Raw genomic sequence first — 72,089 nt, 5'->3', positions numbered from 1 at the left:
ATATGGAAAACATTTCCTTTTGTCTATTTTACTGATTTCTTTACTCAATTGAAAGACAGACGTACGTGGAGGCAGAGGCAGAGAGAGAAAGTTCTTCCATCTGATGGTGCACTCCCCATATGGCTACAATGGCAGGAGCTGAGCCAATCTGAAGCCAGGAGCCAGGAGCCTCCTCCTGGTCTCACACTTGGGTGCAGGGGCCCAAGGACCTGGGCCATCCCCCACTTCTCTGCCAGACCACAGCGGAGAGCTGGATAGGAAGTGGAGTAGCTGGGACAGGAACCGGCATCCATGTGGCATGCCAGCACTTCAGGTGGCAGCTTTACTGGCTATGCCACAGCACCGGATCCAAGTGGGAAACTGTTCTAGAAATGTCAACATGCAGCTTGTTTGATTCTGCAGCTGGAAATCTAGGCAGGGTCTTATTGACACATTTGGGTGGTAATTGGGTCCAGTCCCCTGACTTTTGTCCCAGTGTCCTCTCACACTGTATTTCTGCATTGGACACTAAAACGGACCTTACATCCGTGTCACACCACCACCACCACCACAGGTGAAAACTGATGCTTGCACTGGTGATTGACAGGAGAAAGGAATTCCTCCCTCCAATAGGCATGAGCCCCGCCCTCCGGAGGGGCTTTAAAAGGCAGATGGAGCAGGGCTATCCTCCCTCTCTGCACACTTGAGCCTGGAACCTTGAACTTCAGGATGGCACAGGAAAGTGCAGACCAGGGAGCTCTTGGGCTCTCAGATGAGCTGCCCTCTTCCCCACAAAGGTCTTTTAAAGATGGGGGCACAGATGAAGAGGAGCAACCACCACAAGGACAAGGTGAGACACTGTTTTCTGATTTCCCTGAGAGCTGCCTGCAAAGGCAAGGTAGGTCCTTGGGATGTCAGGGGGAGTGCAGAAGGTGGTTTGGAACCTGGCAACTGGTCTGTGTGTGTGATGCAGGGTTTCATTTCGAAGTTGGAAATGGGAAATAGCTGGTAGCTCCAGGGGCCTATTGAGAAATGTGGCAGCAATGAACCTATGGAACTCTAATGTGCTCATTTTCCTTTGATCCTGGCTTAACTGGCTCAGCCAACAGGATGCCAGAAACATGAAATCTGAGACAAAATGGGGGCTGGGGTGATAAAATGCATACATGGTATTAGTTTTTCATCTCATTACCAATATCTGAGACATGTTACTAAAACAGGAACATTTCTTTTAAACCACATTTTGGAAATTCACAAGAAAAGTCTTCATGTCCCTAATAGTTCATGACCCAAATGCTCTGACATTTTATGAGGGTAGGGGAGGATTCAGAAGGAGTCTGGAGCAAAACTCACATGACAATCCAATCTGTCAGGGAGCTTGCTGTGCACGTGATCTCTCCTTATTCAGATACCAAGATTCCAACAGCCGGGCTCCTCCTTCCCAACATCACCCAGTCTAAACATTGTCCACGTCTCAGATTATTCCCCACTCTTGATCCATTTCTATTTTCATTAGTTTCCCCTTAATACTTTTTATTAAAGAGATTTATTCATTTATCTGAAAGAGGTACACAGAAAGAGAAGGAGAAGCAGAGTTTGAGAGATATCTTCCATCTTCTGGTTCACTCCCCAAATGGCAGCAACAGCCAGAGATGGACTGGCCTGTAATCAGGAGCCAGGAGCTTCTTCCACATCTCCTTCAAGGGTGCAGGGGCTCAAGAACTCAAGCTATATTCTACTGCTTTTGAACCATGGCAGAGAGCTGGATGGGACGTGGAGCAGCTGGGACTCGAACCAGTTCTGTAATGGGATGGCAGCACTGCAGACCATGGGTTTTCCTACTATGCCACAGAGCTGGCCCCTTCGCCTTAGTACTTGAAGCATTAAGTTACAATTTTGTAGACAAAGAGATTCACAAACAACCTTTGGAGGACACAAATTTTATACACGTGGGGAATTTTTATTTTATTTCGTGGGGAAACTCAGTCATACATACTCTCTTTTGATGTAGGATCCAAGCCCAGTCCACATGAGGAGAAGTCCCAGGAAAGGAAGCTCAGAGGCAGAAGCAGCATTGCCAGAGCAGGTAAGTTCAGACTCACCCGGAGCGAGAAGGTCATAGGGTGCTGTGGCACAGTCTTCTCTGGGAGACAGGGGCCCTGAGACCAGATGGGTCTCAGAGATGCTGGGGTACGGGGACCAGAGGGGAAGGGAGCACTGGTGGGAGGCGCTGCTCCCTGTGTCCTGGGTAGACCTGGGCTGTGGCTGTGCATTTGGAGGCAGGCACTCCAACTCCCTGTGTTTTGCAGAATCAGAGTCCAGCTGTGACAGGGTGAGCTCCAGGAAGAGGACAATCAGTTCCGAGGACAGCAGCCACACGGGGACAGGGAGCATCATTGCTTTCTCTACCTAGAGGGTCAGGACCAGGGAGCTTATCCAATGTTGGGAAGGGAGGGGTTGTCAGAGATTGAGAGCAGTTTAAAGATCCCGAGAGCATGTGAGGAGGAGGATGGGTGCTGCCTGGGTTCCTGCTGGAGTCCATTGTGGGGAAGGAAGTGCAGGATTCGGTGGGATTCACGTGAAGGGGGCAGGACTTAGGTTTTAGGGCCAAGGAGCTGTGCTGAGTGTCTCCCGTGTGTCTCTGCAGGCAGCTGTGTGCATGAGCTCAGCGTGACTTTGCAAAAGAAAGCAAAACCTTCGGACTATGGAAATGACAGAGGAATTCAGGAGGCGCATGCAGAACCTCGCAGGGGATCCTCCAGGGCCCGCTCTGGGCACAAGAGGAGGTGCAGGTCCAGGTCCCCTGCAGACCACCCACCGCCCCTTCGGAAGAGCCTGGTGACCTCCCTGCGCTCTCTGTCTGAGGCCATTTATGAAGATTTAGCCCGGGTGCAGGCGCAGCAGGCGCAGTTCCCGCTGACCCAGGAGCAGCTGTTTGCTCTGGCACAGCTCCACGGGCCTCTATGCAGCGCCATGCAGAGCTGCTATGCGCTGGCCTCGCAGGCAGCCTGGGCCTTCCCTGCCCAGGGCTGGCTCCTCCCTGCCCAGGCCCCTTCCTCCGTCCCGGCCCCGGCCCCGGCCCCGGCCCCGGCCCCGGAGCACATGCCTGCTGTCCAGTCGTGGGCACCTGCTCAGAGCTCCTCCCAGGAGAGGGAAGGCCAGCTCTCTGCTGAGCAGGAAGAACCTGAGGCACACAGGGCATCAGACTAATCTTGTGCTGGGGAGCCCGCATGGTGGACACTAGAGGGCGCATCTCTGACACGCAGAAAGCCTTGCAGCTGCTACTTCTCCGCAAGCCCAGCAGAGACCCTGTAGTGGGGATGAGCTGATGCCTGAGGGAATCTGGGTGGCCATAGGAAAGGAACTGGAGCGACTTCCTCGGAATCAGGAACCTGTTGTGTCCTTGAGGACGCCATGACAGAAGAATGTCGGTTTTCACATTACCAATCTGAATCCTTGTAACTGACTTGAATTTTTAAATGAAGCACATATATTAAGAGGTCATCATTGACACTTGTGCATTTTTGTCAATGTAAAGTTTTCTACCTGGAGAAGTTCTGGGGAGGTGGGAGGAACAGTGCTCAGGAGGACTCTGAGGGGAGATGACAGGGTGGGGCGGCTTTTCAAAGTGCATTAGAACGTATGTTCCTTTGTTTTATTTTTATGTTTTCTATTTTTGTACATATTGGTAAGGGTTAGCCAATTTTAATTCTCTTGGGATGACCAAACTAACCTTCAAATTTTTTTCTGTATGCTTTTTCTTTTCTTGTGATGTGAATTCTTCATTAACATATCAAAGGAGAAAAAAATCTTTGTAAAATATCTAAAGCAACAACAGAAAACCTTGTGTCAAGCATTCCTTTTTTTTTTTTGTATGTACTTAGCTGTACTGTAAGTAGTTGTTTAGTATGAGATAGTTAAAAAGGCCAAAGATAGGGGCCAGCAATGTGGTAGAGTGGGCTAAGTGTCTGCCTGTTGTGCCAGAATACCATATAGGTACTAGGTTGGTGTCCCAGATGCCCCTTTTCTAAACCAGCTCTCTGCTATGGCCTGGAAAAGCAGTAGAACACAGCCCAGATGCTTGGGCCTCTTCACCTGCATAGGAGACCTGCAAGAAACTTCTGGTTCTCAGCTACTGCCATTTAGACCATTTCCTGAGGGACCAGCAGGGGGAACCTTTCTGTTTCTCCCTCTGTCTGTCTATAATTCTATCATCAAATAAATAAATAAAATCCCCTCCACACAAAAGCCAAAGGTTTGCCTTGTTTTGTCTATGTAGTTGCCATTGTTTTTTATTTTTCAAATTCTTGACATATGTGTGAAACATTTTATCTTAAAATAACTGGAATTTTATTTTGCTGAGTTGTTCTAAAATAAAAGATCAGATGTGTAGATAAGGATGTGGGTAGAAGTGGACACTTATCCAGTGTTGCTGGAATATATGTTACTAGAGCCATTGCAGAAAGTGATGGAGAGGTTTTACCTAAAATAAAAATTGAGCTTTCCTCAGAATATTATACAAATAATTATCAAATAGATAAAACAATTTGAAATAACAACTATTATAAGTGTTACAATCCCTATTCTGGGTACAAATGCAAAGGAAATGAAATCCCTGTGTAGAGAGAGATGTCACCCCATGTTTAGTACAGCAATGCTCACTAGTAGTGCCAATGTATGGAAACAGTTTAAGTACCTATCGGCAGACAGATGAGTATGTGCTATCCATATAAACTATTATATTTCTATATTAAATGTGTGCATGAGGATACTTCATAAGCTTTATGGAAAAGTGAGATTCACACAAATGAATTTCATATATAGATTTTCATTTCTTTATTTAAATATATTTATTTATTGTCACATAGTGATGGAGAGAATGAAAGAAAAGAGAGAGAGAGAGAAAATTTCATCTGCTGCTTCCCTTCCAAAATGGTTGAATTGCTGGGGTCTGTCAAGGCAGAAATCAGGAGCCTGGAATTCCATCCAGAGGTGTTAGAGTCGACCGCCCGAAAAACGTCACCTATGGACACGTCTCTTATGCAACCAGCAAGGGGAAGCTTTATTCATTATCCAGCATGCTGGGGCTGTCTGATCATACAAGAGCAGAGCAGCCTCAAGGAACTAAAGTATAGGGTTTATAAAGACAAAAACCACAAAATCAGGAGGGGGGAGAGAATACACAGTTGCTAAGCGGTTGCTAATATCTTACAATCAGCAATTATGATCTTAAGACATAGACAGATCACATTTTTATTAGCTCAGATAACCCAGGTGTAACCTTTTTATTTTTAAAAATCAGCAATCATGCTAGGGGGTTTTTGTGCGTTGCCAAGGGTGATGTAGTGCACTGCCATTGTCCAACTATTTGAGATCATAGTTTCAGACCAGAGTCTCATGGTGTGGGGGTTGCTTTCCCAGAATGCAGTCTCAAGTGCTCCAAAATGGAGTCCCTACTGTCAAGGTAATACTTTATCTTATTTTCACAGCTGCACTAGGAAGGTTTAAACCTGTTAAGCTTAAGCTTAACTTTTTACACCCGCACATATACAATTTTAACTCTTCATTCCCCACTCCTTGTTGTGAGGATCTCTAATCTTAGAGATTATTCATTTTTGTCTCTGTTAATGTGACATATTTTTGTCTTATGACTATGAGTTTAACATTTTTAACTTGTTCCTGCACGAAGGTGATGAGTCTATTTAACACACAAGGTCCTATGGTTACAATTAGGAGTAGGATAATTAAGGGTCCTGCTAGGGCTGTCAGTAGGGTAGTAAGCCATGGGGACCAGCTGAACCATGACTCAAACCATCCCTGTTGAGTTTCCCTCTCCCGTTGCCATTTTTCCAGTGGTTTTTTGAGTTTGGCCATGGAGTTTCTAACCACACCAGTTTAGTTGGCATAAAAACAACAATTTTTTCTTTAGGGCCGCACATAACCCCCCCACCATGAAAATGAGATTCAACCCCTGCCTGTTCTGTAATACTGAAATGCCGATACTGGGCTGCATCTGGGAGATTGTGGAAGATTTGTTAGGCAGAAGGGGCAGGGATCTCCACCTGGCAGGTTATCAGGTAGAAGGGGGCAGGGCAGGATGCAAAGGCCAGGCTGCCCATGAAACATTGTCAGGATGACTGAGATGTAGATGCATATGCTGGACACATTGGGCATTTATGTCACACACACATAAGCTCATAAGTGACTTTCTGCCTAATATTTTCCCCTCAAGAGGTAATACCCAAAATTTTTCTTTGGGATTATGGATGGAGTTCCATTTTCTGTAACTTCTTCGAAGCTGGCATGTGGGCGTCGAGGGGGATTTGGGTGTTTCCTCTTGCTACCTGTCTTATGGTGTGCAACAGTGGCCTTGGAAAGACTGTGTTGCTCGGTCCAGAGGGCTGCTCAGGTCGTCCAGTGGAATGGGCTGGAAGTCTTGCCTGATGACCATTTGGAGTTCAACAGCTTTTAGTCTGTTAGAGACAAAATGAACAAGGGCATTAAAAACACACAGTGCAAAGAGAAGCATCAAGATTGCAGAAGTTAGTGGGCCAAGAAGAGGAGATAGCCAGGATTTTTATGATCAGATGTTAGGCCAGAAACCCCAGCCCTGCTTGGCCTGGTCCTGGAGCTGCTTGGCTTTTTCCAGGAAAAGTACAAATTTGGGTTTGTGCCTGTCCAGTCTGATTGACCCAGAGACAATTTTTTTCCAGATATTTAGTAGCCAGTTTTGCTAGGAAGTTAAGCCAATGTACAAGACTAGAGTCTCAAGCTGGGAAAGAAGACAGACTAATGAATTATTTACATTTAACTATTTATATTATGGATTATTGTGCACCCCCCTCAAGAGATAGGCCCTTTAAGTCCCCAGTGAGGACCTGTTCAAATAGGTGTAGGGCTATCTGAGTTAGCTGTTACTGAAAGCCCTGTTTTTAGGAACTGGCAGGGAGGGCTTTTTAAGCTTAATGTTATTGGATAGACTTTTAAGGCCTTGCTGGGTGTGTGAGGCCCAGACCTATCCATGGGGTGCTGGAAGAGAATTGAAAGAGATGCAAATCTCCTTTAAGGGAGGCACCCTGTTGACTTGCATTACATGGCTGGACTAGGAGGAGAGCTGAATAGGAGGCTCATAGAAATAGGCAACTTGCATTTTACTGACCCTAGGCCATCCCCTCAATAGTGGCAGCTGGAGCTGGAAGCTGGGCAGAGGCCGGGCAGAGCCAAAGACTTTTTAGCTCAGGGCCACAGGGTCTGCGGTTCTGAACCAGGAGTCCTTAAACACCCAGGGCAGTTCCGTGTCCAGTGGCTGTGCTCTTGGCAGAGCTGACAGAAGGCAGTTTCTGTCACAACAGCTGCTTGCCCAATGCCCTGGCTCCTCATATCAGCAAGTTTGGGGTGCACTGGCCTTGCTGGGTCTCCTTGATGGCAGATCACCATGTAAAGCAGCCATGGATTGGCCTGTTGCCCATCTTCTGCTTCTTGCTTGCTCCTTATTCTCCTGGTCTCTAATAAAGTAGACCAAATAGGCAGCCTCTTTGATGTCAGTCAAGGGGGTGCTCAACCCAACCCTGATTTTTGGAGATTTTTTTAATATCAGGGTGAGCTAGAAAAACTATGGTCATGGGCATTTTGACACTTAGTATTTTCCTGCAAGTTAAGACCATGTCCATGAGGAGAACTATAACCCTTTAGGTAAGATCAACTGTGGTGACCTGCTTGCATACTTTGAGGTCATTAGTGTAACTTTTTACACCAAAAAATTGATCTAGTTGTCACATTATTTTATAGTTTAACCTTTTTTTTGTTGTTATGTTGTTTGGGGCCCTATACTGTGGCCAGGCATTATTACAGAAAAGGTCAGTCATCCCTTACATAAGGTCTGGGGATCAAACCGTACATCACAGTGCAGAGTCCTGCAGAACAATAGTAACTTTCCTTCTGGAAGAGAAAACAGGAGAAGTGAGGCAGTGAGTTGGGTCTCTAGCCTGACTTTCTGGGCTTTTAGATTTAACTGGCAGTTTAACCAGTGTTTACTGTATAGCCTGACTTAGAGGAGAAATTGTGGCAGAGGTCTCTGCCATCATTTGGCTTCTGGGTATTTACCATGTAGCCTGTGGACACTAGAGCTTTTTTGGTTTTCTGGAACCCAGTTTTCTAGCATCTGCCGCATAACCATAACTTAACAGAGACAGTAGAGTACACAATGGATTAACATGAATTTTATCTCTCTTGTTGTCGAATAAACCAGAAATAAAAAAAAACCTTGTATATAAGAGTTTACATAATTTAGAATTATTTAACAGAGTCAAAAAGAGCTTACAGGACCTAACTCTAGAAATGGCAGAGTAATCGATTAAGCAGACACTGTTAAAATAGACGTTACAGTTTTTGCAAAAACAGATTTCAAGATTTATGATTTAGACCATTTTTAGATATTTACTAACATTACTATACATTTTTTTAAACCCATTGTTATAACAGAAGATCAGACTTCAACTTTTAGGTCAGTGTAGTTTTGGCATTAGCACTCAACTCTGTAAATAATATTTTAAAATCATAAACATTTTAAAACTTTTTATGACTTGTTTACACCTTTTGAAACTTTATACCCATAGTTACTTTTACATAGCCTTGAATTGTCATGTATGGACAACCTATGAGAATACATGTTAACAAACTCAAACAGTTTTTTTTTTAAATCAAATTTGAGATGTTAGAAGTATATATAATATATTTTCCCAAGTTTTACTTAGCACTGATGCCTAGATGACTTAAGACACTGAGTTATTAATGAATACCACACCATTATTTGAAATAAAAGTTAAAATTACATTTTTATGTTTTTAAGTAACATGAGGATAACACCTCCTGGACAGTAAACACTAGTGCATGTTTACAACTTTGAAAAGATCTTCCTCATTAAGAGAAACAAGTTTAAAGCATATCAAAGACATGTAAAACTGAGCAAGCAAGCCACTGAGAAAACTGAAGGGCATTTGCATTACCTCAATTTTCTGAACCAATCTGCATTGGCTTACTTTAGTTAACAACATAAAGGCTTGTATACACAGAATTTACTCTTATTTTTATAAGACCACTTTAGCTGGAAAGCAAAAACATAAATACAGCATAGGTCTGACACCGTTTATAACATTTTAATATATTTTATATAATCTGAATTGACCCAAACAGCTGTTACTTTAACAAATTTAGAGTCTCATCCTTTGAGAGTTCCAGGGATCCGACTGGAAGCCCAAAGTTGGAAGACTCGGTTTAGAATTTAAGCTGTCAGAGAGTCAAACCATTTAGCCAAAATTAGTACATTTCTGATCAGTTGGGTAATCACTCAGACATTAAAAACAGATAAACAATGTAAACAAACTTCACGCTGTAGTTTTTCCAATCAAGACTCATAATGGCAATAGAAAAACAGGAAACCTTCAAGACAGGTGAACACTCATCAGATAAGTCAGGGACAGCAGCACAGAAAAGAGCTGATTATCAGCATATGAACCCATTGTTTAGGTTTTCATTAGCTGAAAAGAGAAAAACCCATAAGGTTGGAAAGGATTAATGGCTTAAGGTTCTGGCTCCCTTAGGTAAGGGCAGCAGTAGTATTAAATTGGAAATTCCTCCAGGAGAAGAGAAAAAAAAGCAGCCCTGGGGTGGGGGCTCTGCCTAGAGATATTTGGCTATGCCTGCCTGGGTGCCGCAGACCACACGGACTAGAATAGAGTGTAGAGAAAGGCTGTGGTCCCCCATTTACAGGGAAGACTGCACACACCGGGGCCTGGCAGGACTAACCGTGGGGTTGGGTAGGTGTGCCATTTCACCAAGAGTGTTGGGAACCTCCTATAATTTAACCAAAGCCAGATCAATTAGGACTACTGCAGACACTCAGTCAATTACAACAGATAGTAAACTTTAGCTCTTTTCCAGATTTAGTCCTCAGGCAATCAAAGCTTAGCAACAGTAATAGTTCACAAAAAATGTTAAGATGCACCAGAGCTACCATAAGCTGCAAAGACAGAAAACTTTTACCAGGTTGGGAAGGGTTAACAGGTAACAGGTAACAGCTTTTTCCTAGGTGGAGAGACTTGTGGAATTTTCCTCTTTCTTTCTCCTGGCAAGTGGTATAGGAATGGAGATGAGGAGAGCAAAAGAGTGGGGTAGGGGGCCCCTGGGAGGAGGAGGAAGGCAGAAAGCAATGAAGCTCCTCATGTCTGGGGGCTGAGTGGGGTTTGAAATCTCCTATCACTCAAGATTACCCACTGCCTAGTTGTCTGAGTTTACCTGAAGGCCGAATATTAGCCTCGTCCAAAGCTAAGCCCTGCTCGCGTAGCAGTAGGCAGCGTGATCAGGTGTCCCTCCTGAAGGACCCCAAAAGCGGTGCCCTTTTGTGATGACCCCAGAAACACAGACTCCAGACCAGGCGATGCAAAAAGCAAGAGGCAGTTTTATTTCATTTGCGCAAATGGGCCCTCTGCTGGCTGCCGCAAGCCACGAGAAAGAGAGGAGCCCCAAGCAGTTATCTCACACAGCTTTTAAGGGGCAAAACCACAAAATTAACATACCATAGTGTGGCGTGAGTTCATTGGGCAACTACAAGGGGAGGGGGTCGTTGAGGAGGAGAAACGGGTGGCTACATGCCCTACGTGCCTTGCGGTTTCTTTGTTAAGCTTGGACAAGGGGAGGGGGTCGTTGAGTGGTGAGGAAGTATAGTTAGTGGAAAAGTACTGGGTCAAAGTTCCTGTTTTTCTATCTTATCAAGGCCACCTTTAGGGTGGCTCTCGGTGGCTCTCGGCTGCTCCCTTCACCTCCGAGAGAGAGACCTGGTCCTCGGGTCACAGTCCAGCCGCTGGGAAGCTGAAGCGAGCTCAGGGGGTCTCCAGGCTCTCAGCCAACTGCCCTTCCTAATTTTCCTCCCGTTCCTTACAATCCCTCTGGAGTTTCAGCCATAGCTAAGCTGTAGCCAGGGGGGACTCCGCGTTCTCGGAGAGCTGTGGGGTGCCAGATACTCAATGGTCACTTCCACAGATCTGTTCCTGCTTGAGGGAAGGAATACTGACCTCCGATGTCTTCTCAAAATCCCGGTCTGGGTGCCCATGACGGCCAGGCTGGAGAATGGCCTCTTTCACTGGGCAAATTAGTGGTAAAAGGAATGAGCCCTCTGGGGGCCAATCCACTCTGAAAGCTGGCCATTCAGAGGCACAGAAAGACTGCCACTTTACCTTCTCGATTGACAAAGAAAGGTTATGCACCCAGTCACTTAGCTCCTACCAATGATTCAAAGTTAGAGACGAAGGTGTAGACACAGTCTGGCCCATGTTAGCAGACAGAAAAGCAATTCCCCAAAAAACTGAAACCTAAAATGTAACCGCTGTTGGCACAAAACTCCCGCCTAGGGGAATTTCTGATGGGAGTTTCGCTGAGCATCCTCAGTCTCCCGGTCCTCTTGGGGCATCCCCCAAGGTGGTAGCCTGGGGCTTCCAGGCACGTGTGCCAGCCACAGTGCATACCATGCCAACCCAAAAATCGAAACCGAAACATGCCTGTAACCCAAAAAACTGAAACCTGAAATGCACATATACTGAGTCCCTACCTTAGGCGCCTTTCTACTTTCCCCAAAGAGACGTCCGTTGGAGGTGTCCACGGGCAGCCAAGATCTCACTAGGGGCTCCAAATGTTAGAGTCCACGCAAAAAAACGTCACCAAGGGACACGTCTATTATGCAACCAGCAAGGGGAAGCTTTATTCATTATCCAGCATGCTGGGGCTGTCTAATCATACAAGAGCAGAGCAGCCTCAAGGAACTAAAGTATAGGGTTTATAAAGACAAAAACCACAAAATTGGGGGGGGGGAGAGAATACACAGTTGCTAAGCGGTTGCTAATATCTTACAATCAGCAATTATGATCTTAAGACATAGACAGATCACATTTTTATTAGCTCAGATAACCCAGGTGTAACCTTTTTATTTTTAAAAATCAGCAATCATGCTAGGGGGTTTTTGTGCGTTGCCAAGGGTGATGTAGTGCACTGCCATTGTCCAACTATTTGAGATCATAGTTTCAGACCAGAGTCTCATGGTGTGGGGGTTGCTTTCCCAGAATGCAGTCTCAAGTGCTCCAAAATGGAGTCCCTACTGTCAAGGTAATACTTTACTCTATCTTATTTTCACAGCTGCACTAGGAAGGTTTAAACCTGTAAGCTTAAGCTTAACTTTTTACACCCGCACATATACAATTTTAACTCTTCAGAGGGACAGAGAGATCATATCTGCTGGTTCACGGTCAAAAGCCTTTAGAAAGAGATGAGACATATAGATTCCAGTAGTTGAAATATCAAACTAGATTGCTCGTGAGAGTGGCAGGGTTTCAACTACCTTATTTCAAGATCTATTGATTTTATTTGAAAGGCAGAGTTAGAGAGAGACAAAGGCAGAGGAGATGGAGAGAGAGAGAGAGAGAGAGAGAGAGAGAGAGAGAGAGAGAGAAATATCAGCCATCAGCTGGCTCACTCCCCAAATAGCTATAAAGGCTCAGAGGCCCAAGTACCTTGCTGGAATGTTTGTTACTACAGCCATTGCAGAAAACAATGGAGAGGTTTTACCCAAAATAAAAATTTAGCTTTCCTCAGAATATGATATCAAGCAATTATCAGAGTATAAAGCAATTTTAAATTAAAACTGGTACAGATCCTACAATCCCTCTCCTGGGTATAAATCCAAAGAAACCAAATCTCTTTGTAGAGAGAGGTGGAACCACATGTATAGTACAGCAATGCTCACTAGTAGTCCCAGTGTATGGAAAGAGTGTAAGTACCCATTGACAGATGGATGAGTCCGGATGTGTGATCCATTTGAAATAGTATATTTCTATATTACATTGTATGCATGAGGCTACTTCACAGGTTTATGGAAAAACAGATTCACACAAATTAATTTCATATGTAGAATTTCATTTATTTATTTAAATTATTTATTGACAATGTGATGGGGAGAAAGGGAGAACGAGAGTGAGAGAAAGGGAGAGAGAATGAAGGAGAGAAAGAGAAAATTTTTCATCTGCTGGTTCCCTTCCCAAATGGCTGAATGGATGGAGCTTGTCAAGGCAGAAATCAGGAGCTGGGAATTCCATTCAGAGCTCTTTCAAGATTAATACAAGCTCAAAATCTTCAATCCTCATCTGATGCTTTGGCGGGAACAGTAGAAGGGAGCTGAAACAGAAGCAGAGCAGTCAGAACTTGAATGTGAATCCCTTTATTCAATGATGCTGTTCCAAAATGGGGCTTAACTCACAGTGCTACCATGTGGCCTGCCCAGTTACAATTTTTGAATCAAAGCAGATATTTTAAATAATGCATGTGTTCCACAGACTCATTTTAACCCTCACTAATTAACTAACTTAGAGACCAGGGGAGAGAGAGAGAAGGAGAGGGAGATCAAAAGATGCACACAGAGGCAGAGGGATGGAGAGGTCATATCTGCTGGTTCATTGTCTTAAGCCTCTTCAGTTAGAGTTGGGACATTGACTCCAGGAGCTGAAATCTCAATCTAGTTTTCTCATGAGAGTGGCAGTGTTTCAACTACCTGAGTGTTCATTTCTTTGAAGAATTATTTATTTTATTTGAAAGGCAGAGTTGCAGAGAGACAAAGGCAGAAACAGAGAGAGAGAGAGAGAGAGAGAGAGAGAGAGAGAGAGGGAGAGGGAGAGAGATCCACCATCAGCTGGCTCACTCCCCAAATGGCCATAATGGCCACAGTTTGGCTGATCCAAAGCCGGGAGACAGGAGCTTCTTCTGGGTCTCCCATGAGGGTTCAGAGGCCCAAGTCCTTGGGCCATCCTCTGCTACTTTCCCAGGTGAACAAGCAGGGAGCTGGTTCAGAAGTGGAGCAGCTGGGACTCAGGCAGTGGCTATACCTGCTATGCCACAGCGCTGAAATGGAGTTGACACTTTTGTGGGTTTTTTAAATTTTTTTTTAAACTTTAATTTAATGAATATAAATTACCAAAGCATGGCTCATGGATTACAATGGCTTCCCCCCCATAACGTCCCTCCCACCCACAAACCTCCCCTTTCCCACTCCCTCTCCCCTTCCATTCACATCAAGATTCATTTTTGATTCTCTTTATATACAGAAGATAGCATACATTAAGTAAAGATTTCAACAGTTTGCTCCCACACAGAAGCATAAAGTGAAAAATAAAAGATGGTTTTTGAAATGATGATGAAATCAGGTCAGACCTATTGTCATGATTAATCCCAGTGAGAGTCAGTTGGGAATTGATAATTTCTTTTTTTTTTTTTTACAGAAGATCAGTTTAGTATACATTAAGTAAAGATTTCAACAGTTTGCACCCACATGGAAACACAAAGTGAAATATACTGTTTGAGTACTTGTTATAGCATTAAATCTCAATGTACAGCACATTAAGGACAGAGATCCTACATGAGGAGTAAGTTCACAGTGACTCCCGTTGTTGACTTTACAAACTGACACTCCTGTTTATGGCATCAGTAATCTCCCTATGCTCCAGTCATGAGTTTCCAAGGCTATGGGAGCCTTTTGAGTTCTCTGACTTTTATCTTGTTTAGACAATGTCATAGTGAAAGAGTCAAAGTGGAGGTTCTCTCCTCCCTTCAGAGAAAGATACCTCCTTCTTTGAAGACCTGTTCTTTCCACTGGGATCTCACTCACAGAGATCTTTCATTTAGGTCTGTTTTTTTTTTTTTTTTTTTGCCAGAGTGTCTTGGCTTTCCATGCTTGAAATACTCTCATGGGCTTTTCAGCCAGATCGGAATTCCTTTAGGGCTGATTCTGAGGCCAGAGTGCTGTTTACGACATCTGCCATTCTATGACTCTGCTGATATCTTGCTTCCCATGTTGGATCACTCTCCCCTTTATTTATTCTATCGGTTAGTATTAGCAGGTACTAGACTTGTGTATGTGCTCTCTTTGACTCTTAGTCCTTACATTACTATCAATTGTGAACTCAATTTGATCACTTGGACTAGTGAGATGGCATTGGTACATGCCACCTTGATGGGATTGAATTGGAATCCCCTGGTATGTTTCTAACTCTACCATTTGGGGCAAGTCAGCTTGAGCGTGTCCCAAATTGTACATCTCTTCCCTCTCTTATTCCCACTCTTATATTTAACAGGGATCACATTTGTATCCCAGGATGTTCACTAGCATAAAGTTGTAATCCGGGGTCAGGTGGGACTAGAAGCCAGGAACCTTGAAATGATCTGTAGGTGTCTAATCTCCTGGTTTAACTGCTAGGTGAGATTTGGGACACATAAAGTCTTTGAAGTTCCCTTGAGTTCACAGAAACACACACACAGGGGTGACACCGTGCAAGACCAACAGAACTAAGGTATGATGATGGCCCTCAACAGCACTATGGTATGATGAGGTGTCCTCAGCTAAACTGTTGGTGCTGAGCACCTTCTACAGAGTGTCCTGAGCTTCCAGGGTGACTAGGGAGATTGAGGTTGGGTCAGCTCCCCATGTGGCTGAAATTTTTCTGCAGAGAAATCAGTGACTGATGAGGTTAAACACCCTCAGGTGGTGACCAATGAAGTTGTAACCAGACACCCTCAGATGATCTCACTTATTCTAATTTGGCACATTGAAATACCTTTTTCACTTTCTATATACCTTTGAATATTAGGACTTACATTGCAACTTGTCACAATTGATTATTTTGATATGGTCATTACTGAGCAGCTAGGATTTCCTAGCATGTGTAGATAAAATTTAATCTTATTGATTATTTGCTTCTCTTCATTTGGAAGACTTTTCTAAACATGTGTATAGGCTGTTTGATTCTGCAGCATGAGATCTAGGCAGGGCCTGAATAACACTTTTGAGTGGCGATTGGGCTGGAAATGAAATGGGGACCAGTGCCTACCTTTCAGTCTGTGTGCCCTCTAACACTGTGTGCCTGCATTGGACACAATGATAGGAGCTCTCATCAGGGTCACATCACCACCACAAATGAAAACTTAAGCATGCACTGGTGATCCACAGGAGAATGGAATTCCTCTCTCCAATAGGTATGAGCACCACCCTGAGGAGGGGCTTTAAAAGGCAGATGCAGCACATCTTTGAATACCTTGTTTCTACTTGTGGTTGTGTGATTTTCTTTTTTTTAAGATTTTATTTATTTTACTTGGGAGGTAGAGTTTGAGACAGTAAGAGGGAGAGACAGAGAGAAATGTCTTCCCTATGTTGGTTCATTCCACAAATGGCTGCAATAGCTAGAGCTGCACCAATCTGAAGCCAGGAGACAGGCGCCTCTTTCTGGTCTTCCAAATGAGGGCAGAGGCCCAAGTATCCAGGCCATCCTCCACTGCTTTCCCAGGCCATAGCAGAGAGCTGGATTGGAAGTGGAGCAGCCGGGGCTAGAATCAGCGCCCATATGTGAAGCCTGTGCTGCAGGCAGAGGATTAACCAACTGCACCACTGTGCTGGGCCTGGCTGTGTGATTTTCATCATTTAGCATTGGAGCATGGGTGTGTCATGGTTGGCCATTCCCTAACACCATGGCTGATCTCTACTCAGGTTTGCAGTTTTAGGCAACATTTTGAGCTGCACACACAGAATTTTCCACATGAGGCTGCCCTTCTCACCCCATGGAACTTACAATTTAGACAAGGCAGGCTAGAAAATAAATCTTTCTAAAATTATGGGGCCGGCATTTTGGTGTAACGGGATGCCACCATCCCATTAGGGCACTGGTTCACATCTTGTCTGTTCCACTTCTGATCCAGAACCCTACTAAGGAGCCAGGGTAAGCAGAGAAGGATGGCACATGTACTTGGACCTCTGTACCCACTTGAGAAACTCAGATAACTCTCCTGGCTCCTGACTTCTGCCTGAACCATCACAGGTAATGGCAGCCATTTGGGAGTGAACCAGCAAAATGAAGACATCTCGCCAACTCTCCCACTCTCTGTCTGTAACTCTTTTTCAAATAAACAAAAATAAATGTTTCAAAATAAAGAAATAGCAGGTATGAAATGCATTATTTCATAAAGAAGCTTTTTTTTCCCCATTCACTCTTCATTGCAGAAGGTCAGAGTTCATGCATTGTGATGGTGCAGCCTGTAAGAACTGAAAAAACTGAGAAAGCTCTCCAGGCATAAAATTCTCCCTGCAGCAAATGAGATTTTTCTGGAATTAACTTTACAAGGAGAAAGGTGTGGGTGGCCACATGGCCCAACCACCAGTGTCAAGCTCCACCCCCTTCCTAATGGGATTCCTGTTCCTACTTCCCTGCCTGCCCCTGGGCAAAGTTTTAAAAGGACCTGTTCCTGAACATGTCTCTCTCATTTCTGGCCAGGGTTTTAACCAGCTGAGCCACTGCACCAAGCCTGCACCCAATATGTGTTTTTTTTTTTTTTTTTTTTTTTTACAGGTAGAGTTAGACAGTGAGAGAGAGACAGAGAAAAAGGTCTTCCTTTAACATTGGTTCACCCCCCAAATGGCCGCTATGACCAGCACGATGGGGCCGGCGTGCTACGCTGATCTGTAGCCAGGAGCCTGGTTCTTCCTCCTGGTCTCCCATGCAGGTGCAGAGCCCAAGCCTTTGGGCCATCCTCCACTGCCTTACCAGACCACAGAGGAGAGCTGGACTGGAAGAGGCGCAATGTGAAGGACCTGGAGCCCCAACTGGTACTAGAACCCGGGCTGCCAGCCCTGCAGGCGGAGGATTAGCCAAGTGAGCTAAGGCGCCTGCCCTGATGGATTTAAACAACTGTAACCATATCTTGAGGGGAATAAATATCCTTTAGAGAACACAAGATTAGAGAGCAGTGGCCTTACAAACAAAAACAAACAAACAACAACAAAAAAACACAGAAGCGTTTTTACATTTTACAGACTTAAATGTAGTCTCCATCAAAACTCATCATTATTCCCACTCTGGCCATAAGCTGGCTAGACATACATGAAACTGTGAAGTAATTTTACTAAACACTCAGAGAGCTGAGAAATGTATCTCAGTACAAATATATTAAACCACGTAACTGTTAAGGTGTAATAGCTGCCAGACTTAAGGACTGACAAAATTGAAAAGCAAAAATTTCCCTATTTGGCATCAGTAAAGTGCCCTCACATGTGTTTTTCCTGATAAGACTTATGAATGTCTAACGGGTATCTGAAAAGGGATTAACATCACTCATCTTCTGGGAGAGGCAAATTAGAACTATAGACAGTGTTTGTCACACTTCTTAAAATGGATGCCTCTTTGTTTATTTTTAAAAAGACAGATTAGTTTATTGAAGAGTCGGAGAGAGAGAGAGAGCGAGAGCGAGAGCGAGAGAGAGAGAGAGAGAAACAGAGCAGGCAGAATGAGCAAGTTAGAAAGAGACAGATGGAAGTCTTCCACATAATCACTCATTCCGCCAAGTTCCTGCCCCAGCTGTGGCTGGGTTGAGCAGAAGTGGGAGCCAGGGATTCTTCAGGGATGCATGCATGGCAGGGATCCAGGATTTGACCAGCGTCAGCTGCCTTGCAGATGCATTCCCAGGAAGCTTGATTGGAAGGGGAGTGTCCGGGACTCCAACAGGCCCACTCAGTGGATTGGGGCATCACAAGCCACAGCCTCACCTGCTGCATCATGAATCCCACCGGAGGTGTTATTTTAAAATGCCAAAGACTGCTATAAATCGCCATCTTTGCATTGTTGTGGGGTCCAGCTCCCCACTCATCCACTGCCTCAGCTGCCGTGGAATCCCGCAGCTTTGGCCCCAGTCTCTGCACTCTCGCCATGTCAAACCAGACCAGCCTGCCCTAAATCCGCTCCCAGATCACCACCAATGACTTACAGAGAATAAGGACGTCCTGGACGAGGCTGGCGACTGAAGAGACGGCCCTGCCAAATGGGAGCGCTCATGAGGACAAGGGGGAGTAGGAGGCACACAAGGAGGTAGAGGAAGAAGGTGGAGAGGAGGAGGATGTGGAGGAAGAGGGCCATGGAGAGGAAGAGGATGGAGACGAAGAGGAGGAGGCCGAGGCAGCCCCAGGAAACGGGCACCTGAAGATGATGAAGATGACTCGACAGCAGAAAAGGAAAAATAAAACATAAAAAAATAAGTAAATAAAAGGCAGCAGTGACGTAGTCCTCTTCCACTTCTGGTCTAAGAATCTCAAGGTGATCACTTTGGCACAGAGGCCGCCGCCCGCGGCAGCGCCCCCTGCCGACGACGCGCTCTCTGCACCTCCCAACCAAGATCAAGTGTGTTTGCAACAGGGTAGGGAAAAAAAAATCAGCTCTGCTTTTATCTGAAAAGTACTTCAGGAGGAAAGTTCCTTTGTATTTTTCCCTTTTTCACGATTTGTATTTGTGTACATATTGGTAGAGAGCATGCATTTTTAATGATCTTGGGATAAAAAACCAGCCTGCAGGGTGTTCTCTGTATGCTTCTGACTGTACTTGTGTGGTGACCTTGTTCATTTACATCTCAGAGGAGAAAAAAACTGTAAAAGAGCAAAATCAACAACAACAGAAAATCTTGCATCAAGCGTTCCTCTAACTTTTTTTTTTTGTTTGTACTTAGCTGTACCGTAAGTTTTTGGTTTGTTTGGTAGAGTGGGCTAAGCATCTGCTTGTGGTGCCAGAATCCCATCTGCACGCTAGGTTCGAGTCCCACATACCCCTCTTCTAAGCCAGCTCTCTGCTACGGCCTGGGAAAGCATTAGAAAGGGGCCCCAAAGCTCAGACCCTTGCACCTGCATGGGAGAGATGGGAGAAACTCCTGGCTCTCAGCTACAGCTCTTTAGGCCATTTCCAGAAGAACCAGCAGAATGAAGACCTTTCTCTCTGTCTCTCCCTCTGTCTGTAACTCTCTCTCTCTCAAATAAAAAAAAAATTCCCCCACTATAAGGCAAAGGATTTTTCTTTTTTTGTCTATGAAGTTTCTGTTTACTTTTTGCTTTTGGTCTTTGATGTACTTGTGAAACATGTTATCCAACAAGAAACCAGAATTTTATTTTCTTGTGTTGTTCTAAAAAGAAAACATAATCTCCAAAATGGAATACAGGTGTCCCAAGCAGTGGCGTACCCTGCTTTGCCAGAATGCCCACCCTCATTCTGTAGGTTTTTGAAGTGTATTTTGCAGTTCTGAATTTAGGTGTATACACAAATTTGCTAGGTTTTAAAGCAATGGCTGCCTAATCATTAAGTAATCTTCCTGTTTGTCTCTGATAATTTTCCTTGTTCTGAATTCCATTTATCTGAAATTAGTGTAGTACCTCCAGCTTTCTTTCTATTAGTTTTAACATATCTTTTGCTATTGCTTTATTTGAACTTGTCTGAATCAGTATATTTAGTGAATGTCCAAAAGACAAGAGGTAGCCGAATATTGTTATTATACTCACTTTGTCAATCTTTATCATTTAATGAATATATTTAAACTATTCACATTTAAGCCTTTAAATAAGAAGATGGTTTTCATCCTATTTCACAATGGTTACTGTTCCTCTTCCCTGTCATAGCTAATAAATGATGTTTCTAAAGCAAAAAAAAAAAAAAAGAAAACATAAGACATGTAGACAAGGATGTGGGTAGAAGAGGACACTTATCCAGTGTTGCTGGAATATATGTTACTACATCCATTATGGAAAACAATGGAGAGGTTTTATCAAAAATAAAAATTTAGCTTTCCTCAGAATAGTATAACAAATAACTATCAAAGGAATAAAGCCATTTTAAATTAAAACTGCTATAGATCTGCAATCCCTATCCTGGGTATAAATCCAAATGAATGAAATCTCTGTGTAGAGAGAGAAGGTGCCCCATGAATAATTGTACAGCAATGCTGACTCATAGTGCCAATGTATGGAAACAGTGTAAGTACCCATAGGCAGACAGATGAGTGAGTATGTGCTATCCATATGAAATATTATATTTCTAGGTTGCTATGTGGCCATGAGACTTCCTCATATGTTTATGGAAAAAGAAGATTTACACAAATTAATTTCATATATAGAATTTCATTTATCTATTTATTTTTTGACACATAGTGATGAGAAGAAAGGAAGAGAGAGAGAGAGAGGGAGAGAGAGAAAATCTTTCATCTGCTGGTTCCCTTCCAAGTGGCTGAATGGCTGGGGCTTGTCAAGGCAGAAGTCAGGAGCCTGGAATTCCATGGAGGGCGATTACATGATTAATATGGGCACATGAACTTGGATCATCATCTGATGCTTTGGCAGGCATAGTAGAAGGGAGCTGAATCAGAAGCAGAGCAGCCAGAACTTGAATGCACATCCCTTTATTCAATGATGCTGTTCCAAAATGGGGCTTAAATCACAGTGCTGCCACGTGGCCTGCCCAGTTACAATTTTTGAATCTATGCAGATATTTTCCACAATTCATGTGTTCCACAGTCTCGTTTTAACCCTCACTAATTAACTAATTTAGAGACCAAGGGAGAGAGAGCGTTGTGAGAAAGCAAGGGATTCACACAGAGACAGAGGGACAGAGAGGTCATATCTGCTGGTTCATTTTCTTAAGCCTCTTCAGTTAGAGTTGGGACATTGACTCCAGGAGCTGAAATCTCAATCTAGGTTTCTCTTGAGCGTGGCAGGGTTTCCACTACCTGAGTGTTCATTTCTTTGAAGAATTATTTATTTTATTTGAAAGGCAGAGTTGCAGAGAGACAAAGGCAGAATTAGAGAGAGACAAGAGAGAGAGACAGAGAGAGAGAGAGAGATGGAGGGAGATCAACCATCAGCTGGCTCACTCCGCATCTGGCTATAATGACCATAGCTTGACTGATCTGAAGCCAGGAGACAGGAGCTTCTTCTGCGTCTCCCATGAGGGTTCAGAGGCCCAAGTCCTTGGGCCATCCTCTGCTACTTTCCCAGGTGAACAAGCAGGGAGCTGGTTCAGAAGTGGAGCAGCTGGGACTCAGGCAGTGGCTATACCTGCTGTGCCTCAGCACTGAAATGGAGTTGACACTTTTGTATGCCAGGACATGCATCAGCAGGAAGTTATATTCAGGGGTCTGATTGGACTAGAAACCAGGCACCCTGAAATGAGCTGTACGTTTCTAATCTCCTGGTTCAACTTCTAGGTGAGATATCAGCCCCATAAAGGCGTTGAAGTTCCTTGAGTTTACAGATACACACACACAGGAAAACACAGGAGGAAGTCACAGAGCAATAAGGTGAGATCATGGCCCAGGTTTCCTCCTCAGCCAGACTGTGGGTGCTGAGCCCCACTGCAGAGCATCGGGGGCTCCCAGGGTGAATGGGGAGAGTAAGTCTGGGGTTAGATACCCTTCCCATACAGCTGGACATTCTGCTGCCCAGGTGCCCAGGAATTAATGGCCAACAAGATATTTTTTTCCCTTTAGGGATTTCTTTAATATTTGCAACTCAGAGTTACACAGAGAGAGGAGAGGCAGAGAGAGAGAGAGACAGAAGAGAGAGAGAGGTCTTCTATCCAATGGTTTACTCCCCAATTGGCCACATGGCCCATATATGGGACTATCTGAAGCCAGGAGCCAGGAGTTTCTTCTGGGTCTCCCACATAGGTATAGGGGTGTAAGGACTTTGGGCATCTTCTGTTGCTTTCCCAAGTCACAGCAGAGAGCTGGATAAGAATTGGAGCAGCCAGGTATTGAAACAGTGCCCAAATGGGATGCTGGCGTTTCTGGCCAGGGTTTTAACCAGCTGAGCCACTGCACCAAGCCTGCACCCAATAGGTGTTTTTTTTTTTTTTTACAGGTAGAGTTAGACAGTGAGAGAGAGACAGAGAAAAAGGTCTTCCTTTAACATTGGTTCACCCCCCAAATGGCCGCTGTGACCAGCACAATGGGGCCGGCGTGCTACGCTGATCTGAAGCCAGGAGCCTGGTTCTTCCTCCTGGTCTCCCATGCAGGTGCAGAGCCCAAGTCTTTGGGCCATCCTCCACTGCCTTACCTGACCACAGAGGAGAGCTGGACTGGAAGAGGTGCAATGGGAAGGACCTGGAGCCCCAACTGGTACTAGAACCCGGGCTGCCAGCCCTGCAGGCGGAGGATTAGCCAAGTGAGCTAAGGCGCCTGCCCTGATGGATTTAAACAACTGTAACCATATCTTGAGGGGAATAAATATCCTTTAGAGAACACAAGATTAGAGAGCAGTGGCCTTACAAACAAAAACAAACAAACAACAACAAAAAAACACAGAAGCGTTTTTACATTTTACAGACTTAAATGTAGTCTCCATCAAAACTCATCAAAATAAGCTGGCTAGACATACATGAAACTGTGAAGTAATTTTACTAAACACTCAGGGAGCTGAGAAATGTATCTCAGTACAAATATATTAAACCACGTAACTGTTAAGGAGTAATAGCTGCCAGACTTAAGGACTGACAAAATTCAAAAGCAAAAATTTCCCTATTTGGCATCAGTAAAGTGCCCTCACATGTGTTTTTCCCGATAAGACTTATGAATGTCTAACCGGTATCTGCTATCCATATGAAATATTACATTTCTAGGTTGCTATGTGACCATGAGGCTTCCTCATAAGTTTATGGAAAAACAAGTTACACAAATTAATTTCATATATGGAATTTCATTTATTTATTTAATTTATGGACACATATCTTGGGAGAAAGAGAGAGACAGAGAGGGAGAGAGAGAGAGAGAAACAGAGAGAGACAGACTTTTCCATATGCTGGTTTCCCTCCCAAATGGCTGAATGGCAGGAGCTTGTCAAAACAAAAGTCAGGAGCCTGGAATTCCATGGAGGGCGATTACATGATTAATACGGGCACATGAACTTGGATCATCATCTGATGCTTGGCAGGCATAGTAGAAGGGAGCTGAATCAGAAGCAGAGCAGCCAGAACTTGAATGCACATCCCTGTATTCAATGATGCTGTTCCAAAAGGGGCTTTAATCACAATGCCGCAATGTGGCCTGCCCAGTTACAATTTTTGAATCTATGCAGATATTTTCCAGAATCCATGTGTTCCACAGACTCATTTTAACTCAAATTTATTAACTAATATAGAGATGGGGGAGAGAGAGAAAAGGAGAGGGAGATCAAAAGATACACACAGAGGCAGAGGGATGGATAGGTCACATCTGCTGGTTCATTGTCTTAAGCCTCTTCAGTTAGAGTTGGGACATTGACTCCAGGAGCTGAAATCTCAATCTAGGTTTCTCTTGAGCGTGGCAGGGTTTCAACTACCTGAGTGTTCATTTCTTTGAAGAATTATTTATTTTATTTGAATGGCAGAGCTACAGAGAGACAAAGGCAGAAACAGAGAGAGAGAGAGAGAGAGAGAGAGAGATCAACCATCAGCTGGCTCACTCCCCAAATGGCCATAATTGCCACAGCTTGGCTGCTCCAAAGCTGGGAGACAGGAGCTTCTTCTGCATCTCCCATGAGGGTTCAGAGGCCCAAGTCCTTGGGCCATCCTCTGGTACTTTCCCAAGTGAACAAGCAGGGAGCTTGTTCAGAAGTGGAGCAGGTGGGACTCAAGCAGTGGCTATACATGCTGTACCTCAGTGCTGAAATAGAGTTGATACTTTTGTAACCCAGGACATGCATTAGCAGGAAGTTATAATCAGGGTTCTGATTGGACTAGAAACCAGGCACCCTGAAATGAGCTGCAGGTTTCTAATCTCCTGGTTCAACTTCTAGGTGAGATATCAGCCCCATAAAGGCGTTGAAGTTCCATTGATTTAACAGATACACACACTGGAAGGACACAGTAGGAAGTCACAGAGCAATAAGGTGAGATCATGGCCCAGGTTTCCTCCTCAGCCAGACTGTGGGTGCTGAGCCCCACTGCAGAGCATCATGGGCTCCCAGGGTGACTGGGGAGAGCAAGTGTGTGGTTATCTACCCATCTTATCCATGTGGATATTCTGCTGCCCAGGTGCCCAGGAATTAATGGTCAACAAGGCATTTTTTTCCCTTTAGGGATTTCTTTAATATTTGCAAGTCAGAGTTACACAGAGAGAGGAGAGGCAGAGAGTTAGAGAGGCCTTCCATCCAATAGTTTATGCCTCAATTGGCCTTAAGGGCTGGAGCTGGGCCTGTTGGAATCCAGAGGTCGGGAGATTCTTCTGGGTCTCCCACGAGGGTACAGGGGACCAAGGACTTGTGCCATCTTCTGCTGCATTCCCAGGTCACAGCAGAGAGCTGGATAAGAATTGGAGCATCCAGGTCTCAAACCAGCACCCAAATGGGATGCTGGACCTTCAGGTCAGGGTTTTAACCGCTGAGCCACAGTGCCAGGCCTGCAATGATTAGGGTTTTTTTTTTTTTTTTTGACAGGCAGAGTTAGACAGTGAGAGACAGAGAGCCAGAGCGAAAGGTCTTCCTTTTCCATTGGTTCACCCCCTAAATGGCCGCTATGCCAGCGTGCTGGGGTCAGACCCTGAGCTGATCCAGAGCAAAGAGATTCCTCCTGCTCTCCCATGAAGGTGCAGAGCCCCAGGACTTGGGTCATCCTCCACTGCCTTCCCAGTCCACAGCAGTTAGCTGGACTGGAAGAGGGGCAACCAGGTCAAAATCCAGTGCCCCAACTGGGACTAGAACTCAGGATGTTGGTGCCACAGGCTAAGGATTAGCCAAGTGAGCCAGGGCTCCAGCCCTAATTAGCTTTTAAAAAACACCTTCAGGTCTGGTGCTATGGCTCACTAGGCTAATCCTCTGCCTTGAGGCACAGGCACACAGGGTTCTAGTCCTGGTCCAGGCGCCAGATTCTGTCCTGGTTGCCACTCTTCCAGGCCAGCTCTCTGCTGTGGTCAGGGAGTGCAGTGGAGGATGGCCCAAGTCCTTGGGCCATGCACCCCATGGGAGACCAGGATAAGTACCTGGCCCCTGCCATTGGATCAGCGCGGTGCGCAGGCCGAAATGCGCTGGCCACGGCGGCCATTGTAGAGTGAACCAATGGCAAAAGGAAGACTTTTCTCTCTGTCTCTCTCTCTCACTGTCCACTCTGCCTACCAAAAAAAAATCTTCCTGTGGTGACTGATGAGATTGTAACTAGACATTGTAACTAATGAGTGAATGTGCTATACATAAGAAATATTATATTTCCAGGAGTAAGGAGATTCTTCCAGGTCTCCCACATGGGTGCAGGGCACAAGACTTGGGATATTTTCTAGCTTTCCCAGGTAACAGCAGAGAGCTGGAAAAGTATTGGAGCAGCCAAGTTTCAAACCAGCACGCATATGGGATGCTGGTGCTTCAGGCCAGGGTGTTAACATGCTGAGCCACAGTGCCAGGCCTAGACTGATAAGGTGTGAAACAAACACCTTCAGGCAGTGACTGATGAGATTGTAACAGACACTCTCAGGTGATCTCACTTAATCTAATTTGGCACAATGGAATGCCTTTTTTCACTTTTCACATACCTTTGAATATTAACATTTATGTTGTGAACCTGACACAATTGATTATTTTGATATTGTCATTGCTGAACAGCTAGGATGTCTTAACACGTGTCTATAAAATTTAATCCTATTGATTATTCTCTTCATATGGAAAACATTTCCTTTTATCTCTTTCTTACTTTTACTGATTTCTTTACTCATTTGAAAGGCAAACTTACGTGGAGGCGGAGGCAGATGCAGAGAAAGTTCTTGCATCTGATGGTGCACTCCCCATATGGCTACAATGGCAGGAGCTGAGCCAATCCGAAGCCAGGAGCCAGGAGCCTCCTCCTGGTCTCACACTTGGGTGCAGGGGCCCAAGAATCTCGGACATCCTCCACTTCTCTGCCAGACCACAGCAGAGAGCTGGATAGGAAGTGGAGTAGCTGGGACAGGAACCGGCATCCATATGGCATGCCAGCACTTCAGGTGGCAGCTTTACTGGCTATGCCACAGCACCGGATCCAAGTGGGAAACTGTTCTAGAAATGTCAACATGCAGCTTGTTTGATTCTGCAGCTGGAAATCTAGGCAGGGTCTTATTGACACATTTGGGTGGTAATTGGGCTGGAAGAGATGGGGTCCAGTCCCCTGACTTTTGTCCCAGTGTCCTCTCACACTGTATTTCTGCATTGGACACTAAAACGGACCTTACATCCGTGTCACACCACCACCACCACCACAGGTGAAAACTGATGCTTGCACTGGTGATTGACAGGAGAAAGGAATTCCTCCCTCCAATAGGCATGAGCCCCGCCCTCCGGAGGGGCTTTAAAAGGCAGATGGAGCAGGGCTATCCTCCCTCTCTGCACACTTGAGCCTGGAACCTTGAACTTCAGGATGGCACAGGAAAGTGCAGACCAGGGAGCTCTTGGGCTCTCAGTTGAGCTGCCCTCTTCCCCACAAAGGTCTTTTAAAGATGGGGGCACAGATGAAGAGGAGCAACCACCACAAGGACAAGGTGAGACACTGTTTTCTGATTTCCCTGAGAGCTGCCTGCAAAGGCAAGGTAGGTCCTTGGGATGTCAGGGTGAGTGCGGAAGGTGGTTTGGAACCTGGCAACTGGTCTGTGTGTGTGATGCAGGGTTTCATTTCAAAGTGTGAAATGGGAAATAGCTGGTAGCTCCAGGGGCCTATTGAGAAATGTGGCAGCAATGAACCTATGGAACTCTAATGCGCTCATTTTCCTTTGATCCTGGCTTAACTGGCTCAGCCAACAGGATGACAGAAACTTGAAATCTGAGACAAAACGGGGGCCCGGGGGATCAAATGCATACATGGTATTAGTTTTTCATTCTCACGACAAATATCTGAGACATGTAACTAAAGAAGGAATATTTCTTTCAAATCACATTTTGGAAATTCACAAGAAAAGTCTTCATGCCCCTAATAGTTCATGACCCGAATGCTCTGACATTTTATGAGGGTAGGGGAGGATTCAGAAGGAGTATGGAGCAAAACTCACATGACAATCCAATCTGTCAGGGAGCTTGCTGTGCAAGTGTTCTCTCCTTATTCACATACCATATTCCAACAGCCGGGCTCCTCCTTCCCAACATCACCCAGTCTAAACATTGTCCACGTCTCAGGTTATTCCCCACCCTTGATCCATTTCTATTTTCATTAGTTTCCACCTTAATGCTTGTTCTTAAAGAGATTTATTCATTTATCTGAAAGAGGTACACAGAAGAAGAAGGAGAAGCAGAGTTTGAGAGAGATCTTCCACCTGCTGGTTCACTCCCACTTGGCAACAACAGCCAAAGCTGCATTGGTCTGTAACCAAGAGCCAGGAGCTTATTCAACATCTCCTTCAAGGGTGCAGGAGCTTAAGAACTCGAGCTATCTTCCACTGCTTTCCCAGGCCATAGCAGAGAGCTGGATTGGAAGTGGAGCAGCTGGGACTCGAACCAGTTCTGTAATGGGTTTTCCTTCTATGCCACAGAGCTGGCCCCTTCCCCTTAACACTTGAAGTATTAAGTTCGATTTTGTAGACAAAGAGATTCACAAACAACCTTTGGAGGACACAAATTTTATACACGTGGGGAATTTTTATTTTATTTCGTGGGGAAACTCAGTCATACGTACTCTCTTTTGATGTAGGATCCAAGCCCAGTCCACATGAGGAGAAGTCCCAGAAAGGAAGCTCAGAGGCAGAAGCAGCGTTGCCAGAGCAGGTAAGTTCAGACTCACCCGGAGCGAGAAGGTCATAGGGTGCTGTGGCACAGTCTTCTCTGGGAGACAGGGGCCCTGAGACCAGATGAGTCAGCAGCACCTCAGAGATGCTGGGGTACGGGGACCAGAGGGGAAGGGAGCACTGGTGGGAGGCGCTGCTCCCTGTGTCCTGGATAGACCTGGGCTGTGGCTGTGCCTTTGGAGGCAGGCACTCCAACTCCCTGTGTTTTGCAGAATCAGAGTCCAGCTGTGACGGGGTGAGCTCCAGGAAGAGGACAATCAGTTCTGAGGACAGCAGCCACACGGGGACAGGTAGCATCGTGCTTTCTCTCCCTAGAGGGTCAGGACCAGGGAGCTTATCCAAGGTTGGGAAGGGAGGGGTTGTCAGAGATTGAGAGCAGTTTAGAGATCCCAAGAGCGTGTGAGGAGGAGGATGGGTGCTGCCTGGGTTCCTGCTGGAGTCCATTGTGGGGAAGGAAGTGCAGGATTCGGTGGGGTTCCCGTGAAGGGGGCAGGACTTAGGTTTTAGGGCCCAAGGAGCTGTGCTGAGTGTCTCCCGTGTGTCTCTGCAGGCAGCTGTGTGCATGAGCTCAGCGCGACTTTGCAAAAGAAACCAAAACCTTCGGATGATGGAAATGACAGAGGAATTCAGGAGGCGCATGCGGAACCTCGCAGGGGATCCTCCAGGGCCCGCCCTGGGCACAAGAGGATGCGCAGTTCCAGGTCCCCAGCAGACCATCCACCGCCCCTTCGGAAGAGCCTGGTGACCTCCCTGCGCTCTCTGTCTGAGGTCATTTATGAAGATTTAGCCCGGGTGCAGGCGCAGCAGGCGCAGTTCCCGCTGACCCAGGAGCAGCTGTTTGCTCTGGCACAGCTCCACAGGCATATATGCAGTGTCATGCAGAGCTGCTATGGGCTGGCCTCGCAGGCGGCCTGGGCCTTCCCTGCCCAGGGCTGGCTCCTCCGGGTCCAAGCCCCGGCCTCGGCCTCGGCCCCAACCCCGGCCCCGGAGCGCATGCCTGCTGTCCAGTCGAGGGCACCTGCTCAGAGCTCCTCCCAGGAGGGGGAAGGCCAGCCCTCTGCTGAGCAGGAAGAACCTGAGGCACACAGGGCATCAGACTAATCTTGTGCTGGGGAGCCCGCATGGTGGACACTAGAGGGCGCATCTCTGACACACAGAAAGCCTTGCAGCTGCTACTTCTCCGCAAGCCCAGCAGAGACCCTGTAGTCGGGATGAGCTGATGCCTGAGGGAATCTGGGTGGCCATAGGAAAGGAACTGGAGCAACTTCCTTGGAATCAGGAACCTGTTGTGTCCTTGAGGACGCCATGACAGAAGAATGTCGGTTTTCACATTACCAATCTGAATCCTTGTAACTGACTTGAATTTTTAAATGAAGCACATATTAAGAGGTCATCATTGACACTTGTGCATTTTTGTCAATGTAAAGTTTTCTACCTGGAGAAGTTCTGGGGAGGTGGGAGGAGCAGTGCTCAGGAGGACTCTGAGGGGAGATGACAGGGTGGGTCTGTGTGAGACAGGCCTCAGAAGCAGTGGGTGTCTGAGGGTGGGCAGTGACGGTACCCAGACGTCTGAAACCAGTGTTGATCAAGCGTGGACAGTTTCTTGCCCCACCGGAATTTGACGCTGTGACTGTGTGATTTTATTCTGCTTAAACCACTTTCAATTTATAACATAAGTTTCAGATGTTCGAGATGAATAAGATGTGTTATCTTCATAAAATTATTTTCGTGTATTTATATGAACATGGGTACATGAATGTTCTTCCAAATCTTAATAAAAAAGAATTGCAGACAAATTTAATTTAATAGAAGTTTTATTGATTTAAACGAATGAATTCTTTATTTATTGTGACTTAGTAATGGTGACAGAGGGAGAGGCAAAAAGAGAGTGAGAAATTTCATCTGCTGGTTCTCTCGGCAAATGGCTGAGTGGCTGGGGCTGTTCAAGGCAAAAACTAGGAGCCTAGAACTCCAACAGATTTCTGACGCGTGTGTCAGTGTACCGGGTACTTGGATCTTTACCCATGGCTTTGGCAGGCACATTAGCAGGGATCTAGATCAGAAGCAGAGCAGCCAGGATGTGAACCCACACCTCTATAGACTATGCTGCCATGCCAAATAGTGGCTTAACCTACATAGCTACAATTTGGCTAGTTCTGTGTCAATTTTTGAACCCATGCTGAGATCAGTAAATAGCACAGAGTATTTATTATTTACAGAGAGAAGTCGAGACAGATAGAGAGAGGTCTTCCATCCACTGGTTCACTCCCCAGTTGGCCTCAATGGCCTGAGCTGCACCTGTCAGAGGCTAGGTGTGAGGAGCTTCTTCCAGGTCTCCCACATGGAAGCAGGGGCCCAAGGACCTGGGCCATCTTCTGCTGTTTTCCCAGACCATAGCAGAGACGTGGATCAGGAGAAGAGCACCCAGAGGTAGAACCAGTGCCCTTATGGGATGCTGTTACTTCAGGCCAGGGCTTTAACCCACTGCACCACAGTGCCAGCCCCCAACCTTGTGTTTTGATTGTTGGCCTGAGTCCATGGGCAGGGTCCAAAGCTCTGTGTTACAATCATGGCCCTGTTCTCCTCCTCAGCTATACCTTTGGTGCTGAGCACCCTCTACAATGCTTCCTGGCCTCCCAGGATGACTAGGGAGTATGAGGCAAATGGCCAGTTACCATTTCCAGCTGGGTTTTCTGCTATCCCAGGCATCAGTTGTTAATTAGGTTTTAACCAAAAGCTCTGATAATCTCACTTGATCTAATCATGGCCATCACTTTCAAGATAAATGAACTTTTTTTGTTTTGTTTTTTATTTTCCTCTACTTTTTTTATTATCAACTATGTGTGTTTGTATAACATTGCCTCTGTTTTTCCCTCAGAAACATTTTATTTAAATTACACAAATTTCATACATTTCATAATTACAACTTTAGAAATACAGTGATTTTTCCCATCATATGCACCACCATCCCTCTTTCTCCTCCCTTTCCTATGCCCATTCTTATTTTTTACTAAGATCTATTTTGAATTATCTTTATAAACATATGATTAATTCTTTGTTAAGAAAAGAGTTCAACAAATAGTATAAAAAAAAACTTCCTCAGCTGTCAAGACAAAGAGCTGTTCAAAGTCATTGCTTCTCAAGGTGTCAATTTCACTTCTATAGATTGGTTTTAAGTGATCTATTAGTTATCACAGGTCAGGCAGAACATTTGGTATTTGTCCTTTGGTGATTGGCTTATTTCACTAAGTACATTGACTAATTTGAAATTTGTCATTTCTGAACATTTGGGAATTTAAACACATCTGTTCAAAATTTAACAGTATTTATTATTCTATCATGTGCCAAACATTTGTAAAAATCCCAACATCCTCATTGATCCTGCTACTTGAAATTAGGGCAGGGTCAGAAAAATGCTTCAGCATGGTAATCGGGCTGGAATTCAGATCAGGACCAGTTCTGTCCCTGTGCCCTCTAGTTCTATTATCCTGATTTTTAGCACAAAGATTGGACATTACATCTGGGTCCCCACTCCAGCCACAGACCAAAGATTTTTATTGAGACACTGGTCATCAACAGTAGAAAGGAATGTCTTCCACCCATAGAAGAGAGCCATGACCAGAGCAGAGGCTTTAAAAGGTAGATGGAGAAGGGCCATCCTCACCTTTGGACACTTGAGTTCAGGATGGGACTGGGAATTGAGAGCATGCCCCTGAGCAACCTCCTTCCCCGCAGATGTCTCTTAAAGATGAGAGCACAGATGAGGAAGGGCAATTACTGGAAGGAAAAGGTGAGACACTTGCTTCTGATTTCTCTGAGCTATGTGCAGAGTCAAGGTAGAGATGTGAGATGTCTGCAAGGAATGTGGAAGGTGATGTGGAATCAGGAAACTGAGTTGTGTATCTTTGGGTGGGTGTAATTTTGAAATGGGGAATGGGAAATGGCTTGAAGCTCCAAGATATATTGAGAAATGTGGCAATGAACCTGTGACCCCTAATCTTTTTGTTTGCCTTTGACACTGGTATAACAGGGCTAAGGTAACAAAATGACTCGGAAACATGAATCAGGGACAAATCTGGAGAACTCCATGTGTCTGGAAGTTATTAGATTTTCATTCCTATAACAAATATGGGGGAGAAGGTACTAAGGAAGGAAGGTTCACTTTAATCCACATTTTGAAACTTCACAGTAAAAGGCTGGGTGACCCATGAGTTTGATGATCCCTTTATTCTGGCCTCTGATGAAGGTGGCTGGAAGTGCCAAGGAAAATCACATGATAATCCAGGAAGCAAATGTGATTTCCCCTTGTACAGACACCTTGATTCCAACAGGGGGTTCCATTGTGACAACATAATCCAATCCCAGCATTTCCAGTCACCCTCAGCACGAGAATTAGATCAACACTCCACCCTTGCTCAATTTCCATTATCATTACCATTAATCATTTAAGCATTAACAGAAGACTTTTGGGACAAAGAGAATAATATACTGGATGTGAGTGGACAGGAAAACTTAGATCCGAGTTATATTATGGGGAAAGTCAGTCACTTGAACTCCTTTTGATCTAGGATCAGAGCCCAATGCCAGTGAGGAGATGTCCCAGACTACTAAGCTCAAAGCCAGAAACAGCATTTCTGGATCAGGTAAGATGTGATGGTCCTGAAGTGAGGAGGGACAAAATATGGTATGACACAGTTTCCTGTGTCAGGGAACAGGGATCTGGTTGGCAGCCCTGACTTCTAAATACTGCAGTGTGGGGAACAGAGGTGAAGGCAGAATTGGTGGCAAATTGTGCTCCTTGCGTGTTCTGGATGGAAGAGGGTTGTGGCAGTCCATCTGGAGGCCACCACTCAAACTCTCTATCTCAGAATCTGAATCTAGCTGTGATAGGGTGAACTCTAAGAATAGGAAAATCAGTTCAAAGGACAGTCGTCATGTCAGCATAGAGTGGATCTTGCTTTCCCCACCTCGGGGCAGCGTTGGGCTGGAAGGTGATTGTTAGGGTCTGAGTGGTTGAGAAGAGGATGGTGCAGCCTTCTGGAGTCCAGGGGGTGGGGGAGAAGGGAAGAGTTAGGTGGGGTTCACTTGAAGGCATCTGAATTCAGACTTTAGAGCCCAAGGAACCAATACTGGTCTCTTGGGTGTGTTTTACGCAGGCAACTGTGTGTATATGCTCAGTGTGACTTTGCAAAGGAGGCAGAAACCTTTGGACTCTGGAAACCACACAGAAATTCAGCAAGCTCCTGATGACCATCACAGGGGATCCTGGACGGTCCACCCTGGGCACAAGGCGAAGCACAGATCCTGGTCCCAAGCAGACCAACCGCCACCCTTTGGGGAGAATCTGATAACCTCTCTGCACTCTCTGCCGGAGGCGGTTTATGAAGATGTTGCATGAGCACAGGTGCAGCAGGAGCAGTTCCTGTGGATCCAGGAGCAGCTGTGCACACTGGAGCAGCTTCCTGGGTCTCTACGTGCAGCTCTGCACTGGCCTCACAGGCATCCTGGGCTGTGCTGCTCAGTGCTTGCTCCTTCTGGCCCCTCAGCCTGAGCTCTGCAGTCATTCACTCGCTTGTGTTCATAGCTTCACCAGGGATGAGAAAGGCCAGTCACACACTGTGCAGGTGGCAACTGAGGCAGGCAGAGGATTCGATTAGTTGTGCTGCCAGCTTGGGTCATGTTCAGTAGTGGATGTATCTCTGGTGGAGACAAAGACTTGCTTTTGCTCCTTCTCAGGATGACCCGCGGAGACCCAATATTCAGGAATTGTTGATTGGTGACAGAATGGGGGCAGTACTGGGAAAGCAACTTGATCAACATCCTCAGAATTATAAACCTGTTTAACCTAGGTGTATGATGGCGAGAATGTTAAATTTCATGTTAATCGTTGGTTGTCTTGCAACAGTCATACTTAAAAAAAAAAAAAAAAGATTTATGGGAGCTGGCACCATGGTGCAATAGTTTAATCCTCTGCCTGTGGCACCGGCATCCGATACAGACACCGGTTCTAGTCCCGGCTGCTCTCTTCCAATCCAGCTCTCTGTTATAACCTGGGAAAGCAGTAGAAGACAGCGTGAGTGCTTGTGCCCCGCACCCACATGGGAGGCTGGGAAGATGCAGCTGGCTCCTTGCTTTGGATTGGTGCAGCTTCAGCCATTGCAGCCATCTGGGGAGTGAACCAGCAGAAGGAAGACCATTCTCTGACTCTCCCTCTGTCTGTAACTCTACCTCTCAAATAAATAAATAAAAGATCTTTTAAAATATTTATTTATTTGAAAGAGTTACAGAGAGAGGTAGAGAGAGAGAGAGTGTGAGAAGAGAGAACAGAGAACAGAAAAGAGAGAGAAGAGAGAGAGCTTTTTCATTCTTCTGGTTCACTTCCCAAATGACTGCAATGGCCAGAGCTGAGCTGATCTGAAGCCAGGAGACAGGAGCTTCCACCAGGTCTCCTATGAGGGTGCAGGGGCCCAAGGACTTGTGCCATCTTCCACTGCTTTTCCAGGCCATAACAGAGAGCTGGATTGGAAGAGGAACAGCCAGGATTTGAGCCAGTGCCCATATGGGGTGCCAGCACTGCAGGCTGGGGCTTTAGTCCACTGTGCTATAGCGCCGACCCAAAAAGTCATGCATTTTTAAAAATAATCAGATAAATGTTAAAGAGGAATCATTTACACTTCTGTGGGTTTTTTCTTTTTCTTTTTCTTTTTTCTTTTTGGTCTTAAAGCTTTTAGGCTTGGAGAAGTCCTTGTGAAGTGGGACGAGTAGTCACCAGGAGAACTTTGACCTCCTCTAGTCTGCTCTGAGGGAGATGACAAGGTGGGTCCACCTGGTACAGGGATTCAGAAGTGGGTGGTTATCCCACAGTGGGCATTGGTGGGTCTTAAGCTTCTTTTTTATTTTTTTGACAGGCAGAGTGGACAGTGAGAGAGAGAGAGAGAGACAGAGAGAGAGGTCTTCCTTTTTCTGTTGGTTCACCCCACAATGGCTGCTGCGGCTGGTGCGCTGTGGCCGGCACACTGTGCTGATCCAAAGCCCGGAGCCAGGTGCTTCTCTTGGTCTGCCATGTGGGTGCAGAGATCAAGGACTTGGGCCATCCTCCACTGCACTCCCGGGCCAGAGCAGAGAGCTGGACAGGAAGAGGAGCAACCAGGACAGAATCTAGCACCCAGACCGGGACTAGAACCCGGGGTCCTGGTGCTGCAGGTGGAGGATTAGCCTATTGAGCCGTGGTGCCAGCCTCTCAGGCTACTGAGACCTTTGCTGGTCAAGTATGGTCTGTCTGTGTTGCCCAAAAAGAAGCTGACACTGAGATTCTTTGGGATTTTATTGTGTTGCAGCCACTCTTTTTTTCCATTTTATGATATAATGTGACAAGCAATTTAACCTAAATCCCTAGAATCTTCTGGAACAATTATATTAGCTATTAAGCAGTTAATTCATAACAATACAAAAGCAACAAAATCATAACTTTAGAGACAGGCATTTGATGTAGTGGTTGGGATGCTGACTGGGACACCTCCATCCTATATTGAAATACTGGGACCGCTGCCCAGTCCAACTCCTGACTACCAGATTCTTGCTAGTGCACACCCTAGAGGCAGCAGTGACAGCCCAAGTGTTTGAATCCCTTCCATAGAGCTGGATTGGTGATTCATGATTCTGGATTCTCTTCCCTCCCCAAAGGTTGCTATGCGTATTTGGGGAGTGAAACAGCAGATGGTACTTCTCGTCTATCTCTGTCTCTTAAGTCAATCATAAAAATAAAACAGTAATACTTCCATTAGTGCGTGGGCCTTCAGAGAGCCTAACAAGAATCTGATGGAAACTGACAAAACTGAATCTAAACTCTCTTAAAAACCTCCCTTCACTGGTACTGAGCCCACAATGCTGAGTCTCTTGTGACTATGTGTTATTTTGTGGGTGATTTCTTTTGTTTACCATAATAACTTCAATATCCAGCTATGCTGATACAAATATCAGCTGTTCACTGTTCCCATGCTGAATAGTATTTCTTTGCATCTATTTACCTCTTTAAAAACTGGTCATGGACATCGGGTGGATTCTACTTTTTGTATTTGGAGTAATACTTTTGGAAACTATGATGTACAGCATTTTTTTCACCTATGGTATATCACTCATCTGAGTTCTGAGTCACTTAAAAAGTCTACATGATCTAGAGGAAAGAGATTATCCCACTTCCTCATTGTTTGGGTGAAATACTACCTTTTCTTCTGGTGATATTTTGTTCATTTCATAGCTTTATTGAGATAGTGTCCACTCATTGAACTATATATTACAGCGCACAACTTGATGTTTTGATAGATGTGTATATGGTGACATGTTCAAAATGTACCTAAGTAACACATCTATCAACTCTTCTTTTTTCATTTAATTTTAATTAATTTTTAACAGATTCTCTAATATGATTTGTACATACACATCTAAGAAAATAGTGATATTCCCTTTCTTCCACCCTGCCTCCCACTCTTATTTCTTCTACCATTTGTTTTGTTTTTCAGTTTTTGAGAGTAAATATTTTAAATGTACATTTCAAGAAAAGGCTTAATAATTCACTAAATAAGAATTTTAACAAGTAAAAATCAAATAAAAACCTCTAGTTTAGTGATAATTATACATTACATATTTTGTACTCTATTGGTTACCACAGATCAGGAAAAAAATACAGTATTTTTTTTTTTTTGAGATTGGTTTCTTTCACTAAGTATGATTATTTCCAGTTGTATCAGCTTGCTGCAAAAGACAGGATGTTACTATTTTTTGTTGTTGTTTTGTTTTGTTTTGTTTTTACAGCTAAATAATATTCCATAGTGTATATAGCCCACATTTTCTATATCCAGTCATTGGTTGCTGGACATCTGGCTTGATTCTATATCTTAGCTATTGTGCAGTGAGCTCTAGTAAACATGGGGGTACACATAACTCTTTCATATGCTGATTTCATTTTGTTTGGGTAAATTCTTAGGAGTGGGATGCCTCGGTTAAATGGTAGATCTATTTTCAGCTTTTTGAGAAATCTCCATACTGTCTTCCACAATGGTTGTACTAGGTTACATTCCCACCAACAATTAGGTTGGGTACTTTAGGATACCTTTTCCCCCATATCTTCCCCAGCATTTATTATTTTTTGATTTCTGTATTAGAGTCATTGTAACTGGGGTGAGGTGAAACCTCATTGTGATGTTTACTTGCATTTCTCTGATGGCTAGTGAACCTGAGGTTTTTTCATGTGTCTGTTGGCCATTTGGATTTCATCTTTTGATAAAATGTCTGTTCAAATCCTTTGCCAACTTCTTAATTGGATTGCTTGTTTTGTTGTTGTTGAGAATCCCATTTGCCTATTTTTACTTTGATTGCCCATGCTTCTGGGGGCCTTTTCCAAGAAGTCTTTGCCTATGCCAATGTCTTGCAGATTTTCTCCCATGTTCTCTAGTAATTTGATGTTATCAGGTTATAGATTAAGATCCCTTATCCATTTTGAATTGATTTTTGTAGAATGTGTAAGGTATGGGTCTTGTTTCATACTTTTACACATGCAGATCCAATTTTTCCAATACCACTTGTTGAGGAGACATTCCTTTCTTCAGGGATTGGTTTTACCTCTTTTATCAAAGGTTAGTTGATTGCAGAGGTGTGGATTGATTTCTGGAGACTCTATTATGTTGCAGTTATCTACACATCTATTTTGGTGCAAGTACCAGGTTGTTTTGATTATAATTGCCTTTATAGTATATCTTGAAGTCAGGTATTGTGATACCTCTAGCTTTGTTTTTGTTGTCTAAATTGCTTTAGCTATTCATAGTCTCTTCTGTTTCCATATGAATTATAGCATCATTTTTGTAGATATGAGAAGGATTTGGTATTTTGATTGGGATCACATTGAATCTGAAAATTGCTTTGGTAGTATGGACATTTGGTTTATGTTAACTCTTGCAATCCACAGGCATGGAAAATTTTTCCAGTTTTTACATTTTCTTCTATTTCTTTCTTTCATGTTTTGTAATTTTCATTGTAGAGATCTTTCGCATTATTGGTTAAATTAATTACAAGGTAAGCCATTCAACCTCCTCCTGGGTTGTACTCTGTTTAGTCTTCAATCCCACATAGCTGTCTGTATCTCGAGAAATGGCCACTAGAGGACAGAAAGAACTGCTTCTCTTGAAAGTTCTTCCAGGCTTGGGCAAGCCTAATTTCTGTTAGGCAATGCCGTTATCCATTGTATACATGTAGCTATCTTTATCTTGCAACTATTTTTCTTCAGTTTTATTTCCTAAACAAACTCTCATCTCTACATAGTGTTACCAAAGCACCTTCTAAATAGTAATCACCTTGATTTTCAACTCTTGCATATTTTCAGACTCTATAAATAATCAATAAAAACATTTATGAACAAAGTTTATGAGAATACTTTTTATACCAATATTTTGGCTTTTTCAAGGAAACATAAGAATTCCCTTCCTCACATCACTTCAATTAATGTACTTAGATAATTATAAAATGAAAGCACATACTTTATTAAAATAGTGTTACATTATACAAAATATATAAAATTGTCTTATAACTCACTGCCCCCATGAGAATTCATGGTTAAGTTTTTTGTACTTCAAAATTCTCTATGAATGTTTCTCACAGAGTTGGAGGGGAAGAAAGAAGTGTGTGTATGTATGTGTGTAATATGTATGTGTAAAAGTGGAAGTAAAAGATAAATTTATGTTGGTGGAAAAAATTTCTTAACCGATGCAGAGTTTTCCTTTTAGTAAATGTGCTGCTGTAGTGAGCGTTATGCAGAACTTTCAAAAAATACTTATTTATTTATTTGAAAGAGTTTAGAGATAGAGAAGGAGAGAAAGAGAAAGAGATCTTTCTGCTGGTTCACTCCTCAAATGACCTCTTCCTGAATTTCACAGAGAAGGAATTGCAAATCCCATGCCCAGAAGGAAATGAAGAGGGAGGAGGAGAGGAAGAGAGAGAAGGCACGGAGGTCAGTATCTGTGGACACAGCCTGTCCCGTAACAGGTGGTCCATTCCCACCCTTCTCTAATTCACACAGTGCTGCTGTGAAGAGAAACAGATTGCATCATTTAAAAATTATTGCCATCCAAATTATGGACCTTACTGCCTTCTCATGTTCTCAGGTGTATGTAGTTGATAATTCAACTATATTAATGTTAAACCACCATACTCTAGTCTAAGGGGGACCAAATATGGTCATGCCTGGATCCTTTTTTTTTTACGAGTTCTGTAGCCCTGAGAAAGTCCTTGTTTCTTTCATAGTCTTCCCAGTCCCCCCTCTGCTCAACTGGAATAATTCTAGCATCTACATTCTTGGCTTCTCATGGGGCATATGGCATATAATACCTATAAAACCCATGAGATAATACCAATGCAGCTAATGCACAGACTTAGAGATGGATGAACTGAATTATGAAATGAGCTGGGACACAACATGGGATACTACTAAATACAGGCCTGGCCAGCAGAACAGCATGATCTTGTGAAAGTCGCTTCATTCCTTCACTTCTTGGCTTCATTTCCTGGTCTGCATTAGATTTGAGTTAACCTGAGTTGCAATGCAGATATCATCTTCCTCTGGCATTAAATATTACAACGTCCACCCTTTGTATTTGGAATCAGACCCAAATTCCTCCCCCTTACCTAAGTACTGGGCAGTCGCCATGTGGTTTACTATGACTCCTACCTCCTGGTGTGCACAGCACCCCTGCAATCCCTCCCCTAGGAGTTACACAAAGTTCTTGACTTCTGTCTGTCTCTGTCCTACATTCCTCACCTCTCCGCCTGCCTTGGTACCTTCCTCTAGGGAAACAACCTGAGGTATAATGAGCTGTTCTGTGGAGGGGCCCCAATCACAAAGAACTGAGGGAGGGCCATGGAAGCAGAATGAAGAGATTCCAGCCAAGCTTGAATCTTTCCAATAACTTACTAATAAGCTTGGAAGTGAATCTTGCCTAAGCAGCCTCGGTTGAGATAGCAGTGCCAGCTTTCCGTGAGCCCTCCAGGCAGAGGCACCAGGCTTAGCTCTGCTTGGAACCTACTGCACAGTAACTGGGACATAATGTCTGCTGTTGTAAGTTGCTGAATTGGGGATAGGAGTGATGTCATCACATAACAATAGATGAGTAGCACTCTCTTCCAGGCCCCAGAGCCTGTCCCTCTCCGCATTCCTTGTTCCCCAGCTCACCTACAATTCTCTGCATCCACCCTGGCTGCCTTTGTAACCTCCTCTCTGGCTCAACTCATGCCTGCCTCTGCCTCTGTATCTCTGCATAGTTGTGCCTCCCCCTAACACATTGCTCCCAGACTTGTGCAAAGCTGGATCTCTGAGATGCAGGAAAAGTGTCCTCTCCCTGAGGCCTTCCAGATCCTCTCACCTACTCCCCTCTCGAGTTCCTCTCACAGTGTCCTCCTTCACTCCCCTATAGCACTTGCTCCTCTTTTTCACACCATTCTCCTTTTGTGCTTCTGTCCTCTCCCATCAGACTGTGAGCCCCTGGCAGGGTCCATTTCAGCTTTTTTTCAGAGCCTCACTCAGGTCCTAACATTGTCCCTCTATGAGGTTGCTGCTGAGAGTACAGGTGCTGAATAGACATGAGAGGAACTCATGGGCAGCTCATAGCGTGGGGGTGGACACTAGCAACAGGAGGTGCCAGGTGGATGTGAGTTAAGAGGACACCCGGAATGACCTTTGGAGGCTTTACCCTGGCAATAGCTGCTTCACTGAGCACAGTGGGCTCTGCCATCCTCGCCTGCTCAGCTCAAACACTATGGCCCCAGGTAGGAAATCAGAAACAAAATCTTCACATGGTGTTGAGTGTCCACATTAGGAGTCCAGGACTAAAGGGGATGAAGGAGCAGGACCTGCAAGCACTAGTAACAGTGAGAGGGACCTCAGAAGACTCCCTTGTCTCACTCTTTTTTCAGCCTCTGGAGGCATCCAGGTCACTCTCTGTAGCTGGGGTAATGACTCTTGTCCTGCACCCACTGAGGGACTTGAGGCTCCAACAAGGGCTGTGTTGGCCCTGGAGAAATGATCCTGAGCTCGACCACATCCTGCACCACCCAAATCCTCTTTGCCCCAAGCCCCACATCTTTCTGCTTGGGAGGACCCACCCTGGGGTTGAAGGCATTTCCAAAATCTCAAGGGACAGTAGAATCATTGATGGAGAATCAAGGCCAATAGAGATTTTTGAGAGCCTATGGAATTCTCCGGGTCACATACTCCCAGACCAGCACCCTAATTGTAGAAGGGAAAGCTGAGGCCACCTCTCATATTTTGTTGCCCCATATACAACGGATTGGCCCTGGAAATCTTACCCTAGACCCAACTATTCTGGCGACTGCCACAGAATCACAGATCTTGTCCGCTTGAAGTGCTCTGGAGATAGCTCCTGCCAGGGGAGAAACGGAACCTAGAGGAAGCCACTCACACACACACGCACACATACACACACGAACACATACACACACGCACACATACACATGCATGCATGATAGGCACCAGCTACGTTGCTAGGAGACGGCAAGCCTGGCGCCACTTTCCTAGCCAAAGAACCCGACCACTTGTTTGATTCTAGAAGGAAGAAACCCCCCACTCTCCACCCCACATGATGTCTCCAGCCAATCAGGATGAGTTCCATCAACCAATCAGGGGGCTTGCAGTGCACGTGGGGTCTCCAAGTAACCAACATGGCCGCTGCTATCCTCACCAACTGATCAGAGCCAGCCGTCACTAACACCGCAACACCAAGAATGACGAAGATCCCTGTTCTGGGGCTGGGCACCTGGAAGGTGAAATGGTCTGGCATGCCGGAAGTGGCCTCCTCTTCCGCCACTGCACACCTGACTTAAGTGAATTCTGGAGGGTGGAGGCTGGGCTCTGGACGGGTGAATCTTCGCCTTGGGGTCTCCGGCACCCAGAACTTCCCAGGCTTCTCGCCCTACTCCTCAGACCACGGCCCCTCCACCTGATACGGATCCAAACTGGGATCCGTAACGGGTCTGGGAAGTCGCTTGTGCCATGCTAGAGGTCCACTCCTGCCTGAGGAAGACACGGCTGTTAACCTAAAATGGCATCCCGCTATGACATGAGCAGGACTGAAACTTTTGTAAAACAAATTTTAGTAAATTATCTGAGAATCTGGTGGCAGCTATGGCATTTCATAGTTGCTTTTAATATTTTAAACCTCCTGTTTTTTAGCATTTTGTCTGTTTTTGAGTTGAGGGTTATGCTGAAGAGTTTAGGACACTTGCCCTCTTATTACTTTATTACACGGCTATTAAACCTTCATTTCTTCTTGAGTTTTTAATTTACTTCTAGAAACCTTTCCATTTTATGTTATTTTTCTAATAATACCTATGTATAGCTATAGGTAATATTTTCTTTTAAGTTTATTTGGTCTGCATATCCTTCCTTTTCATATCATTTTACAAAGTGGGCTTCTATTGATTAATCTTTCCCGAAGGTTGTGTATTTTATTATGGTGGTGTATTATTATTTATTATAGTCTTTCCCAATGGTTGTGTATTTATTATTATTTTCATAGAACAAATTTCTGGTTCTGTTGATTTCCATGTTTCAGCTTTGTTTCCTATTCCACTGATTTCCTTCTTTTCATGCTTTTGTTCTCTAGTCATGTGGCTTTTCCTTTTCTAACTTAAGATACTCACTTTTTTTTCATTGTCATTTGGCCACACTGACATCTATTGCTTGTTAAATGAAGACCACTGTACTGATACATCTCATAGATTATGGAGAAGTTCAAATGTAAAAATGGTTTGTGAAGTATCAAGCCCACTATGAATCTTCTCGTAAGCTTATGATCCTCCTCCATAGTCTTGCCCACATTCTAGTCTCTTCTCTCGCTTGAGCCCAGCTGATGGCGACTGTGTGTAGCATCTGTGGTATTCATTTGCGTTTAGCTCATGTTCCCTGTGTCTGTTACCTTCATACAGTATGGTCTTGAAAAATACTGGACAGGTCCTATCCCTCTTTGTCACAGTAATAATAATGATTATTATTAATAATTCTACATTTATTCTTTGATTATTCAAGAAGCATGGCATCTCTGCAGACATGAAAAAGACCTATGTTTTTTGCCCAAATAAAGGAACTAGAACTTAAATGATCTGTAAATTTGTTTCTGACTCTGATTCCCTAAGTTATGACTGATTGACAATAGTGCCGGTTCAGTGACTAAATTTGCTATGTATTATGTGACTCCACATTCTTAAGTGAAAGCAGGGGGATTTGGGTTGGATCACTTTGATTTTGGAAGGAACACTTTTGTTTTGCTGGTTCCACAGGCAGGCCCAGGAGAGGTGACTGAGGCAGTGAAGCTGGCCATTGACTTGGGGTATACGCACTTTGACTGTGCTTCCTTATACCACAATGAGAGTGAGGTTGGAACAGCCGTCTACTCCAAAATCGTGGAGGACATCGTGACGCGAGAGGATCTCTTCATTGTCAGCAAGGTAGGTCTTCTTGGTTGCGCAGGCAACAGAGTCTCAGCCATTCCAGTATTCACTAACAGAAAAGCTAGAATCGCATAGCATGGAGAAGTTTCTAATTTCCCGATAAAGTTTGATGGCTTTGCTCCACACACGAACCACTACTCACAGAGATTTCACATATTCATGAAAAATGTCACTGAGACCTATTGCATGTGGGTCGATTTCCCTCATGTTATTGATTTGGCCATTAAGGAGGGATTGCACAGATATCTTCCAATTAATGATATATTCTTAAAACAAACATCAAGAGTTGGGTGATGAGGTGCATTAGGTTAAGCTGCTATCAGGTTTGCCTGCATCCTATATCAGAGAGCCTGGAATAGATGCCCAGCTCTGCTTCCAGTCCTGCTAGTGCATACAGGGAGACAGCAGTTGATTTTTCCAATGCTTGGGTTTCTCCCATTCACACAGAGACATGAATGATATTCCTGGTGCAGCCCAAACCACTAGTGCATTTTCAGAGTGACCAGTGAATGGAAGATTTCTTCCTCTTTCTGCCTCTCCATCTCTCATCCTCATTCTCCCTTAAAAATTGAGTAACCTGCACTTGAACTTTGTCTACATAGCAATTCTCAAATTTAGAATCATTACAGATAGTGAAAATGGAGGTTCCAGTTTCTACCCCAGACTTCTGGTTAATAAACTGTGGGCATAGTGCAGGTGAAGAGGTGGGGGATAGCATTACAAAAGGAACAATTTCAGCCAGTGCCCTGGCTCAATAGGCTAATCCTCCGCCTGTGGCACTGGCACACCGGGTTCTAGTCCTGGTCGGGGTGCCGGATTCTGTCCTGGTTGCTCCTCTTCCAGGCCAGCTCTCTGCTGTGGCCAGGGAGTGCAGTGGAGGATGGCCCAAGTCCTTGGGCCCTGCACCTGCATGGAAGACCAGGAGAAGCACCTGCTCCTGGCTTCAGATCAGTGCGGTGCTCCGGCTGCAGCGCACTGGCCACAATGGCCATTGGGGAGTGAACCAATGGAAAAAGGAAGACCTTTCTCTCTGTCTCTCTCTCTCTCTCTCACTGTCCACTCTGCCTGTAAAAAAAATTAAAAAAAGAAACGATTTCAGTACAGTCATCAGGCCCAAAGGAGACAGCCAATGAAGGAATCTCTAAGAAGTTTGGTGCTATTGGATCACACAGCGAGAGGCTTTAGAGGGGAAAATGATGTGAAGTTGGAGATGTGGGCAGAGGACAGGTCAGGAGGGGCTTGGAAAGTTATCTCAGCAGCTTGTACTTTGTCCTTGAGATGCAGGTCAATTGTCAGGCTTTTAAGCAGCTAATATGTAAGAGGTGGGGGGGTTGTGTTGTATATGGGGTGTTGTAGCAGCGGAAAGGAGCAGGCATTTGATTAAGAGGCAGGAGACAAGTAAGGAGATATTAACAGTATAGGTGGGTGTTGATGAAGGTCACACTTGGAATAGTGGGGGGATGGGAAAGAGAAGTGGACATGAGTATGGTGAAAAGGCAAGCCTTCTAGAAAATGCAGGGAGTAGATCGAGGTAGTGGAAAATTAATGAATTCCTTTGCCTTTGACTTTGAAGCAGAATGTTAAGACCTTGATATCGAGAACCATGTGTTCAATTTCTAGCTCTCTGTAGCTGTCAGTCAGGAGTGTGGGTATCAGACAGCAGATGGCTTAGCACTACAGCTTCAACACCTATGAAACAAGGCTTTGAGAAATTTCTAGACTGAAAATTTTACAATTACAATAGTGCCTTTCTGTTTTACTCTAAGGCAATTAATTTTTGCCTTTCATTATTGTTGTCTAATAAAAGTGGTAAGGGTTAGGGCACAGTGTTTGCTTGTATAGAAATTTCTTCTGAATACTCCAAGTAGGGAGACAGACAATTGGGATTTCTAAGGTTCACCCCACTGTCTGGGGACAAGTTGCTTCTGAATAAGTCACAGCTGTTGCAGTATACTCATTATTTTGGAAATTTGGAAAAGTCATCAACATGTTCACAATATTTTGTTAAAATATTGTGTTTATTTTCATTTATTTTACATTCCTTTTCCTTTCATTCACCTTGTTTTTGTTTTCACTCGCTTCTATGGAGACTTCAGGTTAGCTTTTGTCACCAGAAGCAAAAACATAGTGGAGAAAAAATGAGGGGAAAAACAATTACATATTTTTTAGTTAATGGAGCAAATTGGAAGAAATACCTACATCAATATGACAATACATGTTAGCTTATGTAGTTTATTCAACAAGGCTCCATTAGCTTCAAATAGGGAACCATTCACATGAAATCTGTTAGTGAATATGACTTGGAAACACAATACATAAATATTTCTGATTTTTCTTCATATTCTTTCTGCCAGCAGGTATTATTGGCAGCCCCAGAGAATCCAAATAATAACCACCATAACTTCTACCAAGTTTTTCTTGGTGTCCTGAACTTCCCTTGAGTAGGAATTTGACAAAGGAGCCCTCTTTGGAGACCCTTTCCAGGGGGTCTAAGAAAGTTTTTGAGTATAATATCACTTCGTGTTCTCCTCAGAACTTGTTATGTTGTATTGGCCATTTTCTCATCTTAAATATTTTTGATCTTCCAGAGAGTAGCTTTTGTGGGACTGAAGACCCCAGTGTTTTGTTAGCTCTGGGATATGGCTGTGTGTCACAGTGGCCCCTCTGTCCTTTGTAGCTGTGGTGCACCTGCCACAAGAAGTCCTTGGTGAAAGCAGCATGCATCAAGACTCTGAAGACACTCAACCTGGAATACATCGACCTTTACCTCATGCACTGGCCTATGGGTTTCAAGGTACTGTTCATTAAGTGGTTAGATATCCAGCTTTCAGGGATTCCTCTCCACAGTCAAACCCCATTTCATGGTGGAAACAGCATGGGCCAGCATTCAGGATAGATTTCTGCTACTGCAGACAGCACATGCTGGCTGTGGTCTGGGAAGGCATCTTAAAATCTCTGGGTCTTAGCTCAGGAGAGGATTGAATTGGAGAACCTCTGATGATTTCATTTTTCTGTCTTTAAGTCTGGCACTTTTCTTTCAAGCTAAAAGGGAGTGAGTTTTTTGCATCTATGTATAGGTGAAAGAGGTATCTGATGAGGAAATACTACTACTCAAGACTTCTGATTGTGCCATTCCCAGCTTTCCAGTGATGTCCTTGGCCGTACTTCTTCTTGCAAGTTCCATTCTCTTTGGAGGGATTGTTTTTGTGCATGATATGCTTGTTCATCACTACAGGGTCTGGTTGATGATGAAAATAGATGATTCTTCTGCTTAGCTTTATGTTATTCCATTAATGGCTGATCTTACAATCACCCCTCCCACCCCCTGCTTTAACTCAGCAGCATTCCCTGCCTCAATCTCTTGTGAGTGCTGCCTAGGTTGTCCCTGCACATCAGCCCTAGGTGAAAATGGAAGCCTTCCTGGACAAGGACAGGTCACTTGGGTGGTGCCTGGGAAATTCAGAAGTCTTTGAAGCGTGGTGATTCTTACGTTGGAATGGGTGACAGCTGATCATAAACTTTCCTTGAGTGACTGCTGCTGCCCCACTATGCCTGCCTTGTTTGAAGGTCTTATAGTGTGCACCAAAATGTTGGTTATCACTTTGGATTAAAACAACATAGCCCACTCCATTTCCAGTGCAGCTTTGTATCTAGTTTCAATAAATAACACAGGTACATGAGTCACATTAACACAGAACAGAAGATGCATAGAGAGCAAAAGAGGCAGAAATAATTAAAAAATAATTCTGTTTTTGAATACCACCACAATAAAGCAGTGATAATAAGTATATTGCACTTACTTTTTTCCTCTCATTATTTTAATTAGGTGCCAGGTCTTGTTTAGGTACTTAACGTAAAGCATTCATTTCATCCTCACAGCATTACTGTAAAGTATGTGCTGTTAATTTTCCATTACATAGATGATGCCACTGAGGCAAGGAAGTTTAAAGAAGATTACTGGGACCCAGAAGCTTATGTTTAGGTCAGGTATTTATTGCTCTCTGCCAGGAGATTCCTGCTTTTGGATCTCTGAATGGTAGAAAACAAGGCAGCACCAGACCATTCAACAAACTACACAGTAGAATAATAGTGTAGCATCAATAGCATGTCTTCTGACCATGATGTCAGAGGCAGAGAAGAGCAGCGTCCAGCTGTGAAACCAGGACAAAATTTGTGTGGGGGACTTGAAGAATGTCAACATAGAGGAAGGCTTAGAAGCAAGATAGGTCCTTCATTTCATTATGGAAATTTCCTCTGAGACACAGACCACTTTGGGTCTTCTGTCACTTTGGTAGATTGCACGTGGCCAAATAAACGTAAGTCTTTCACCACTCATGCCATAATATGCTGGGTAGGTAGGGGGTGAGTGTGAGTGAGGCAGGAGAATTGCAAATCAACACCTGCAACTGTTCAGAAGGGACTTAGAAATTTTACCATTTAAGAGTGTTTTTCTTGGCCATGTACTTTCTTCGTACCTTTGAATTCTCAGTTAATTATTTCTTGTCCTGATGAGAATTCTAAGAAAAGAGGAATAAATACTAAGAATGGAGTTGAGAGAAGGTTTTCTGTGCTCTTTGGACATGAAGAAAATTACTTTTGCCCTCTTCTTTACCTGAAGTTACTAGACTGTTCTCTGGCAATGGGTGATGATTCAATGCCTTTCCTTTCTCCCTTGTGAGAGGTAGGCAGTGAACTGGAAGGTTGGTGAGGACTTTGCTGTTTATCTGGTCTGCTTGACCCTTGGTTTTACAAAGGTAGGAAACCAAGGCCTATAAAAGGCACTGCCAGGCTGCAGCTTGGATGCTGATCTCGTGACACATAGAGATCTTTCCAAGTATCTTGATCCTCTCTCTACACAGGGTCTTCATCACTGGTGACTAGGGGCCATAATAAGCTCATTTTCTTCATATTCTCATAGCCAGGAAAGAAAGAGTTGCCTTTGGATCATCATGGAAATGTTATACCAAGTGATACCGACTACTTGGAAACATGGGAGGTAAGCTGAGCCATGTCAGGTGGCAACTTCATCCTTGCTGGTGGATCACCAAAAATAGGAAGTTGTGAGACACAGAGCTTCTTGTGTTCAAGGACACCAGGTTTGTCTAGTTGAGACACAGGGATTTCAGTATGAATTAGGGATGGATGCTTGAAGAACTCAGACAAATCAAATGACTTCCCTGTTAGCATTAGCTTATTGTTTTACTTCTCTCTAAAACTTTAAGAACCACTAAAGAAGCCTGGCTTTTTTTTTCTCAAATGCTTTTTGTTAAAAGATACAAAATACTTATTTCATAAAATGCAGAATAACATAAAAAAGAAAATTTTAAAATTTGTGTTTCCATTACCTATTGGCACCCACTATTAATACTTTATAGTTCTTACTATGTCTCTTTTAAATATTCTAAATGATAATGTTGACAGCATAGTGAAATGCATGTGAGGGAGACGGAAGGCAAATAGAAGGACAGTTGAAATTTTCACAAGTTTCTAGGGTCTGGGTGATAAATAGTGAGGCTTGAAATAAAGTAGAGAGCAGGGGAATAAAGGAGGTGGTAAGTTTAGGAATCTCATGAAGGTTAACAAATAGACTGTGGGCAGGAGTAGGGAGTGAGGATATCAAGGTTCCTTTAGGACATAGTCTCTAGCATGGCTGACTGAGTACATATTTTTTTTTATTTTTAATTTTTATTTAATGAATATAAATTTCCAAAGTACAGCTTATGGATTACAATGTACATATATTTTTCCAACCAGCGTGGAAGATAGAGAAAGGGAATGGTTACAGATCATGAATAAAGAGACTTCAAACTTGAACTGAGTTTAGTGGATAGCTTGAATTCAAGAGATGGAATCATGGAGCCACTACTTGAGAATGATGAGTGATGTCATTTAAGAGTCCACAACCATGCAACGGGGAGACAATGGGGAAACCACAGAGTGAAGACCTTGGACTAGCTGCCACCATCCTCATCACCTGTGAATCAGTGAGACACAGGCTGACTCCATGTCTGAGATATCAGGACCAGTGTCCAGGAATTCCAGCACTGTCACTCCTTTAAGATTTGGGTTAAACTTTCAGTGTAGTGACAGGGAGTTCCTGGTTATTGTTGCAGAGCAGAGGCAGTAATGGGTGCACACTGACTCGCTGCTCATGGCCCAGTGACCATTCAGGACTTACTGCTGACTAGGGGACTGGCACAGAGGTCATCTTCATTCTGACGCTGAGGGCTAGGCTGACTTGCTCATCAGTGAACAACTCAGATCTTTGTGTTGCTGTACCATTGAGTTCTTTATCATATTAAGTGGTAAAGGTGAGACAGGAAGTGATATATAATTGTGATAAGGAAATGTAAAGAAATAAAATCAGCAATAGACATATTTGTTTGACACCATACCAATGGATATTCAGATTACTAGCAATCATAGTAGTTGAATGTATGAAATGTTTATTAAATTCCAGGCTTAACTAAATTTTTTTTGCACATCATGTCATGGAACCCTTCAAAGTATCCTGCGGTTGCCTGTGAGGAAATTCAAGCTTCATAAAATCATATAATTTGCCCACCTAGCATGTACCAGATATAAAGAGATGAAACTGAGAGCAGACCTTGGGTGCAGAAATGCTTTTAGGGGCTGGTGTTGTGGTGCAGTGGGTAAATCCTGCACTTGCAGCACCAGCATCCCATATGAGTGCTGGTTCAAGTCTTGGCTGCTCCAGTTCTGATCTAGCTCCCTGCTAATACACATATGAAAGCTGAGGAGGATGGCCCAAGTCCTTGGGCTCCTGCACCCAGGTGGGAGAAACAGAAGAAACTGCTAGCTCATGGCTTTGACCTAGCCAAGCACTGGCCATTGCAGCCACTAGGGGAGTGAACCAGCAAATGGAAGAGCTCTCTCTCTCTCTCTCTCTCTCTCTCTCTCTCTCTCTCTTCCTCTCTCACACTTCCCCCCTCCATCCCTCTCTTTCTCTCTCTCCCTGCCTCTCCTTCTATGTAACTCTGTCTTTCAAATAAGTAAATAAATCTTAAAAAAGAAATGCTTTGAAATTTTAAGTAAGATACCCTAAAAATTCATTGTATGTAGAATACTATGCCAGGTTGCTAAGAGGCATGACTGTCAGGAGAGTAGACAGAGACCCTGAAATCTTTGCTCTTTTTCAGGCCATGGAGGAGCTGGTGAAGGCAGGGCTAGTCAAGGCCATTGGAGTGTGCAACTTCAACCATGAACAACTTGAGAGGCTTTTGAAAAAGCCTGGTTTGAGGATCAAACCAGTGACTAACCAGGTGAGTGGTAGAAGTGTCAGAGGGTTTCGGTGGTATTGTTAGTTTCCTAACTGTTAATGTAACTATGTCGGAAATGGGATGAGGTAAGCACACAAGAAGACATTGTCCTCCAGAGACTGTCGCTGTCATGACTTGCAGTAAAAGTTGAGCTCATGACAGGATGAGTAGGCATGTGGGTTTCTCTAAGGCTTATCTGTAAGGTAGTAGTGTTGTCAGTCTAGGTATGAGCTGGAGCTTGGTTCTCCTTATGCACTCATAGGCAGGTCATCAGGTGTGTTATGCAGGCTCAGGGTGCTGGCAGGCCCTGTGCCCTCATTAGATGAAAACAACCCTTTTCTCTTCCCTGCCAGCCAAGCAGACTGGCAGCAGGAATGGGGTAGTTGAGGAAATGCCTTCACCTCAGGTTCACAGGGGCTGGCCCTTCTTATTTTTAATGCAGAGAAAAGACTTGTGGAAACAGGACTATTACATTTTCTAGACAGACTGAATAGCTTAACATTTCCAAAGAACATTTTTGCAGTATCATATTTTACTTAAACATAATAATTAAAGTGAAATGCACATGTACAGGAAAGTGTACATGTGTAAAAGGAGTTTGATGTGTCCTCATAAAGATAGCACAGCTTCCTAACCAGGATTCAGGTCAGGAAAGAGAGCAGGATCAGTACTCCAGAAGCTCTCAATCATGCTCATTTCTATTAAGCACCCATATCCTGCAAAGGTAACCATTGTTCTGATTTCTAGAAATACAGATTGGATTTTCATCTCTTTACAGATAGAATAAAAATGGTTTACAGACAGATTTTGTCAGGTTTATTTCACACACATTATGTTTCTTATATGAATTCCAATGTGCTTGTGTGTGTATTCAACTCATTGTTCTATATGGGATTCCATTGTGTGAATACTCCATGATGTAGTTATTCCTTCTGTTGTTGATATGTACATGGATGGTTTTCAGTTTAGAACTATCAAGGAAAGAGCATCACTTTGTGCTTTTTAAAAATTCGGTTTTTAAAAATTCATTATGACAGTAGTGAGTGTGGAAGACTTAGGTTGAGTTCTAGGCTCTTGGATTAGGCCTGGCCCAGACCTAGCTGTTGTGGACCCTTGGAGAGTGACTCTGCAGTGGGAGACTTCTCTATCTCTCTTTCTCACTTTCAAATGAAGTGAATATAAGTAAATCGCTGTCCAGTGTGACACCCATACAGAGAAGTCCATGAGTCATTAAGGGTATAACTGAATTTTTTCAGTTGACCACACTTAAATGTTCAGCACCCAGAGCAAGAATGAACATCCTCAGCTTTCCAGAAGGTCTTTCTGTCTCCCGTACAAGTCACCATCTCAAAGAGCAATCTCTAATTCAATGTCTAATATAGTTCAATTTTGCTTCTTCCAAACATTACACACATGGAATTTGTTTAAATGAACAATAGCTTCTTTGTTGTGTGTATTTTTTTGTTGTTGTTGATGATGAAATATATTTTAAATACCTAGTAATAATTGCTGGAAATGGAGAGATAGGGCAACTTGGAGAGTCTATTTTCGTAGAGTTGTGGACTCAAAAATGCAGGTTTTGGAATATTCTAGAAGGCCTAGATTTTCTGTTGGAGGATTCCTGGTAGCCAATCTTGCTGGGCTGGTCATATCCCTGAGAGTAAAGACTCTATTCATCGATCACTTTAATTCACTCTAAATGTACATTTAAGTCCACTTATAACCTGGCATTGTACATGAGAATATAGAGAAAATAGAAGAGTTAGCAATCCTGCTCTCAAGCTTCTTAAAATATTAATGGAAGTCACCTGTTCTATACATTTATCACATGTAACTCCTCAATTTAATTTGTTCATTTCTGCATGCCTAGGTTTGTCTAGGTGTTGAGGTACATTATATCTACAAATCACATTGAATCTGTTAAAAATTAATTAAAATTAAAAATAAAACAAACAAATGCGCATAAAAACTCCTTGTTTCTGGGACCAGCATTGTGGTGTAGTGGGTTATGCTGGTGCCTGCTACATTGGCATCGCATATGAGTGCCAGTCCATGTCCTGGTCATTCTATTTCTGATCCAGACCCCTGCTAATTGTCTGGGAAAAGCGGTAGAAAATGGTCTAAGTGTTTGGGCCCCTGCCACCCATATGGGAGACCCAGGTAGAGCTCCCAGCTCCTGGCTTGGTCCTGGACCAGCACTGGCCATGATGGTCATCTAAGAAGTGAAGCAGCAAATGGAAGATCTCTCTCTCTCTCTCTCTCTCTCTCTCTCTCTCTCTCTCTTTCTCTTTCAAATAAATAATATAAATAAATCTTTAACACAATCCTTGTCCTTATAAAGCTTAAGTCCTAGTGAAAACAGATATAAGAAATAAATATGTATGTTGTCAGATGATGATAACTGCTATAGGGGAAGATAAAGGACAGAAAGGAGATGGGAGATACGGAGTGTTGTAGTTTTCTTTTCCTTTCTTTTTTTTTTTTTTTTGACAGGCAGAGTGGACAGTGAGAGAGAGAAAGACAGAGAAAAAGGTCTTCCTTTTCCGTTGGTTCACCCCCAATGGCCCCTGCGGCCAGCACACCGCACTGATCCGAAGCCAGGAGCAGGTGCATCCTCCTGGTCTCCCATGCGGGTGCAGGGTCCAAGTACTTGGGCCATCCTCCATTGCCCTCCCGGGTCACAGCAGAGAGCTGGACAGGAAGAGGAGCAACTGGAACAGAATCTGGCACTCCGACCGGTACTACAACCTGGAGTGCTGGCACCGCAGGCAGAGGATTAGCCTATTGAGCCACAGCGCGGGCCAAAGGTGTAGTTTTCATTTAGTACTTTGTGAAGGCCTCACTGAGCAGGAGATATTGGAGCCTTCATATGACACAGATATCCCTAAGCCTGTGGATTCAGCCCTTCACCGCGAGTGGACCTGGCTTAGTCCATCCTTATTACTTAAAAAGACACCCAGGCCTCAACATGGACACTATAGATGAATAGTGAGACCAAGACATTGATACTGGTCTTTATTATATAGTTTTCATAGGATATATTTTGCCTGAGTTTTTGTGGTCATCTGTGCTTTTGTTTGTAGATTGAGTGCCACCCATATCTTACTCAGAAGAATCTGATTGGTTTCTGTCAAGAGAGAGATGTGTCCGTGACTGCTTACTATCCTTTTGGTAGCTCATGGTAAGGATGCATCCGTGACTATGCTAGTTGGGGCCTTAGTGGTATGGATACTGCCTTTCCATTTCATTTGGACATTTAAAGGAGATTCATTAAAAGATGTGGGCACTGTGTGGAGGGACCACAAGAGCCCTCCAAACTTCCAAGGCCCTGGGTGGAGGCCAAGAGTTTTTGCTAGAAGCTAGAGAGTCACATTTTATGGATTGCTTGAAAAGTCATTTCAAGGTCCATAACCAGCTCAAAGAGATCCTTTCATGGAGCCTTCTTTTAGTACATCCATCAGCTACTGACATCTACCAGGATGTCTCATAGAATTTTCAGTCTTTAGATAACAGAAATCCTGGATTTTTTTCTTTTCCAAGAACCCAGTATTTATATACACTGTGTTCATAATATCAGCCAGGACACTGCCACCCAACTTAGCAAATCACCAAGACAGTTGCAAATTGAATTACCCCCCTAATTTAATCCAACACCAAGAACTACTAATGTTTTTGTCAGAACTTGAAATTTGTCTTTGGAACTCCATTGTAACCATCACTGCCTTAATTAAGGAACAATTCCCTAATGTTCTTAGAGGAACCCCTTAATTATTTCCCAAGCATACCTCATCCCAATCCATCATTCACATAGTAACAGAAAGGACCTGTTTTATAATGATCATGTCACTTTCTTGCTTAAAAACACATCAAATATTAGAATGGCCTATGAGTAGCAGTTGATATGGCCTCTTCCTGCCTCTGTCTTCATTTTTTCCTCTTGTTGCAAAAATTCAATGCATCCACCACATGGAGCTACTTGAGTTCCACTATTAGAACATGTTCTTTCAAGTCTCAGGGCCTTAGCATATACCATTCTATTTACCTGGAAATCTGATCTTTTTATTGGATTCAGCCAATCCATTTTTTTTGACAGGCAGAGTGGACAGTGAGAGAGAGACAGAGAGAAAGGTCTTCCTTTGCCGTTGGTTCACCCTCCAATGGCCGCCACGGCCGGTATGCTGTGACCCGGCACACCGCACTGATCTGAAGGCAGGAGCCAGGTGCTTCTCCTGGTCTCCCATGCGGGTGCAGGGCCCAAGCACTTGGGCCATCCTCCACTGCACTCCCGGGCCACAGCAGAGAGCTGGCCTGGAAGAGGGGCAACCGGGACTAGAACCTGGTGTGTCCGCGCCGCAAGGCGGAGGATTAGCCTAGTGAGCCACGGTGCCGGCCTCCAATCCATTTTTTTAAAAATATAACGTTCAATGAAGCATTCTCATCTCCATGAATCCTTCAGGAATTCTGTATTCGTCACATTATCACATTATCATTTTTTTCTCATCCTCTTTCACTAATTAAAGCTTCCTAAGTGCAAAGACTCTTTTACTCATTCTTTTATTCTTTATCCTCAGGACATGATAGACATCCTCTAATAGGCTGAAATGATTTACATTTTGTCACCTTTGTGTTTTCCATTTGACATGCAGCCTATGTGTTTGAACTTGGTAGGAGCTGGGGAGCTCTTAGAAGGCTGGGTTACATTCCACATTTGAGCTTTTTGGAAGAAGAGCCCATGATAGGGTAGGTGGTGCAGGCTTCAAAGGAAGGGACGTGACTGTAGTCCTGGGCTTGTGGCAAGAGGCATATTCCTTCAGGGGACTGTGAGGACTATAACCAGCCCAATATTTGAAATCCAGCAACAATTTCATAAATGTTGGTGGAAAAAGTGGCTCTATAATTATTAGTTCCCATCACTTGCCTGACCTGAATGGATGTTGAAGGATGGAGTCTTCAAAATGTCTTAGTCTTCAAAATGCCATGCAGTAAAGTTTCCACGTTTAAAATCTCAACTGTTTATGTATTTGGAGTGAACGTTTCAGAGGTTATCAGCAGCAGCATAATGTACTGATCAATGGTGCTGCAGGCCATCTACCAGGTCCTATGGAAGAAGTCTAAGTAGCCAGAGAATGCATACATGTTAGTGGGACCCCCCAAATCACAGAGACCCCATTGCTTTCTGTACTTTGATGGTGCCACCTGATTCTTGAAACAAAGCACAAAATAAGTCCATATGCAAAGTGATGATGTGACGATTAACCAAAATGTTAACAATGGTCATCTCCGGATGTTGACCTTGGGGTGATGTGATTTTGTGCATCTTTTAAATTTCCTATGGTGATTATGTATCACTATCAGGGAAAAATCTATCACAGGGAGGAGAGTTTTTATTTTTAAAGAAAAAATCCATGTAGGATCTTCTAGTTCACCTCCCTGTGCTTGTGTCTTTCTAGGAAGGGGGTTGACTTGATGGATGACCCTGTGCTTCAGAGAATTGCACAGAATCATGGCAAGACTCCTGCTCAGGTACTCAAAGGGCTGTTCTGTGCTGGAAGTACCCTTACTTTTTAAAAAAGATTTATTTTATTTATTTTAAAGACAAAGTTACAGAGAGGTATAAACATTGAGAGAGGTCTTCCACCATTGGTTCACTCTCCATTGGCTGCAACAGCCAGAGCTGCACCGTTTCTAAGCTAGGATCCAGGAACTTCCTTCAGGCTTCCCATGTCGGTGTGGGGGCCCTCTACTGCCTTCCCAGGCACATCAGCAGGGAGCTGGATCGGAAGTGGAGCAGCTGAGACTTGAACTGTTGCCCATATGGGATGTTAGCACTGCAGATTGGGACTTTAACCCACTGCACCACAGCACCAGCCCCCTGGGAATGCCCTTCTTAATGTCCTCTAGGATTCCTAGGACTTGGTGCTTTTAAGGAATACATTATCTGACCTGGATGAGCTGTCAGAACTCTCTATATTGCTTTCATCCATGTTCCCATTCATCCAAACAGTCTTCTTGCCTGCTAGACTTTCAGGACTCAGAGGCCAAGCTCCCAGGCTCACTTTCTCTGTCTCCTCAGGGGCATGAACATGCTAGAGTAATTGGAACATAAAATTCATTTATTACAGTCTTCTTCATTCTAACATTGTTTGTTTGGAGGATTTGACACATTATGGAGTTCTAATTAAGGTTTGGTGGGTCCCTTGACATTCTCCTAAGGCAATTACATATGTACTGATAGAACTCTTCAGAAAATGCTAGTGTTATTTCTAAAGGAATTTGATCTGAAAGAATTTGTCATAAATCCCTGGCTGTTTCTGACATTTGAACTTTCACTTCTTAATAAAAATCAGACCTTGAGGAAAATGGCTAAGATATGAATTCTTATGATTTCCCTTTGTGTGATATAGTCTTTTTTTCTCCCTACAGATTTTGCTTCGATTTCAGATACAGAGGAATGTGACAGTGATTCCCATAGCCCTCAACCCACACCATATTAATGAGAATATTCAAGTAGGTGTTTTTCTTCTTTTATGTTAGAGGATTAGGATCCAATAGTCTAATAAAAACTATCTACTGTAACAAACAGCTCCAGGATCTCTGTGCCTTTGACACAACAAAGATCTATTCCCCTGCACTGTAGATGTTTGCAATGGTCCTTTTCCTTGGTGATAAAAGGGACCAAGGCTTCATGTCAGTGGGCCTTGCATCCCCACTGTCCCTTGCCCAGGGTTTTGACTTTTCTCCAGTAAGCCCAAATTGAGGAAGAGGAAAGAGTCTCTTATAAAAGATATTTTGACAGACCAGGCTTGCAGATGTCTACCTCACTTCCACTGACACTGGTTGGTCCCGATAATCATGTGGCTGCAACAAATGGCAAGGGAGACTGGATGTTGTCCACCCATTGTCTCAGGAACAAACTGAAGCAATGACAGCAGTCCAGTCTCTGCTACATGTGAGGGTGCTCACTGGTCACTTGAAAGTTGCTGTTTGAGTGTAAAATTGAAAGGTTCCTGTCCTAACTCCTGTCTGATGACTTTTGAAAGGTAGGAGTGAAGGCCAGTCAGGTATCTCCTTTTGGAAATATGTGTATGAAACACTGAAAGGTCAGGATCCTTTTGAGGAAAACATTTTCAATCTCTGGCAAGAACAGTTGAAGTATGTGAGATTTATTTTTGGAACTTTGTGTGGCTTCAACTCTGAAGATACAGTCTATAGCATAGTGGTTAAGACACAGATTTGGGATTTCAAAAGGCCCACCCGCCATCTAACAGCTATGTCACTTCTCTAAACCTTAATTTCTTCATCAGAATGCCATCTCACAGATTGCTGAAAGTATTAAATATAATAACACATGTGAAATTATTAGTGTAAGTGACTATTCCAAAGAAGCACCTAATGCCATTAGCTGCCAGTCATGGGAATTTCCTCAAGGGCATCAGTAGGCATTGCTAGTGACCAAACTCCATTAGTCATGTCAGTGCAGTTTGACATGTGTGACACATGACATGTGTGAGCCTGGGACTGTTTAGTCACTTATATCTTCAGTAGATCTGTTGCACTGATATCCAGAATTCTGCTGCTGTGTTTATCATTAAGTCCAGCTTCTCATTAACTCCTTGAGTCACTGTTGTACCCTTAAATTTTACTACAACAGCCAGAAAAAATAAAATGTATCCAGAGATGTAGTTAGCCCTCTGTATCTGCAGGGAATTCATTCTGGGGGCGCCTGTGGATACTAGAACCTGGGGATGCTCAAGTTCCCTGTATGTATTTACTTATACACATATTCTGTTGTATTTAAATCATTAATAGATTGTTTATCAAACATAATAAATAATAAATAATAAATGCAATGTAAATAGTTATCATACAGTACCACTTAGGGAATAAAGACAAAAGCAAATAGTTCAATAAAGAAACATTTTCCCTGAAATTTTTCAATACACAGTTGGTGGTATCTACATATATGGAACCCACAGATATGGAGGGCTGGCTGTATTGGTGGATCTGCATTTAACAGTGCAGTGTCCTCAGACCTAATGGCTCCTCAGGTAGTGTGAGGTGGAACACAGTGTCATTACCAGTCAGTGTGGCAGTTGAGGCAGTCTACTCCTCACAGAAAGACCTTGGGAATAAGAGCATGACAGAGTGCTCATAGTGCTCACTGTAATGGGCTAATGCCTTTTGGGAGTAGAATCCTCCTCCCACCTGTCACCTGTACACATCCCTTCAAACTTCCTGAGATGTCTTGGTCTTAAATGGTCAAGGTCAGAGGCAGTTGACCAGAAAAGTTATACTTTGAGACAACACATTCAGCTAAGTTATTGGAGGCTCAGTTATCTGGGGTGGTTACTGATAGGCCTCTTGGAGTTATGTCTCAAATCTTGGGCCGGAAGTCAATATTTGGAAGTGGGTGAATGACTGGCATCTGCCCCATGTAGTGCAGCCAAGATTCTTCCTAGAAGGAGATAGCCTTGTCAAATGCCCAAAACAGCACTCCTGCCTCAGAATCAACCCTTGGGACATTTGGATCTGGCTAAAAGGTCCATGAGAGTTTCACAGGCATGGGAAGCCATGACACGGTGGCAAAAAACAATCTAAATGAAAGATCCTGGTGAACAATACCCCAGCAGAAGGAACAGGCCAACAAAGAGGGAGGCACCTTTCTCTGAAGGGAGGAAGGAACCTCCACTGTGATATGGCCTTGACTAAACAAGTTCAGAGTTGGTGAACTCAAGGGGCTTCCATAGCCTAGACAGCTCATAGCAAGAGTCTCGGGTGATTGCTGACGTCATAAATAAGAGTGTCAATTGTTAAATCAACAACGGGAGTCACTGAGTACAGGCTCCCCATGTAGGATCTCTGTCCTTAATGTGTTTTACTATGAAACTTAAAAACAACACTACTAGTCGAACAATGCCCTATACCTTGTGTGGTTTTGTGAGTGCAGCCTGTTGAAATCCTTGCTTAGTATATACTAAGTTGATCTTCTGTATATGAAGGTGATTGAAAATGAAACTCAATGAAGGGCGGGATGGGAGAAGGAGTGGGAGAGGGGAGGGCCGTGGGAGGGAGGGAGGTTGGGGGGGGAGCCACAACAATACAAAAGTTGCACTTTGTAAATTCACATTTATTAAATAAAAAAGAAGGAGATAGCCTTGAGAAACTTACCTGACACTCTCAGCATTTGCAGCTTAATAGCTTTGAAAGTTCATAACCTCATGTGAAAGCTCAGCAAGCGGAAGTCAGAGCCACAGCTGCCTCTCCACCCCTCTGCCAAAGATCGTGGTGCCTTGGGGTCTCCATTACATTATGGCAGTTGGTGTGCTTTTGAGCTCCTTAGGGCAAAGACAAGACATCCTGATGCTTTGCATTAGGTCTGCTGCATGCAATTGGGCAAAGCTATCCCTGGGCCTGATGGACAGCATTACGCAGCAGATGTGCGACCCTAATGGAGCAAAAGCAGATCTTATCTGATGGCCGAGGACAGAGAGCCTGGATGGTTTCAGAAAAACAAGATTAAGTTCCAGTCATGTCAGCAGGAATCAGAATCTGGGGCCACAAGATAAGCTTCAGAGAAGGAGCTGAAAGATGTGGAGCAAGACAGGAGTTTGGGGGAATTGTCCTCAGAGACAACTAGAGGTTCAGAATACAGAGTCCTGGGCCAGTTGCCTTCTCTTCTGTTTGTAGAACACTCATTCATTAATGCTGCACAAATCCTGCCCTGAGCCTTGATTTGTAGAAACTCTTCTAAACATGTTCATCCCCCCAATCCAAAAATACTCCCTTGCAAATCCAAACACAATTCCAAACACTTAACCTAATCACCCTTGTCAGAATTCCTGTATATACTGAATAAGTCCTGGCTCTTGTTTGCGGGATAATAAGCTTCCTGTGGGTAGAGGTTTGGGTACCACCTGTCTCTCACCATACAGGGACATCTTGGAGTCACTTGATTCAACTTTGTCTCCTCCTCCTCTAACACAGCCCTCAGCTAGGGGTGAGATTGACACCCTTGTGAAAAGCTGTTGCTGCGGAAGCAGGTCATGGTCTTCTACTGTGTTAGTGAAAAACAAGTGTGTGAGCATTAGAATGCAATGCTAGAAGGAAAAAGAAATGATTACTCAGAAAAATTATACTGGCATATGCATGCTGTTAGTGTGGGTCATCCCAGGGGCCATGTGGCTCCCTAGATGGTGGGATGGCCCCGTGGAACAAATGGTTTTGTTGGGTTGATCTTGAGGGAATGTTTAGTGGTAAAAATTCCTTGCAGTAACTTTTAGCTATTTGAAGGTATATTTTACTCCTTAAATGAATGAAATAAATATTCAGTCTTTCCAAGGTTTCCTAAATAAGACTGAGGCTAAGTCAATGCCAGTTAAATGAAAGGGTTCAAGATGTGTTTGGGAAACTTAGCCTGTAATTCAGGGGGTAAGGGGGGTTCCAGGTGTCTACTGAAGTGCTGTTTTTATTTGGGCTTGCCCTCACAGTCCTAGATTATAGGTAATGTTTGCTCAATTAAATGTGACACAAACTATTTTCTATGAACAATATATTTTGATTCCAGGTGTTTGATTTCGAGTTAAAAGAAGAAGATATGGATGCCATCCTTGGTCTAGACAAAAATCTCCGATGGGTCACATTCCCCACGTAAATATAGATCCTTTACTTCCCTTTAAAGTAGAGGGAGCAATATACAGATTGATGGCTGGTTCCTGAATAGGTGTCATAATCAGTTTAGGGTAATTTAGCCTTCTTACCTTAATTAATTCTTGTGCAAAGATGTTCTATTGAATGAAGCCAAAGACCAATTTTATATACTTTGGAGTTAAAAATATATATCATTTAAAATGTTTATCTGGGGGCCGGCACCATGGCTCACTTGGTTAATCTTCCGCCTGCAGCGCCGGCATCCCTTATGGGCACCAGGTTCTAGTCCCGGTTGCTCCTCTTCCAGTCCAGCTCTCTGCTGTGGCCTGGGAAGGCAGTGAAGGATGGCCCAGGTGCTTGGGCCCTGCACTCGCATGGGAGACCAGGAGGAAGCACCTGGCTCCTGGCTTCGGATCAAAGCAGCGTGCTGGCTGCAATGCACTGGCCATAGCGGCCACTTGGGGGGTGAACCAATGGAAGGAAGACCTTTGTCTCTCTCTCTCTCTCTCTTTCACTGTCTAACTCTGCCTGTCAAAAAAAAAGTGGAGCAGTTTTGGGAGCCAGCCTGTGGCCCAGTGCTGCATGCAATGTCAGCATCCCATATGGGCACAATTTATAGTCCTGGATATTCCATTTCTGACCCAGCTCCCTGCCAGTGAACCTGGAAAAGGAGTGGGAAATGGCCCAAGTGTTTGAGACCCTAAACCCATAGAAGAGAACTGGATGAAATTCCAGGCTCCTGGCTTTAGCCTGCCCCAGCCTTGGTAATTGTAGCCATTTGGGAAGTGAACTAGTGGATGGGAGACTCTTTCTCTCTCTCTCTCTAACTTGCCTTTCAATAGATATTATTTAAAACATTAATCTTTGTTTCTATTCTTGATTTGTTTCTGTTTTTCAGAACTGAAAATCATAAAGACTATCCTTTCCGTGCAGAGTACTGAGGACAGCTTCCTTCTTCCTCACTTCCAGACCAATGGATGCCAACGATCGCATCATCAAAAAAGGGTATGGAAGACACATAAATTAATCTGCATACTTTAAGAAAACACTGTCTTGGCTGGCGCCGCGGCTCAATAGGCTAATCCTCCACCTAGCGGCGCCAGCACACCAGGTTCTAGTCCTGATCGGGGAGCCAGATTCTTTCCCGGTTGCCCCTCTTCCAGGCCAGCTCTCTGCTGTGGCCCGGGAAGGCAGTGGAGGATGGCCCAAGTGCTTGGGCCCCTGCACCCTCATGGGAGACCAGGAGAAGCACCTGGCTCCTGCCTTCGGATTAGCGCGGTGTGCCAGCCACAGCGCGCCAGCCATGGCGGCCATTGGAGAGTGAACCAATGGCAAAAGGAAGACCTTTCTCTCTCTCACTATCCACTCTGCCTGTCAAAAAAAAAAAAGAGAGAAAAGAAAACACTGCCTTATGTAAATTTTTAAACAGTATACAAGGGTTTTGAAAATAGTGTAATGAAGCTCTAGCTCATTACTCAGCTTCTACCACCATCAACTCATGTGCAATCTTATATTTCCCTTACTCTTCTCTAAAAATCTCTACTGTCAACACATTGAAAGGAAAACAATTAAATGTGGGGTGTGGTCTCCATTCAAAACAAAGCCTTCTTTTAAATCCAGTCTTATTTTTAAAAGATTTTAAATTTTTTTCCTGGTAAGTCAGATTACACCCAAGGAAACGTCACATCAGAAATGAAACATGGTTCACTTTCCCCTCATACACTCACTGTTTAGCCTGCTCACACTCACTGCATCAGGAAGAGGTGCTGAGCCTTGCTCTCTAATTGAAGCACAGAGGCATATTTTTCTTTTCTTCTTCAGTTTATGAGCAATTATGTGGCCCACTCATCACTCATGTTGGGTATTCTTCTTTTGGAGGTAGCTCACACTTACATGTGAATATATGTGTATTCCTTCACTGCCAAATAAACTCTGTTCCTATTTGCGTACTACACCGGTCTCCACCTACCATTTCTGTCCCTGGGCTTTGCAGGAAAGCAGATTGATGAGAGGCAGGAAAGGGGTAGGAGATAGGACTTTGGGTGGCCAGGAAGGGGGTGCTCACTGCAGGGTAGGCAAGAGAAGGTGATGAGAGGGTGAGTTGGCACCAAGGGTGGGAGACAGTGGCTTTTGTTCATTTTTGCTTATTTGAAGTGTAGAGTCTCTCCCTCACACCTCTCTCTCTTTCTCTTTCTCTCTCTCTCTGTACACACACACACACACACGAGAGAGAGAGAGAGAGAGAGAGAGAGAGAGAGAGAGAGAGAGAGAAGAGAGGAGAGAGAGAGAGGCCATTTCACATAATGGCTTAAGCTCCCATAGCACACCTGCCCTGGGTATATTCTTGATGCTTTCTTAAAACACTAATTTTTGAGAAGATGCATACTTTTCTGGTTCAAACTCCTAATAATCCATAGCAATGTATGGTAAGTAGCATGCCCTCACAGGGCAGACTGGATTATTGTTATTTTGCTCTCCAAAATATCCTTCCACGGATATTTTAAAGAGACAAATATTACAAATGTGAGTTCTTTTATCACCAGACCTACATTAAACGCTGTTCTGCATCTTGCTTCCCCCCTTTGACCTATATTAACTTATGGAGCGTCATCCATGGCAGCACAGTATAATACCACAATTTAGCCAGTTCCTGGGATAAGTCGCTTGACTGCTTCAAGTTTTCTAGTATTAAAAATAATGTTTCAGTGAGTAACTCATTCTCCCAATGTGGTCGCCTATCTGTGGGTTAAGTTCATACAGGAGAATGCCTGGGTTTATGCCCATTTGTTATCTGAACGGACACTGGCAGTCTCACCAACACAGAGCAGTGTAAACCAGGGGCAGTTTTTCTCTGCAGCGAGATGTTGGTGACAACTTTGTATGCCCCATTTAAAGGAGAAGGGTATATGCTCCTGCTGCATATGCATTTGATTTCTGTGAACTCTTTTTTTTAAAAAAAAAGCTTATTTATTTTCTTGTTTCTTTATGCTAAACACATTTCATATATTTCATATATACAGATTTAAGGACTTAGTGATAATTCGCATCCTATTCTCCATGTTGCCCATTCTCCCACTCTCCTTCCTTTCTTATATTTTCTTTTAATTTTTACAATTGCATGTTTTGTTTATTTTGCAATCATAAGCTTACCTGCAACCACACTAAGTAAAGAATTCTATAAATAGAAGAGAAAAAAGACTGTTCTTTAACAGTATACACAAGTGCTGCAAGCAATAATTCTCAAAAATGTCAATTTTGCTCATATACATTGCATTTTTGCCCTCTATTAGTTATCACTTATTAACGAAAACATATAATCTTTGTCTTTTGGGGACTGGCTTATTTCACTAGTATAATGATTTCCAGTTGCATCCATTTAGTTGTGAAAACAGGATTTTAGTTTTTTATGGTCTAGTAGCATTCTTTTTTTTTTTTTTTTTTTTGGACAGGCAGAGTGGATAGTGAGAGAGAGAGACAGAGAGAAAGGTCTTCCTTTTTGCCGTTGGTTCACTCTCCAATGGCCTCCACGGCTGGCGCGCTGTGGCCGGCGCACCGCGCTGATCCAAAGGCAGGAGCCAGGTGCTTCTCCTGGTCTCCAATGGGGTGCAGGGCCCAAGCACTTGGGCCATCCTCCACTGCCTTCCCAACCTAGTAGCATTCTATAGTGTTTATATACAACAATTTCTTTTTTTGTTTGTTAAAGATTAATTTATTTGAAAGGCAGAGCTACAGAGAAAGAGGAGAGACAGAGAAATACCTTCTACCTTCTGGTTCACTCCCCAAATGGCTGAAACAACAAGGTCTAGGTCAGGTCAAAGCCACGAGCCGTAGCTTCTTCTGGGTAACCTACGTGGGTGCAAGGGTCCAAGGAATTGGGCCAAACTCCACTGTTTTCCCAGGCACATTAGCACAGAGCTGGAACTGACACCCATATGGGATGCTGGCTCTTCAGGAAGTGGCTTAACCTGTACCAAAATGCCAGCTCCTGTTTATTCAAAAGTCATTTACAGAAAGAGAGGAGGAGGAGAAATCTGTCATCAACTGATTCACTCCCCCTAGATGGGTGCGAAGACCTGGTCTGGGCCAGGCCAGGTCTTCATCCAGGTCTCCCACATTGGTGGCAGTGGTCCGAGTACTTGGGCCATCTTCCATTGCTTTTCCCAGGCCATTGGCAGGATGATGGATCAGAAATGGAGTAGCTGAGACACAAATTAGTGCCCATATGTGATGCTGGCATTGCAGGTGGTGGCTTTACCAGCTATGCCACAATGCTGGACCCATGATTTCTGTGAACTCTTCAGGTCCTTTGTTCATTTTTTCAAATTTCAAATAATTTGTCAATTCATCTATTTGTCTTCTGATTTCTGCCTGGGAAAGACACTGGACAGCTTTGAAAGCATACTGTATGTAATGCAAATCTTTGAGTTTTGATTGGAAACGCCTTCCCTAGCCATCAGTTATTTAAGGGTTTTTCCATTTTGTGCATTTTGTTCATTGATGCATTTGGAATTTATCTTGGCATCAGGTATTAAGTATGAATACTACTCTCCCCACCCCATCGCTATTTAATCAGGCTAACATCATCTACTCATAGTTCTTTTTCCACAGATTTAAAATCATATTATCAAATATTAGAATCTCTTTTTTTTTTAAACTTTTATTTAATGCATATAATTTTCCAAAGTACGACTTATGGATTACAATGGCTTCCCCCCCATACCGTCCCTCCCACCCACAAATATATATTTGATTCCAAAACATTTTTAATGTCTGATAGAATGGGAATGTTAAGTCTCACCTTATTAATTTTTGTTGATTTTTCTGTGCACTTTATAATTAACTTTATGGTTATGCAGATTAAGTAGAGTTTAAATGTTGATATCTTTTATTGCTTTGATCTCTGGGAATGTAGATGTGCATTTTAGGAATGTTTCCAGGATTTCTTTATAAAAATCATGTGTTCTTGGATATTTCTGTGTTTTAATTCTATTTTTGCTTACATTTGTAAATGGGATCATTTTTCCATTTACATTTTCTACCTGGTTATGGTCTTTTAAAGCTATTTTGCATTTGCTAATTTATATATAATCACCACTTCAAGTTTTATTGTTTTTATTAATTTTCAGTTTATTTTCCCAATGCAAGCATTATTTATAAAGAGTAATAATTTTTATCTTGACCTACTCAAATGATTATGACTTTAATTTTTTCTATATTTGCATTTGTTAGTAATTCTAGAACAATACTATATACAATAATGATTAAAAACATTGTGATAGAATGAACATCCTGGACATTTCTTATATTGTAAAAGAAACACTTCCTTAATTTTTCTTTAAATTTGAGGTTAAGTTTTGGTAGATGAGGATAAATAATTTTATCACATTGGAAACATTCAAATATTATTTTATTTATTTAGTTTTATATAGTAATAACATATATGTATAAACAGCAGTGGATATTAAATTTGCTAAATGTTAGCATTCATTTATATAACTATGATTTTTTCTTCTACATTTTTCTGCTAGAATGAATTGTTTGAGAATATCTCATCTTTAATCACCCTTGTGTTGTTGGAATAAGGCCTTCATTGTCAAGAACTCATTCTTTGATAATAACTGCTGTTTGTGATATGTGTTTCATATTCATTCTGACAGATATGAGAAACAAAACCAGCACTACCAAGGAAGCTATAAAGGTGATAATAATTAAAAGTGCTTTTAATATGGGATAGTTAATAATTATAAAATTATTTGATTATTTTCCTTTGAAATGATGATTCAATTAAAAATCAATAAAATTTTCTTATGAATGGAATTTAGATTCACTAAATTGGATTAGTCATAATCTCTGGTTCATAAGGACCCAAACTCTGAGGCTGTGGATGTTTGTGTTTTACATTTTTATCCATTAATATGCTTTTAAATAATAACCTCAGAAACAACCATATAACTAAATAATGGAACTAGAGCTTGACTTTAAGTCATTCTTTAAATAAAGATTTAAATCACAGTATATTAAAACTGCCAATTACATAAGAAGCTTGCAAATATGTGTTGTGGCACAGCAGATTAAGCCACACCCTGCAACACCAGCATCCCATACAAGGCCGGTTTCAGACCCGGTTGCTCCACTTCTGATCCGGCTCCCTGCTAACATGCCTGGAAAAGCAGCGGAAGGTGGCCCAAGTATGTGGGCCCCTGCCCCCATTGGGAGACCACAATGGAGTTCCAGGCTCCTGACTTTGGCCTGGCCCAGCCTGGGCCATTGTGTCCATTCAGGGAATGAAACAGCAGATGGTATTTCCCTCTCTCCGTCTCTCCCTCTCTTTCTCTGTAACTCTGCCTTACTAATACATGAATAAATCAATCTTAGAAAAAGTGAAGGGCTTGGGGTGGGTTTTAAAAAACATGTCTTGTAGCTTTAAAGCGCTTTTATTGAAATTCCCCATGTATATTAAAGCTGTGTATTCTAAGCTTCTATAGTGAATAATAGAGTGATGTTAAACAGGTATAAAGTAAATGTTAGCACAAGGGTATATGTTTCTACATATTTGTAGCTGAGATGTTACAAAAACAGTGATTACCATAATGAGCTAAAATCAATTCTTGGAGAAAGGACAGTCTCTTCAACGAATGGTGTTGGACAAACTGGATCTCTGTATGTAGAAGTATGAAACAAGACACCTACCTTATAGCTTATACAAAAATAAACTCAAAATAGATCAAGGATCTAAGTCTATGACCTTATATCAAATTATTTAAGCAAAACATCAGGGAAATCCTGCAACACATTGACATAGGTAAAGACTTTTTGGAACAGACCTCAGAAGCACAGCAAATAAAAGCCAAAATAGATAAATGGGACAACAAGCTAAGAAGCTTCTGCCTGGCAAAGGAAACAGTCAACAAACAGAAGAGAAACAGACAGAATGGGATAAAATATTTTTGAATTATGCAACTGATAAAGGAGTAATATCTAGATTCTATAAAGAGTTTAAGAAACTCAACAACAACAAAACAAATAATCCAGTCAAGAAATGGGCAAAGGACTTGAAGAGGTGTTTTTCAAGACAGGAAATTCAAATTCCCAACAGATACTTGAAAGAATGCTGAGAATCACTAGCCATCAGGGAAATGCAAATCAAAACCACAATGAGGTTTCACCTCACTCCAGTTTGAATGGCTCTCATAAAGATACTAACAAACAACAAATTCTGATGAGGCTGTGGGGAAAAAGGTACCCTAACCCACTTCTGGTATGAATATATACTGGTGCAGCCACTGTGGAAGACAGTACAGAGATAGCCTCAGAAATTTGAATATAGACCTACCATATGATGTAGCCATCCCATTTCTGGGAACTTACTGAAACCAAAAGATATCCATATCTGAGTTATCTGTACCCCCATGTTCATTGCAGCACAATTCACAATAGCTAAGATACGGAATCAACCCAGATGTCCATCAGCTGTTGACTGGATAAAGAAATCATGGTAGGCTGGAGCTGCGGCTCAATAGGCTAATCCTCTGCCTGCGGCGCCAGCACACCGGGTTCTAGTCCCAGTCGGGGCGCCGGATTCTGTCCCGGTTGTCCCTCTTCCAGGCCAGCTCTCTGCTGTGGCCAGGGAGTGCAGTGGAGGATGGCCTAAGTGCTTGGGTCCTGCACCTGCATGGGAGACCAGGAAAAGCACCTGGCTCTTGGCTTCAGATCAGCGCGATGAGCTGGCTGCAGCGCACCAGCCGCGGAGGCCATTGGAGGGTGAACTAACGGCAAAAGGAAGACTGTTCTTGCTGTCTCTCTCTCACTGTCCACTCTGCCTGTCAAAAAAATTTAAAAAAAATTATGGTATGTATACACTATGGAGTACTACTCAGCTGTAAAGAAAATGAAATCCTGTCTTTTGCAACAAGCTGGAGACAACCGAAACCATTATACTTAGTGAAATAAGCCAGCCACCAAAATACAGATATCAAACATTTTCCCTGATTCGAAATAACTAATAGAGTATCTAGAATGTCTAACAGTGAAATGGACATTTTGAGATTTAATGATTGTTTACAGCCCTTGTCTCTTCTGTTGAGGAGCTGAGTTTTTCTTTCCGAATACTATTTATTGAACTCTTACTTAGTGTAGGGTTAACTATACAATCATTAAGTAAACTTAAAATAGATCTTTGTAAAAATTAAGAATGAAGATGTGAAATGGAGGAGGAAGAAGGGTTGGAATTTGGGTGGGAGGGAGGGTAGGGGTGAAGTATCACTATGTTCTTAAAACTGCATATAAGAAATATATGAAACATATAATTTAAATTGAATTTTTTAAAAAAGCTGAAATCAATTTTGTCAGATATTCTAAGATTATTCATAATGTTTATAACAAACAAGGGGTAAAATCAAGACATAGACAATAAATTGTCCTCTAAATAGTGAATGCATTAGCTACAATATATTTTGGACTATTTTCTACTCATACTGATTTGTAAATACTTTTAATTCAAAAATGTCCTTGCTCTTTATATTTCTTCATCTGTTCAGATTTTGTGGTTTACTAAAAAGTACAAATAAACAAATAGCAACAAAAATAATAAAAAAAGAAATGGGCAAAAACATGAATAAAAATTTTTCTAAGGATGAAATACAGATGGCCAACAGGCATAAAAAATGCACTGGATCACTAGCCATTAGGGAGACACAAATAAAAACCACAGTGAGGTTTCATCTCAACCCAGTTAGAATTGCTATCATCCAAAAGTAAAAAAAAAATTTTAAATGCTGATGAGAATGTGGGGGGTTATACCAATACACTGTTGGTGGGAATGTAGACTAGTACATTTATTATGGAAGACATCTTGGCAATTCCTCAGAGATCTGAAAATAGATCTACCATATGACCCAGCCATCCTACTCATGGGAATTTACCCAAATGAAATGAAAGTTATTTGTTCCCCTACGTTTATTACAGCTCAATTCAAAATAGCTAAGATATGGAATCAACCCACATGTCCATCAACTTATGACTAGGTAAAGAAAATGTGCAAATTTTACCCGTGGACTACTACTCGTTAATACAGAATACAAAATATGTACAGGAATGAGATGCATATCTTATCATTTGATTATTGTTTTTAGCTCTTGTTTATACTCTTGTGGACTTGTGGTATTTCTACTATTTTACTTGTAGAACGTTATAGTTAGTGGTCCATTAAGCCTGTGATTATAGAGTGAAAACTAAAACAAAAAAGAAAGGAAAATGATTGAAGGAGGCAGAAAATGGGGCAGGGAAATGTCGTTATGTTCTTAGAATTGTACCTATGAAATCCATGAAATATGTCTTCTTTGTATTAATAAAAATTGAAAAAAAGTTTAGCTTCTATAGTCAGTTTGTCATGTCCACTGAACCTTGACATTGAGCCATACCTGTGCGATTATGTTATTAGAACACCTACCAAAATCTAGACATCACAGGTTTTTGTCCTTACTATTGCTATGCATGAAAGAACTGAAATTGGAAGAGGTTCTAGTAAATTATATTAAAGTCAGACCAGCATATCAATATATGTTTTTAGTGAAATTAATAATTGTTTGCATCTCTAAAGCAAATTTTCCCTTTAATGCTCATTTATAGATATATCTCAGGAAAAGATAATTGAGATGTATAGCAACAAAAATCATAAAAATAAAAGGCAATAAATATTATTACTGGGTTTATGAAAATTTATTTGCAATAATCAAAGTATTTAAAAATCCTTAATTCATAGGAAAATTAGAATTTTATGTACTACAATTTGTGAAAAGTATCCTAAACTGTAATAATAACTTTTTTCCAACTGCAGTTTCAAAAAAGTGAATTATTGGAGCTTTCTTTTATTTCTGTTTTAAAATATTTATTTATTTATTTATTTATTTATTTGACAGGCAGAGTTAGACAGTGAGAGAGAGAGAGAGAGAGAGAGAGAGAGAGAAAGGTCTTCCTTCCGTTGGTTCACCCCCCAAATGGCTGCTACGGCCAGCACACTGTGCCGATCCGAAGGCAGGAGCCAGGTGCTTCCTCCTGGTCTCCCATGTGAGTGCAGGGCCCAAG

The 72,089-nt window shown here is 43.2% G+C and overlaps 1 protein-coding gene across 1 annotated transcript; it reads left to right on the top strand.

Moving 5' to 3' along the window:
* The first annotated feature begins 42,291 nt into the window (after positions 1-42,291).
* On the top strand, positions 42,292-57,939 carry AKR1E2 (aldo-keto reductase family 1 member E2). Its single transcript, XM_051834961.3, has 8 exons — positions 42,292-42,393; positions 43,909-44,076; positions 46,757-46,873; positions 48,998-49,075; positions 51,240-51,362; positions 54,443-54,540; positions 56,810-56,882; positions 57,783-57,939. The coding sequence occupies exons 1-8, from the start codon at positions 42,355-42,357 to the stop codon at positions 57,891-57,893; spliced, it is 807 nt and encodes a 268-aa protein (XP_051690921.2). The 5' UTR covers positions 42,292-42,354; the 3' UTR covers positions 57,894-57,939.
* The last annotated feature ends 14,150 nt before the right edge of the window (positions 57,940-72,089 follow it).

The sequence above is a fragment of the Oryctolagus cuniculus genome, chromosome 19, assembly GCF_051225735.1.
Source record: "Oryctolagus cuniculus isolate XC-2025 breed Fujian yellow rabbit chromosome 19, ASM5122573v1, whole genome shotgun sequence".
Lineage (NCBI taxonomy): Eukaryota > Metazoa > Chordata > Mammalia > Lagomorpha > Leporidae > Oryctolagus > Oryctolagus cuniculus.
This window is presented reverse-complemented; position numbering and strand designations above follow the sequence as displayed.

Bases quoted from the DNA above. Each gene is read 5' to 3' on its own strand.
- AKR1E2 (XM_051834961.3), top strand. From the start codon at position 42,355: ATGACGAAGATCCCTGTTCTGGGGCTGGGCACCTGGAAG. The intron at 42,394-43,908 runs GTGAAATGGTCT...CTGGTTCCACAG, and splicing joins TGGGGCTGGGCACCTGGAAG to GCAGGCCCAGGAGAGGTGAC. The intron at 49,076-51,239 runs GTAAGCTGAGCC...GCTCTTTTTCAG, and splicing joins ACTACTTGGAAACATGGGAG to GCCATGGAGGAGCTGGTGAA.